Below are 54,317 nucleotides of genomic sequence, written 5' to 3' on the forward strand. Positions count from 1 at the left end.
TTTCATCCATTTTCGGACCACATATTCCCCTTCTCAAATATTAAAGGTGTCATATGCCCAATCTATCCCACAGATAATACTAGGACTTTTAAACAAGAAAAACTTAACATCGAGGCCTCTAAGTTCTAGTGTATACCATATAAATTTTTTAAACAACACCATAGCCTATGGTGAACTCCTACCTTATCACAATAATCATGCACATACAGCTCAATTCAACTTACCACATTTACATATTGATTAACTCTAATTCCTTCTTTAGCATAACGATTCACACATAACTTTGCAAGTATATTTACACATATGACTTTGGCATAAAAAAAATCTTTCAAATAATATATATATATATTTTACATATATTCCACTCCACATAGGATTCCAAATCAAAAATATATTTATATTGTTGTAATACTAAATTAAAACAATAGTTTTATATTTTCATAAATCTCAAAACCATCCAAACATACAAGTACAAGGATTAGATTATTCGATTACCTTAACTTTTTGTTACAAAAAGGGTTACCGTGGCAATAAGCAACTCCTTTAGACTTTGTGTTATCTTAAAAAATTTTGATTAATAATTTAATCTACAAGATTAAACACATTATTAATTTACAACTCTAGTAATAACTCTTTTAACCTAAATTTGGGTACCCATATTACCAAATTTTCTCTTTATCATAAACAACAATCCCAATATATTCTATTAATCCTATTTAACATATATAAACTTAGGTAACACTAAATCTTTACCCACATTGCTCACAAAACTCAAATTTTCACTTAGGGTTCTTCCGAACTCTATCTTAAAATTTCAAATCACTATAAAATCACCAAACTTAGGTTTAAAAGCTTAATTTAAACTCTCCATAGACCTAAAGAACATAATGGGTTTAATTATAACATAAGGGAGGATAAATCTACACCCAACTATATCTAAATCTCCTAAAATTTTGCATAGAGAGGAAGGGATATGGATAGGAATGAAGCTCTAACTGTTAAACTAGTATAGATTGCCTTCGAATGGGTTAAAAAGTGAAACCTTAACAGCCCAAGTGTTGTCCCTTGTCGCCTCTCTCATTTGTTTCTTTTTCCTTTAAATAATTAGACACTATTCATGCTTGATTTAACTCAAAAATTGGCCCATATACTACGGCGTGTGGCATAACCATCACCATGCCATTTAGGCCTTTACTTGGATCTGATTAATGTGAACTCTATCTTGGCCCACATTTAAAGATGTTTAAAGGGTCCAATAACGTTATTAATAGTCCAAAAATACCATTAACTCTATTTTTTAATTTTTTATCAATTTACCCTTCTTAACACTTTAAATTCTTAGTTTTGAAATTTGAGGGTGTTACAATTATCCCCTCTTTTAAGAATTTTGTCCTAAAATTAGAAATCTAATATGATTACATACCTATGAGAACAAGTGTAGATACAATGGTTTCATCTTGTCCTCAATCTCCCAAGTCTCATCACATGGGATCATGCCCTTCCAAAGTCGTTCTTTCACTAGACGGATGCTCTTATTCTTAATTGTTTATTCTTTCATCCACAGTCCTTTTTAGCTCAGTAGGCATCTTCTGGTGTGAGCTCATCATGATCATATCTCCTCCTTCATTTGCTCCTTCATTTGTAAAAGCCGGGCCTCGAATGAAGCTTTAAACTCTTCTTTAGTTGCTATCTCACAGTGGATATCACTGTTTCAAGTTCTTCTCTAGTCACTACACCTCCTAAGATGGGGCGTAAAGGTGCTCTAAAGTAGTCTCTTATGCCCATACCATGTCTAATGCCCCTCACACGACCCGGATGCTCTAGTTTTCCTGTTGCAACCGTCAAGATATCATTTCTACCCTTTGGAATGAAACTTCCTTGGGCTTGTTGCTCCTTAAGAGCATCCTGTAACATAAAAATAACAATCTTAATTAATATTTATATAATTGTATAGAAATTTAAAGGGACAAGAAATAATAATATTACTTACAATCCACTCAGCAATCTCGTGTGCTATCTCGCTTGTATAGCCTTTTTTGCCTCCTTTTTTGTATTGGTGTCCATATCCCATTTCTCCTCTCGGGAGACGGGGGATGTGGAGAAAGGAGTATGGAAGGATCGGACTTAGCTTTTTCTTCTTCTCTCTTCTCTGTTTCTCACTATCAATATATTATCAGCCTTAGTATAACCCCCACGAGACAGCGTGAGGGGGCATTGATTCTGTTGAGTAATTTCATGCCCTTTAGCTCATTTTTCCTGTTAAAAAAAACTAATTTTAAATTTTATAGTTGAAGTAAAAAAAAAAAAACTTAAATTAATTAGAAATTAACAGACAAAAGCTTTTTCAAAAGTTTCAAATCTTGATAAATTCTTGCCAAGTATCTTCATCAGGAACTGGTATGTGTCGAGAGGATTAGGAGGAGCCTGACCTTTTGGCACCTTAATATGGATATATCTCTTAGCAAGATCAGTCTTGAAATTTCTCCAGTACTTTCTACAGTAGGAAATCAACCTGTACCGGCAATCTTGATTAGAAGGAACATCGTACATGAGATGCAATTAAAACACAAGATGATAATTAGTAATTTAAACAATGATATATAACTACATGCATAAATTAATTACGTACCTAAATACTTTCCCATATCTAGTCCTTCACACATTCTGGCATATCAGACAAGTCCTCAATACAATAGGGGGCTTGGTACGAGATAGGAGGCTAAGAAAACTAACAAACTTGGCCTTATGTTCCCCTATCGGATTCCATCTCCGATCAAATTGGATTGGTAACCTGTGCCCAGCACTCCTACTTAATGTTAAATCTCTCAATCGTGTGCCACGTCTACCTCTCCTCACAGATTGGCTCTCACTAGGGGTACCCTGACTTGAGTCATCACCAGGTGGCTGGGCCAATAGTGGGCTGGCTCTGAGTGTCATCACCATGTTCACTCTGATACTCTATGTTCCTATTAATTCATATAGATTAAATTAATTAGAAAATAAAAAAATAAAGATAGTTAGAAAACATAATATAAATTTAATTGAACTTAGGAAACATACTTTAATTCAAAAACTAAATTCATATAGGGATATTCTCCCATATCCCTTCATGGTGATCATTTCTTGTAGCATGTTCGTCATCTACTTCATCTACTACATTTAAAATTGGTAGCCCTGATGAGAAAGTAGGGGTTTCAGAAATATCGAAGCTTGATTCTTGATTATCATCACTATTAATCACCATTTTTTCCTTTCAGTGCTATTGACCAATGTTTATTTTCTGAATCTGTCACATAAAAAACTTATTTAGCTTGGTTTGCCATGATAAATGGCTCATCCCTATAAGTTAGTTTTTTTTAAGATCAACCATTGTAATCCTAACTTATCATCATAAACACTGTTGATGTCAACCCATTTACATTTGAAAACAGGAACTCTAAATTTTGTATAATCAACCTCCCAAATCTGTTTAATAACCCCAAAATAAGTCCTTGCTGCTAGTTTAGGTTTCTTGTCTTTTGCTAGAGAAGTGAACGCTTCAGCTACTATCATAACCCTACTATTTTGCATTGTACTCTTTTCATCCAAGGACTTTGTGTAGAAAGAATACCCATTAATATCATACACTCTAACATATAACATCAAAGTTAGGACCTCCTGCCAACCATGTAATTGTATCAAAAATGCTACTTTTATTCAAAACTTTCTGCTTGAACAAATCTATCAAAAATGCTAATTTAGTCATTCTCATTCGATAATTTTCTGCCTTTAGAAGTTATTTGTGAGAAGAAATGTATTCTTTAACTTCATCAATATTATTCAAGATATATAAATGTACTTCTTGTAATTCATCATGACTCATGCTCTTTATTGATACTCCACGTGTGTGTTGACCTAATTGCCTCTTCTCACGACAAGATTTAGGAAGTCCAATTGATTTTGTACTTGACAAGTAATTAGAATAAAATTTCATGGCTTCTTCGGCAATATATTTTTCAACTATCGATGCTTCAGGTTGATATGGATTCTTGACATACCTTTTTAGTATTTTCATGTATCTATCTCTCAACTGGGTACATCTATCGTAAATAACAGGGCCACACAATTTTACCTCCCTCACTAGATGCACTATTAGGTGAACCATAATGTTAAAAAAAGTAGGAAGAAAGTGCATCTCAAGTTAGCATAAAATCATACAAGCTTCTTGTTCTAACTCTTCTAGTTTACAGGGATTTATAACTTTACTACATAAAGCATTGAAAAAGAAATAGAGTCTAGTTATTGTAATCTTAAATCTTCTTTCAATATACCTCGAATAGCCAAAGGTAATAGTTGTTGCATCAAGACATGGCAATCATGAGACTTTAAGCCTACCAGTTTCAACTCTTTCACAACAGACACAAGCTTCCCAATATTTGAAGAATACCTTGAGGAACTTTAGTTCCATGTAAACACTCACAAAAATTTATTTTCTTCACAAATTGGACAAGCTTTATGACCTTTTACACTATAGCCAGACAAATTCCCATATGTAGGAAATCATTTATAGTATAACAGATCATAGAGCATTAACTTAAATTTTCCTTCTGATTTGCATCGAACACTTCCACACCTACCTCCCACAACATTTTCAAATCTTCAATTTGAGGTCTTAGGTAAATATCAATATCATTTCCAGGTTGTGTTTTGGTCCTGAAATCAACATGGATAGTATCATATACTTCCGTTTCATGCACAGCTGAGGTGATAGGTTGTAAATCACCAAAAGAACAGGCTATGAACTATGTATACTACTGAGACTACTATAAGGATTCATTCCATCAGTAGAAAGTCTAAGCCTCAAGTTTCTTGGCTCATTACCAAATTCAGGAAACAATTGATCAATTTTCTTCCACTGAGGAGAATCGGCTGGATGTCAAAGTTTTCCATCAGATATCCTCTCATTTGCATGCCACATCAAGTTCTTCACATTATTAGTATTTGCAAACAAGCGTTTGAACCTTGGTATATTGGAAGATACCATAAGACCTTTACAGGAGCCCCCTTCTCTTGTACCATGGGTGCCTCACATTTCGGACACTTTTCTTCCCCTTCAAGCTCTTTTCTGTACAACACACAATTATTAGGGCATGCATGTATTTTTTTATACTTCATATCCATTGGACATAAGATCTTCTTGGGATCACAATAACGGTTTGGTAGTACATTGCCTTTCGGCAACATTATTTGAAGTAACTTTAGCAACCAAGTGAAACTTGGTCACTTCACCCAGCTCTTGCCTTTAGGTAACCAGTTTTAACACCCCCGATAACAAACTAAATTAGTGTACCCGAGGTATAGAGGCTTCTCCGTGTCAATGCTATCATACACATGTGCTCATTCAAAAGCTTCTTCCCCCACATTACGGATCATGTCCTCTAACTGATCTTCATTCATATCTATTTCATCATCCAAATTATCAATTTCCATGTATTAAGATGTGTTATTATAATTTTCCAATCATTCACCATGCCAAATCCATACTGCATAATTCTTGTAAATCCCATCACAAATCAAGTGCTCTCTTATTTCGGCAGCACCTAATCTCCTCTCATTCAAACAATTAACACAAGGATAATAAAACCTTACACTATTGTCAACATCATTTTTCTTAGCAAATTCTAAAAATTCCTTCACGCCATTATCATACTCATCACTTGTTCGTCTAGCATTCATCTAACTACGATCCATATGTCAACTCCTAAAGAATATACTAATGTTAAAAGTTGGACCTTCTTAAAAATGACCACATGCAAACAACTTGATGAGGCCTTCTTGAAAACTAAATTTAAGTAATTCAAGGGAAAATAATGAATTTTAAAAAATTTTAACAGATTCTCCCCTAAAAATTGGACCTCCTAAGACTTTTAAAAAATTTTAATAGAGAAAATTGATAATTTTAAACCAAATTAATGGTCACATGCAACAACTTAAGGCTTTATGAATCCACTAACAGCACTCCCAACAATAATCAATATCATTATCATCATATATATATATATATATACACACATATCACAGCCTAATAAATTAACAAAAAATCAAATAAAAATTATCTTTACAAAAATTAAGAGCCATACCTAATCAATCAAGAGTGACGACGGCAGTAACAAGAGGAGGAGCAAGCAAGAAGAAGAGGAGGAGGAGGAAGATGCGGTAGAGGCAGGGGGGGGAATGGCAACAGAAGGGGGGAGGGGCAGCCCCAGGGGAAGGGGTGTGGGGATGGGGGATGGGGGTCGATGGGGAAGGGGAAGGACAGGGGGTGGGGGCTAGGGGACGGGGACGGGGGGCAGGGGGACATGGGGGGGATAGGGGCTAGGGGGAGGGGGGACAGGGGCAGGTGGGTAGAGGCAGGGGGAGGGAATGGTAACAGAAGGGGGAGGGGCAACCCCAGGGGAAGGGGGTGGGGATGGGGGGTGGGGTCGATGGGGAAGGGGAAGGACAGGGGTGGGTGGGGGCTAGGGGGACGTGGGGAGGGGGGGCAGGGGGACATGGGTAGGGAATAGGGGCTAGGGGGAGGGGGAAAGGGGATAGGGTGGGGCAGGGGGTGAGGACTGTGGGGGGTGGGGCAGGGGTGAGGACTGAGGGGGGTGGGGACGAAAGGCTAGGAGGAGGGGGATGGGGGCCACGAGCCAAGGGGGTGGGGACGGGGGGCTTGGGGAAGGGGATGGAGGGAAGACGAAGGATGAATGAGGGATAGGGGACGAGGGAGGGAAGCATGAATGAGTATTCTGAACCACTTTCTACAGCGGGTCACTATGCACTCACTGTAGAAAGTGGTTTTCTACAGTGGGTGCACTTTCTATAGCGGGTGGCTTGCACCCACTATAAAAAGATGATTTTCTACAGCAGGTGGCTTCCACCTGTTGTAGAAAATCAGTTTTACAGCTGGTGCAAGCACCTGCTGTAGAAAACTCTATTTTCTACAGCGAGTGTCCAAGCACTCGCTGTAGAAATTATTTTTAATAGCGGTTACCTTTTCACCCAGTGTAAAAACTATAATACGCGTTGCCAAAATTACAAAAAAGCCACTGCCTTAACTTTCTACATCGTTTGCCTTTTAATTGATGTAGAAAGTGCCCCTTGAATTTCATATTTTGTACTAGTGTATGTTATGAGACTACCTTAGCCTTTCACACATGAGAAGTTACCTAGCCAAGGTTACTAAACTCATTTGTTGGTCACAATTTTTCTCAAATTTCACACTATGGGGTGTCATTCTCTCTAAACTAGCTTCCTTATTGAATAAATAAAAACTAGGTTAAGTTTAAGTCCTTCGATAAACTATGGGACAATACCTTGAAGAACGAGTGGGATAATAGATGAAAATATATCCAAGCAAGCCATTGAGCTCTGAATGGCGATCATATCACATGGATTTTAACTAACCACTTCTCTTCATAAGCAAACTCCTACCTGACATGATCATGCAATGTACAAATGTAATATTTCATAGTGTTCATAAGTATCCACTATATAGGCATACTTAGCAACATCATCATACTTATTTCATTTTACAGTCATCACATTTTCACATCACAAGAAATCATTAAATTCCAAATCATAATTGTGATATATTCATACATTTTCATATCATCATAGAACTCCTCAATTTAATATTTATCTCATTACTCATAACATGTAGACATTGATATATATCTGTGTGTGTGTATCATTTCATAAATTGCCAATTTAACATGGCAATAAGTTATTTTTTGTAACACAATCATTCACCCATTTCACGCCTTTCAAAATAGTTCATAAACTATATAACTAATTAACATATAATAGTACAAAAAAGGATTTTTTTGGATTATCTCAAATTTTTAATAGGTCAAAGGTTTATCCCTTAATAACTCACTTCTAAAGCTTCACAAAGCTTGCATGGTGCTGGTATGAAATTTAATCTACAAATTATTATACTACAATCATCAAAACTATGATTTAACAATTCTTACTCTTCAACTTAACACTTTAGAACTTCTAAAATCATAATCTCTTTACTTTTAAGCATAACCATTAGGTTTATTAACTCACAATAACTTTATTGAACATCCAAATAACTAGTAATGGCATCACACTTCTCTAACTACTATATTTATTGTGGATTTTTGGATATTAATGGCCCTCAACTACTAAAGATGCATTTATTACTCATTCTAGATTTAAATTATTTAAAAAAAACTCACATTAACTCTATTTAAATCAATAAGTTCAAATTTATAGCCTTTAAAGTCCAAAGATTAACTCTCCTCTTCAAATCTTAACTCGTAAATTTTCAAAAGAGGAAGAGAAAAGAAGATTAATGCTTGAGAAACTTATCACTAGTGTTTAAAAGCTTCAAAATACTCCTAATGTTTCAAAACTATAAGCCACAGCAGAGCAATCCTCAAGCTTTTCACCCTTTTCTATCAACTCTCTTTATTTCCTTTCTATTTTTCAAATTGACTCACAGCTAGTAAGTTAAGATTTTTGACTATGTGCGACGGCTCACGTTGGTTATGCTATGGTGTGGGGCATAGAAAATCCTACCTCACGTGAACTTAAGCCATACGCTGCAACACACGCTCCTTGTGCCATGGCATATGGCACAAAGGGCTTCCTTCATTAATTATGGCCTCTATGCCTTGATATATAGCGCGCACACCATGGTGCATGGCATGGAGACCTCCTTCTTTATATTTTCTTACCTTTTTAGGGCCTAAGTGATCCATTATCATTCTAGACCCAATCCTAAGGTTGTAATTACAACCCAATATGCCTATAAACTACACACCACACTAATTTACTTAATCACCTTTGATTACTAACTTAAACTTATTTGACTTAATTAATTTGAGGTTAAGACTTTTGAGATGTTACAATAAGTAAGCTCAGACCAAACATGTGGTTTGGTCCTATGAAGTAATCTACAAGTTTAGTCAGGAGTATTACAAGTTCAAATAGATAGAGTCATGCATGATATTGTAGTTATTTTTTATTTACTTTACTAGCATGTTTCAAATACTTACTTTTATGACTTTTTTATGATTTTTCTTGTTAATTGTAACATCCTAGATTTTTAATCCATGGTTTAGGTGGATTAAGTAAATAAGTAGAATTTAATCTTAATTAGTTTTAAGGATGGTCTGTAATGGCTAATGAACCTATTGGATTTATTTTTAACTTATACATCAAATATAGTGGTATTTTAAGCCACTTGGGCCCAAAATAAGGACTAAAATTTTAGATGGCCATTTTATGCCATTCACCATGGCAAAAGGCATAGTTTGTCGTAGTAAATAGATAAAATTTTAAGTCACACGAGTTGAAGAATAGAGAAAGAATGAGAAAAGAGAGCAACAGGAAAGGGTGAGAGTTCTACTAGGGTGAGCATTTGGAAGGTGTTTTAAGCTCGATTCCACTTAGGTATATCTTCCTCTTTCTTCGTTCTTCCCTCTACACATTTCAGAACTGAGTTTCATGGTTAGGGCATGTTATTTTTGGATCTCTTGGCATAGGTATGAACCCATTAATTCTAATAGGACTAATAGGAGTTATTTTACTTATCTAAACTTAGTTTTGAAGATTTTATAAGGTTATGAATTTGGGGCTACAATTTTGGATGAACTCTAGCCACTTAAAGGAGAAATTAGAATTTTTGGTTTTTGTGATCGTTGATATTTAAGCTAATGGGAGTTAAATAAGGTTAATAGGAGTTAATAAACTTATTGTTCATAATTTTAAGCTTATGGTTAGAATTATGGATTGTTAAGTGTGAGTTTTAGGAGTGTAAGTGGAAAGTCTAGTTGATACTTAGTGATATTGATTGTTATTAATTAGAGCTGGTAATTTGGGCTAAGCCCAATGAGCTGACCTAATCCCGCCCGAAAAATTTAGGGCCAAACCTAAAATATATTAATTTTATTAATGTTTGGGCTTAATCGTGTAGCCCGAATAGGATCAAAAAAATTTGGACCAAGCCAGATTGGGTTTGGGCTTGGCTCGAATACCCAAATTAAAAAATAAATTTTTAAAAAATATATAAAATATGATAAATATTAATTAATTTTTAAATTTTTATATTATTTTATACCAAAATACTATATATATATATGTGACTGTATTATTGTAGTTATTTTTTTAAAAAAAATAAAAATAGTTATATTTTTATTATTTTTAATCAATAAAATATGTCAAAATAATATTTAAAATATATTTTTATATTTTAAGACCCAATTTTTTTAAAAAAAATTTGAGTTCTATACATCATTTGTCTATAAAAAATTGATTATATATTTTTATAAAATAAGATAATTTATTTTAAAGTAAAAATAAAATTAAAAATAATTTTAAAAATAAAATTCAGGCATGTATAAATTTCCAACTCTACTACTAAATAAATATAATAAATAAAATAATATTCTTAAATAATTACTTAGTTATTGTCCATACTAGATTCAGTTAAAAGTTAAATATAAACTAGAGTAAAAATTCCTTATATGTAAGGGTTAAGTAATATAAAAAGTTAAAGAAAAATAATTCTAAAAATAATATTTTACACATAATTAAATAATTTTTATTTATATAATATAATGGTGGCTATTTTTCTTATATTCATAAAAATAAAAAGTATAATTTACCTAAAAGTTATTAAAAATTTTGAACTAATTGAGACAATAATTTTAATTTAATAGTCTAATCATAACTGAATTGAGATCAACCTTATCATAATTAAAATAATATAATTTAATTAAAATATATAAAATTTTATATATGATTATGATAAGAGAAATATTTAAAAAATTAAGACATTAATTTACAAGGAAACATTCATAAATAAATTACATATAACATAACAAAACAATAATAGAGCTACTTAAGTACAAAGTTAATAATTTATTTTATATTTTATTCTTTTAAATTTAAAATAATATTTTATTCTTAATAGAATTTTTTTAAATTAAAATTGGTTTAAAAAATAAATAAAAATATTTTTAAAAAGTTTTAGGTATTTGGGCTAACTCGAATAAGCCTGAAGCCCGAAGATATTAGGGCTGGACTTAGCTATATGGGTTTTTTAAAAGAGGTAGGATAATTTAAGCTCAGTCTAAATTGAGTTTGACCCGAGTAAGCCCAGGCTGCCTGAATTATCGACTCTATTATTAATTGTAGACTAACTTTTTGCAAAACACCAAGGAGCTTGAATTTAGGTTAGAAGCAAGTGAATTCTTGGGAGATAACTTTTGAGCACCAAGGGATTCTATTACATGTTATTACTTAGTAAGTAGTTATTGATGTTTGCGAAATTGAGATTATGTTCTTATATATCTAATTGTATAGATGATATTTTTAGTATTTAAATTATGCAAGTAGGGTTTTTATAAATTATTGTAATTGTGAAACATGGGAATGATATTTTAAACTCTTTGAGTTTTTAAAATTTGATAAATATGAGCATGATGATGATAATATTAGATATGCTATATTGTTTAGCATAAGGTTGTTTGCATGATCATATTGATTAGCGGGAGTTTGACTTAGTTAAGTAGTGTTTTTTATCTATATGGATCACAGCAACACCATGATGTCTCAGTGTTTGGTCTACTACTTTTACCCTTAAACCCCACCTAGCGAAGGTAGTAATAGGGCTCACCCTTAAACCCTAACTAGTAAAGTTAGTAATAACGTCTTACAACACCCCTGTGCTTGAGATAGGAGAATCCATAGTCCAAGAATGAGCGTGGAGCCTTGGCTAGGTTATCTCTCATGATTAGAGAGCTTAGACTATCTAGTCACATAAATTTACCTTTTAATTGTCGTGCAGCCCATGGATTTAGTCAGTAGTGATGGAGATTTAAAGATGTGGATGATCATACATTACATTTTACTATAAGATGATAATGTTAATTGTTTTGGTAACTTCCTACTTTGCATGCCTGTGATTATTTGACTTGCATGAGCTTGTTACAGATGGCTTTGGCTATTGAATAGTTGTAGTCACCCTATTATTCAATAGTTTTAGGTACTAGGTTTGGTTAAGATAGGGGAAAGGCTCTCGAGGCTTAGAGATTTGCTAATTCCCACAATAATGCCTCATATTCATTTTGCTTATGTGTAATTTATATAAATTATTTGAATTAGGATGTTTTTTTAGTACTTGCATTGTTTTAGGAATTAAGTTACTTGTTAGTTTGTATTTTGTACCCTAAGTTAAAATGCATGTGTTGATGAGTCTTGGTCAAGGCTAAAATACTATTACAAGTATGGCTATGGTAGATGTAAGATTGTAAATGATTATTTTGATGATTTGAATGATGTACTCCCCCTGGCTTTTTTTATGAAATTAGGGTTAAGGGATAAAATTAAGATTTGGTCTGTATTGGAGTGTTAAGGTGTGTTGCATAAGACATCTTAGGTATTGTAAGTATGATCTAGGTAATTGTGTGAGCTTATGGCACTTTGTTTAGGGTTTGGACACTCCTTTTTATTATGAAAAGTTAAAAAAGTGATTAAAGTATGATTAGGTGTCCAACTCCTTTGTATAAGAGAATTTGGAAATGTAACTAATGTCATTAGTTAGCTCTTTGTATGTGCTTTTTGTAAATACCTAAATTACCTTAATTGAACATCTGACCAAGATCTGGGTACGTTGATAGCTAGCCCTCAGATTTATTGTTTGCTATCATATCTATACAGCTCACCATGGAAAACTGCATATAAGAGGCTTGCTGCGGTGCATGATTGTTGGTTGTGGCAGATGGCCTCTGCATGGTCCACTATGGTGAATGAATTGTTAGCCTAAAAAATGACCCAAATTTTATAAAAAATTACTTTTTGCCCTCTTCTTTCAAATTGTTTTTTAAAAAATTGGTATCCTATGTTTTCATGCACTCTATAATTCTAATTTATTCTTATTTTAAATAATGATTATTCATTAATGGTAAAAACTTGAGATCCCGTTTGAAAAAAAAGTTTAATTTATTAAAATTTTGATGTAACTAGGAAAATTGAGTTAAAATTTAGAGATATCACATTAATCGATAATATATATTACTAAGATAATTATCTTACCTTGTAGTTACTATTTATATAGGTTCTGAGTTAGATAAAGGATAAGGGAAACAGTCAAGCAAGGAATAGATGCTTAGCCATACGGTTACAGTATAATGCCCAAGTTCAATTTTAAGTTTGTGTACATAATTATAATTATAAAATATTTTAAGTTTCCAAATAGTGCATATAATTTTTTGAGCGCACTTGTATGAAATTGTGTACTTTGTAGTTTAGCTTAAAATTGGTATTACGTAGTGATTTGGTGGTGATAGGCTAAAATATTAGTACAAATACAAATACTTTGTATGTATGTTGTGATGTGTTGTGGTGATTTGGCCAAGGCATGGTTATGTATGATAGCGTGGTGATAGGCCTTATTATGTGAAATTAGGGCATTAGATGGCCAAATCTTGTATTTGATGCTATATATTATGTTTGATTAGTCGATTAGGTGTTTACAGGTCCATTGGTAAATAACAACTTTAAGATAATCCTTCTTATAAGAATTTGTTTGCTAGGATTTTTAGATATCATTAAATTTTGTAGAAATTTTTAATATTGCTTTTGAAAGGATATTGTAGGAAGTTACTTGATTTGATATTTGACTTATATTGCACAATGTACATTCTAACAAGATCATACATAAGAAACATAATATGATATTTACCTACCAAAATTCAATGAAGAGAGTAGGGGATAATATGATAATTAAGAGGGTTAGAGTACAAATTTACTCTATAAATTTCCAAGCAGGCATACATCATATTCTTAAGTTTTTTTGGTATAATTTCATCCTAATGTTTTTCAACTTAATACAATTTTGCCTTGTCATTAAGGTTTGACCGTGTTGACCATTATTTACCTAGCTAACAGCCATATGGCATAATTTAAAAAATGAAAAACAAAAAAAGAGAAAACAAATCCATATCATCAAACACTCATGTGCAAAAATCAAACAAAAATCAAGCATACTTCCTACAAACACTCTCTTCAAGCATACTGAAAAACCCAGAGAGTTAATAACACAGTGATTTAAATCTAGAATGAAACCCAGCAAGACTAAACCTAACAAAGAGATCTAAACCTAGAACAACCGAAGGTTAAGGGAGAAGAGGGGAAGAATCTTGTGGACTTTGGTCTCAAGATCATCAAATTTGAACAACTTCAAACAAAATTTTTTTCAAAAAAATAAAGATTGGGACATCAAAGTTGATCAAATTTGAACAAGAGTAAGAATGATGCTTTATATCTAATTGCTAATATAAAAAACGAGAATCAAGACATCAAAAATGAAAATAGATCATTAAACATTCAAACTTAAACAAGAATCAGAGTGATGTTTGCAAACACACGTCTAGGTTCTCTCAAAATAAACAAAAAAAAAATTTTAAAAACTTAACAGAAATAAGCTTCTTTGAAATTCTTCTTAAGATTATGGGCAGAAAAAAAAATTCTTCTTTGGATCTAAAAGATATGAAAGGGTAGAGATTCAAACCTAGATCTAATGAATAAAAACAATGGGAAGATGTAGGGAAAACTAAATCTAAGAACAAGCCCACTTTTAATTAACAACCTAGATCGTGATCATCTTAAAACCCCACCATGGTGTTGAAATCATATCCCACCCACTCGTCTCAATCTTCTTCCTCTTTAAACCTTACCCATCATCTTTTTTTGTCTCCCTCAATGTCATCCATGGCCTCCCACATTGTGGGTTTGTGGGTAGAGGAAGAAAACCAGGGAGGGGAATAGTTCAGTCAGAAGGGGAGAAGACCAAATGAAGGAGATGAAGATGGGAAAGGGAATTGCTTTCAAACCTGATGTATAAGGGGAGAGGAAAGATTGATTTGGATATGTCTTTTTTTTAAAATTTTCAATTTTCAAAATATGTGAGATGGCTGCCAACCAAACGAGTTAAAGTCAAATTAATAATCAACATAGTCAAAAACTGATGGCAGGGCAAAATTGCCCCAAATTGAAAAAAATTAAGGCAAAATTACATCATAAAAAACTTGAGGATATGAGGTGCAGTTGCATGGAAACTTCAAGGGTAAATTTATACCTTAACCTTAATTAATATTATGCAAAGAAAAGAAGCATTTTTGTTCTCTAACCTTATATAAGATTTTAGATTAGCTTCTTAATTTTATAAATTATTTTTTCAATTCTTTAACCTAACACAGTATTCAGAGTTGATAGCTCTAACTAGTTCAAATTCAAGCTAGATCAGGCCCTAAATATGGGATAGATCTTCCAAATACATCATTTTAATTTCTATCGCCCTAGGAGTTAAACCTAAGAGTTGATGGTTAGTATTTATCCCCCTTCCATCTAAGCCAACAAAATAATTTCTTAAAGGGTTAAGAGTCATTTTTGCCCCTGAACTTTACCCTTAAGGTATATGTAATGTCCGCCTTGACATTATTAAAACACTTCACACAATACTATCATGGTAACCAAGATTAAGCAAATCCTTATATTAAGTTACCACAATAGAAAAGGATTAAATTCAAAGTAGTTAAAAAGTTAGGATCCAAGGAAACACTTTTAAAAATGTGTGAACATAAGTTTAAAACATCATTAAAGAAGTCATGGAAGCATGGCAAAAGGAAAACAAGAAAAAGGTGTCAATTAAGGGCTATTGGGCATTCTCCCTAATTTTCTCCTTCCACCACGGCATAGGTGTCACCTACCATGACAAATGGCATAGGGAGAAAACCCCACATTGTATCATATGCTGTGGCACACGTACATTGCACTTTTGGAGTACGTTGTTTTGTTATTTGACATCCTATTCGACTAATTCAAGTGTTTATGTGTAGATAATCAAGCCACCTAACTATTTGTATTGGTTTCACAACAAAATACATTATCATTTACAAATTGGACATCCATGTGTAAAAAGTCACATTTTCCTTCAAAACATGCACAAAGGTGTCCAAAACCAAAAACCAAATGCCAATAGCCTAATGACCATTTAAAACAACTCATACAAACCATAATGTACATGATATAATAGATAAATCCATATACATACATCTTAAACACAATATGGCCATTAAAACCTTAATAGTTAAGGGGGCTAAATGCATAATCCAACTTAATATTTCTATGGCTAATAACAAATACATAATCATATTAATATACACACTTGCACTAGTATTTCAGCCTCTCACAATAGTTTCCATATCATTTATAACAATCTAGGATGTTATAACTACCCCTTAACTCTAAAGTGTAGGCTCTCAACATATCTTCTAATATCTAAATTGTCCTCTCAGTTTATCTGTCTGTTTGAGGGTGATAGGCAGTGCTAAATTTCAACTTAGTTTTAGGTGATCTTTGCACTGCTCTCTAAAAGTTTGATATGAATCATAGATCATGATTAGAGATAATGTCCTACTTGCATTCTAGGCAGACTAGTGATAAAGTCTATAGAAATGTTATCCTACTTCCATTTTACAATCTCTAATAGTTGTAACATACCTCCAAGCTTTTGATGCCGAATCTTGATCTTTTAGCATGTCAAACATTGAATTACATACTCTATCACATCCTTCTTCATTCTAGGTCACCATTCAATTGACGCAAACTAGATGTCTACAGAAAGCTCTTTCCAAGCTCTAACCAATTGCATCAGTTTTAGACTCAAATTCTTTCTAAATCAAAAATTGAACACACTTTTCAAAACTTACACTTTTTCAACAATTTTCACAAAACAAAGTGTCCAAACCATTTACCAAAATGCCAATAGCCACTACACCAATTAGACCACATGCAAAACATCATGACTAACTCTTGTAATGCACCATATCACATGAAATACTCACAGATTAAATTTTCACTACCTAACCCCTTAATCTTAAAAACATATAAAGGGAGAGTTTACCATAATTTTTATCAAGTACTCCATAATCATTTCATAATATGTTCTACTTTTACTTGCATTAGTATTTTAGTCTTATCACAAATAACATATATCATCAACTCACTCCCTAGGGCCTAAAATACACTAACAATTTACAATTCACATAATAAAAGTAAGGATCAAATGAGAATTTCTAATTGATAATTGAAATTGTAATCATATAAATACTCAAAATAAAGGGGCCTACTATAATAAGATCACGATCCTAAGCCTCTGGGTGTTTTTCTCTGTCTACATCTCTTAAGCTATTCCCTACAATATTGAAGATAATGGGGTAAGTACAAATACTTAGTAACCAAGGTCTAACTAACCCATACTAATGCATGTCAATTAATTTAAAACACAAGTGGCATATAAATAATTCTTCAAACCAGGTAAAACATTTAAGAATATACATCCACATTTTCAAGCATAATAGCAAATTAGGAAAATAATGCTTATAGCAATTTTCATATCAAGTGAGTTGGTCACACAAGTCATTGACAGGTAATTGGAAGTAATTAAGACTCAACTCATGATTATCATTATCAGGGTCACAATATAGATAGCCATGTGCCCTTACTCACTACATGCATGATCACCCCTCCCTTATATCCTCCTTATTCCTCTAACATGAAATCGTGGGTTATAATACAATAGAATAGTTTACATTTTATGACTTCCCTAGCATAAATATTTGTGAGGGGATTACCTGGCCAAGACATATCCAACTCACTTATAAAACATGGTTTCCCCTATTTCTTATACTATGGGGTGTCATACATCCTAGACTAGCTTCCTCATTAAACTAGTGGATAGCTAGTTAGGTTCGAGTCCCTCATTGAACTAGTAGGATAGTCCCTTGTTGAACAAGTAAGATAATATAGATATAATCAATCTGGGCAAACTATCACATAGATGGGGCCTTATTATGTGGATTTTATCATCTACTCCTCTTCCTAAGTGAACTCCTGCCTCTCAAAATCATGCAATGCATATTCATGCAATAATTCACACTTTATACAATTCATAAAACTTCACATAATCAATTTCATTGAACTTTATCATTACACAAATTATTGGACTTCTTAAACATATTTTTATGGAACTTCAAACCAAATAAGTCATTGAATTCCAATTTCACAATCGTTGTACCTCACACTTTTAAAATCATTGAATTTCACTATTTTAAATATCATTAAACTTCTCATAAACAAAGATTCATGTTACTTCTCAAATCACAAAGTCATTAAACTCTTAATAAATATAATACAAAAATCAATCGATTTTATTCTCAAAGAATTTCACATCACAAGGCATAAAACTCACAAAATCAGTCTAGTGAATTTTTTAATAAGTCAAGCCATACTTGCATTTCATTTTAATTTACACATTTCAATGATCAATTATAAATCCATAAACTAATAAACACATAAAAGCATAAGACAGAATTTCTCCGGTTATGAGAGATCAAAAGTTTCACCCCCTCAATTATCCACTCCTCAAGCTTTTAAGAAGCTTGAATGGTGTCAATGGTAGTTACTCTAAAAGCATTTATCATGCAAAATATCAATATCCATATTGAAGCTATTTTTCACTAAAACTTCAACATTTGTTAATATTTAAGATTTATTCTTGACTCATGTAAAAGTACCCATAAGGCTTTTTAGTTTTCTTTAACCCTCATTAATAACATTGAGCTCTTAAATGATCATTAATAAAACTACATTATTCCCAACCACCATATTTAGGAGAATTTCAGACATTTAACGTCCTCCAACTACCAATCATCATAAAATCATAAACACTAAATTTATTTAGCTCAATCTACTCCTATTAACTCTGTTTAAGTTAATGGGTTCAGATCCTTAGTCTCTATTGATCGAAATCACCATTATCAATCAACCCTAACTTCTACCATCAAGAAAATGGAAGAAGAGAAAAAGATTTAAGTAAGGAAGCTTACCTTTGATGTTTATGAGCTTTAAATTACTCTTACAAGTTGGTTTTTTCAAGTCCTAGCTCAGCTCTTTCATCTCTCTCTCTCGGTTTCCTTTATTTCTCTCTTCTCTTTTGCTTCAGTCTCATGACTTAATATAGCAAAAATTTGACCATGCATCGCGATGGATGCACAATACACCACGGTGCATGGCACAAAGAGCTTCTCCCAGGTGTGTTGTCACACATGTAATGCGGCAGCTCATCCACAAGCTGTGACGCATGGTATAGAATCACTTTCTTAAAAAATTCTTCCTCTTCCATTCTTAGGTGACCCGATTCTTCTTTAGACTCTCATTTCGAGCTGAAATTGAGGCCAAACATGATTACTAGGCCTCCCTGGCCATACATCTCACTAATACACTTAATTAGTGTATTTGAGCTTAATTAATCTGATTTAAAATCAAGGATGTTACAAAATTTATCCTCCAACTAAGTTGCTCACAATTCTCTCTAGAATTCATTCATTATCACTATAGAGTGTACATTACATAATGTCATTTGTGGTGCTTTCCTTTAGGTATCAAAAAATGTCTCAAGCAAATGGTGCTGTTGTATTATCATGTAAGTGATATAGATGATATTTTAGCTTAAAGCATTGACTGCTACATTAGCCTTACCTAGATGATACTATATCTCAAAGTTGTAATCCTTGAGAAACTCAATCGATCTGCATTGCCTCATATTTAGCTCCTTCTAATCTACCATATAATTTTAACTCTTGTGATCACTAAATGCTTCAAACACAAAACCATACAAATAATGTTTTCACATCTTTAAGGCAAAACTACCACTATTAATACCAAATCATGCATAGAATAGTTCTCCTCATACGATCGCAACTGTCTTGAGGCATATGATACAACCCACTCATCTTACATTAAAACACTTCCTAAGTCCTTCATTGAGGCATCTATATAGACAACATATGGCATATACATGTCAAGAATGACAAATACCAATGCTAAAATCAACCTTTTCTTCAAATCTTGAAATGCCACTTTACTCTTATCCATCCAGGCATACAGTTGATCTTTTTTAGTTAACTTAGTTAGTACAGATGCAATTTGAGAAAATCCCTATGTGAACTATTGGTAGTATTCTGCTAACCCTAGAAAACCCTGAATTTGTGATCAAGGTAGGTTGTTCCCACTTTAAAATGGCATCCACTTTATGTGGATCTATTACAATCCTATTAGATGACACAATGTGCCTAAGGAATCTCACTTCCCTCAACCAAAACTCACATTTATTGAGTTTGACATACAACCTATTATCCTTTAAATTTTGTAGGACTATACGAAGATACTTAGCATGTTCTTCCTCATCCCTAAAGTATGTCAAGATATTGTTTATGAATACTACCACAAACTTATAAAAGTAGGGATAGAAGATCTAGTTTATGTATTCTATAAATACTACTGGAGCATTCGTCAAATAAATGGCATTACAAGAAATTCATAATGGCCATATTTAGTATGAAAAGTTGTTTTTAGCACATCCTCCACTCTAACCTTTAAGTGATGATTGACCGATCCTAAATTAATCTTGGAGAATATTAAAGCCCCAACTAACAAATCCAGCAAATTATGAATTCTGAGCAATGGATACTTGTTCTTCACAGTCACCTTATATAGTTGCTTATAATTAATGTAGAGTCGCATACTGTCATCCTTCTTTTTGATAAACAATACAGGCGATCCTCATAGAGACACATTGGTTAGATGAAACCCTTATCCATCAATTCTTCAAGTTACTTTTTAAGTTCTACCAATTCAAATGGAAACATCTATTAAAGAGCCTTTAAAATTGGCTCAGTTATAAGCACTAAATCAATCAAGAACTCCACTTCTCGCTCAGGTGGTAAGCTAGACACTTCCTTAGAGAAAACCTTGAGAAATTCATTCATTACCCCTACTTTATCAATACCTCCATCATACACATCATGTATAGAGAAGAATACCATATAGGCCTAACAACCCTGCTGAATGCATTTATATACTTACATTACAAACAAGAATCTTGACTGACTAGAACTCATTGAAGATGTTATATACATAAGTAAAGAAATCATCTTCCTAGCACAATCTAAGGTCACATTATTGGTTGATAACTAGTGGATGCCTACTACTACATCTATCCCACTCATGGGTAAGCAAATTAGATTTATAATAGTAACTTTATTTTCAAATTTGAGCTCAACACTCAATCATGCATGGTCAATCTTAACAAAAGCTCTTATTGGTGTAGACACATTTATCATATAAGGTAATTTATGAGCAACCAATTTCAATCTCATCACGCAGTCATTTGATATGCACTCAAGTCAAACAAGGCATCAATATCATGTCTATAGAGAAAATTTTTTATCTCAAACCAATTTTAAAGAAATGTTGACCTCCTCCTATATCAACGAAAACACCCTCCTAAAAATAATAGATCTCTACTCTGATGTACCCAACTTGTTCTCCTCATAATGTTTAGCAATGTGGCCTATCTTGCAATACTTGAAGCATGTACAATACTTGCCTACATGATATCGACCATACTTGTGTATAACAGGTTCCTGACAATGCTAAAAGTACAATTAAAGCCTAATAAGATAGCTGTGAACTCCCAACACTATTCTTCGATCCATTACTTTTTTAAAAAGAACCTTAGGATTGAGACCCCTTTTGAACCGTCTTCTTCTTCCTAAGGCTCCTAAAGTTACTAGAGCTAAAAACAAACTTCTTACTAATTCTACCCATAAGGCCAAGTGATTGAGAAAATCTCCTTTAGCTTTTCCTTCGCCTTTCAACCTCTAGCTATCTACCTCTTCTTGTAGCAATTCTCAACTTATTGCACATCTCATCAAAAGACATGATCCCCAACAAGGCAAGCTGTTACTTGTACTCTAGTCTCATCTTCTCTAATAGTCTTTCTATCTTCCACCTAGAGTGGTCCTTCTCTTAAAGGTAGGTAGATTATTTTGAAAATTGGTTGAATCTTGTGATGAAGTTATCTTTATCAATGTTCCCTTCCTTCAGCTCATAAAATTCTGCCTCCTTTTTAGCTCTAAAGGCAATAAAAAAGTAAAAAAAATCAATGAATTGCAATTTAAACCGTTCTCAGGACCAATAGGATCCACCTGTCAACCTTATTGATTTTTACTAATGCTTGCCTTCCTTCACAAACTACACAAAAGTCAAGATAACCTTCTGCTCAACTAAATAAGGTACCACCTCAAAAATAGTCTCAAGGTGTTCAATCTAATGTTATACTTCACGTTCTTTTATGCTTCCATCAAAGGTAGGTGGATTGAATTGGGATAAACTCTTCCAAGCTTAGTCAATAGAAGTTTCAGATCTATACTACCCAAAACCCTAGATTGCTTAAGTGTTCTCTCTTTATATCCTTCTTCTTCCTTATACATCTCCTCCTCATTCTAAATGGTCTTACTATCCTCCAGACTCTATCATTTCTCGATGCACCTTGCTCTCTTATAGTGTTGTAAATTTTCCTCATTGGTTCTCTCATCTCAATTAGTAAGGCCTCATTACCTTAAAGCTCATTCTTAGGCTATTACATGTTATCTTGCTTGGTAAGAATGTGGTTCTTTAATGGCACCCTTGTGTTCTCAGGTACAATATTAGTGTTAAATGAATTGCCACCATTAGCAATAATAGCATATTATCTTCTCACCATTATTCTTCCCTCCTAAGGATGGAAGTAACCACAGAGAAAGTAAGTGTACTAATTAAACAAATCATGCAAAGGGAAGACAAGGTGTAATGAATATATATATATATATATTGCCAACTTCTAGATATGGATGCAAGCAATAAAATCTAAACATCATTCAAGGAATACCAATCTTGAAACTCATGAAACTAATACCAAATTATAATGTATGCCTTAATACTATCGAAACACTTTACACAACACAATCATGGTAACCAATATCAAGTAAATTCTTATATTAGGTTATCACAATAGAAATGGGTTAATTCAAAATAGTTAAAAAGTTAGGATCTAAGGAAATCCTTTTGAAAATGTGCTTGAGCTCAAGCATAATTAAAGAAGTCACGAAAGCATGATAAAAGGAAAACAACAAGAATGTATCAATCAAGGGCAAATCAGGCATTCTACACAATTTGCTCCATCTATCGTGGCACAAATTTAACTTTCTACAATAGATGGCATACGGGTAAGAACCCTCACGTTGTATCATTTGCTATGGTGCACACATATTAAGCCATAACACACCCTTGTTGTCATGATAGCTCTTTGAAACCAACTTTTGAAGTATCTCATTTCACCATATGATGTTCGATTTGAGCAATTTAAATATCCATATTTAGCTAATCAAGCCAACTAACTATTGGCACCAGTTTGACAATAAAATATATTATCATTTACAAATTGGACACTTGAGTACAAAAAGTGACATTTTCCTTGCAAAACATGCACAAAAGTGTCCAAAACCACAAACCAAGTGCTAATAGCCTAAGGACCACTTAAAAAAACTCATATGGACCATAATGTACCTAATAGAATAGATAAATCCATACACATATACATACATATATATATATATATCAAACACAATATGGCCATCAAAACCTTGAATTAACATTAACCAAGGAGGTAAATACATAATTTAACTTAACATCTCTATGGCCAACAACCAATACATAATCACATCAATATACACCCTTGTACTAATATTTTGGCCTCTCACAAAAATTTTCATATCATTTATAACAATCTTGGTCGACATATGCCAAAATAACAACATAAAATTTTTACAAATGCAGCCAAAAAACGCATGTGCTAAGTTGGCATTCATCAAGTACAACCAAATAGGAAAAGCTATACTACTAATAGCACTCTTATTTCTTGGTGTCATCCATCTTTCTTTCCTTTGCCTTTAGTAGAGCCTTTACTTGTAAAATTATAACCAAGAAGGGTGAGAATAATGTCTTAGTAACTAAATAATTTAATCTATCTACAAGTATGTAAGAAAGTATATGAGCATGTAAATTGGCAACTAAAACAAATAGTCAAGAATTATAACAATATGTGTGTGTTTTTTCATCTAAAAATAATGTGTGATCAAACACTCCACTTTATATTTTCCTTATTTCCTTTGACTAAAACTATGGGCTAATAATTCAATAGAACTAAGTCCATATTACTAGACTAGCCTCATCTCACCAATTATGGGAGGCATCTTGGCCAAAAGTGCCTTTACCCATTCTCGGATCATAGATTCCCCTATTTTTGAATGTTTGAGGTATTGTATACTCAATCTATCACATTGATAATACAAGGACTTCTAAAAAGAAAGACTAAGAACTGAGATTACCAAGGCGTAAGTACCATATGGATTTCATACAAATCTACTCGCTTAGGGTGAACTCCCACTCTCTCATAATGATTATGCTCAGACATATATCACATCAATGCATAGTCATTAAAATATATCTAGTTCACCATCAAACACTAATATTTCCAACTTGAAACCAAATTTCACAACAATAAATAGTTATCATGGCAATTATCTACTCCCTTAGCCTCCACTTGCTCAAAAGGATTCAAACAATAATTAATCTACAATATTAAACACTAATAGTCAATTTACAACTCTAATAAACATCCTTTAAACATTAAGTTAGGTTACCCATACCAACATTTCATCAACTTTATTTAACATCCATAAACTTATATAGCACTAAATTACAACCCACATTACTCTCAAACCTCTAATTCAAGCTTAAGGTTTGTCCAAATCCTAGCCCAAAGCTTCAAATCATTATAAAATCACTAAACTTAGTAAGAAAAGCTTAAATTAATTCCCAATAATTCCATGTAAGCCAATAGGCTTGACCATAACATCCCTATAACATAAATTAACCTCTTATAACACCACTCAACATTGAAAACATAAGGAGAAGGTAGATGAGATGTAAGAGAGACTTACCTAACTTGAATCAAGCTAAAAAAAATCCCTAAATGGCGTTAACGTCAAGCCCTAACAGACACAAGGAGAGCTCCCTCCAATTTTCCTTTCTTCCTTTCTCTCTTTTACATCTCTCGTGTGCCTGATTTAATGAAAATTAGGTTCGTCTACCATGACATAAAAACTAAGCCTCAAGTTTTTAGGTCCTCTCTTAGGCCTGGTGGCCCAAACACCATCGTAGTCTACTTTTAAGACTATCTAAAGATCTAATAAACTCATTAATAGTCAAAAGATAACATTAGCTTGATAAATCTCTAATTTACCAATTTACCCCTATTAAAACTTTAAATTTCAAGTTCTAAAATTTGAAAATGTTGCAGTTTGTGGGTACCTTAAATTTGATAGTAGGTCATTTTTTGTCTCTGAACAAATGTTATATGGGTCATTTTTTGTCTTCAATGTTGACACGCTTAATTACTGTTGTAGGTCCCATCATTTGCATTTTTTTAAAGATTTTTTTTACAAGGGTTAAGGTCATTTTTCCCTTAAAATTTTCCCTTAAGGTTTGTGAATACCCTAAACTCGATTTTAGGTCATTTTTGTTCCTGAACGTTTTAAACTAATGGTCAGGTAGTTGTAAACATTTCATGTTGAACTTGTTAGTAATGCATGATTAGTTAACTATTAGATATATGAAGTTATAGCTGTAAAATATTAAAGTAATAGTTGTAAATTATTTATGTGATAATTGTATACAAATTAGGATTAATTTGTAATACATGATCAATTTTACTATTGAATATATAAAGTTACAATTGTAAAAAATTAAAATAACATTTATAAATCAATGATAAAGTAGTTATAAATAATTAGTGTTAAATTTTATTAATAACACATGATCTGTTTGACTATTAGATATGTAAAGCTACAATTGTAAAATATTAAAGTGATAGTTATAAATTACTACTGAGACAGTTGTGAACAATTAGTGTTAAACTTCATTAATAACACATGATCAGTTTAACTATTAGATATGTAAAGTTATAATTATCAAATATTAAAGTAATAATTGTATATTACTAATGAGGTAGTTTTACACATTTAATATTAAACTTATAATGCATAATTAGTTTAATTATTAGATATGTAAAGTTATAGTTATAAAAGTTGAAGTGATAGTTATAAATTACTAATGAAATAGTTTTATTTGATTGATGTAATATATTTTTAATAGAGGTATTATTATTTTTGTACCCTAATTTTAAATTATACTCAAGTTTCAAAGGGCTTGATTGAGATTTCTCAATTTAGTGGGACTTATTTATAAATAAATTTGTTCCATAAGACCTATACATAATTTTCTGATATTTGAAATGTTCAATTTTTTTCATTAGATGATAGCTTACACAATAATTTAAAATGAAATACTTTCTTCCTCCATGAAAATGTAAATTCACATTAAAATTACCCTTACCTAACAACTTATCTATGTGCCTTCAATTGATTTAGTTATATGTAGTTTAGTTAGGTTTTGAACACCTTTACATGTAGAGCTATTTATGTAATTTGATCGGGCTAGTCAATCATATGGATAATATGACACTCCCAAAATTAAAAGATAAACACATACATAACAAGTATCACTAATTAGAACTTGAAAATTTTCAATTACATTCATAATTCTTTCTTAAACACTACAAAATACATATTAATTTAAGATGAAACACATTCCCTACCATGAAATTAAAATATAGATTTAAATGACTTATTCTTAAGCATCTAACCACCCTCAACTAGCCACTTGTCTATGAGCCTTCTCTTTGCTCTTATTAATGATCAGGAATAAAATATGATACAGAACAATCATTCCAAACATGATAGCAAGATCAAGCCACTTAGAATGACCCATTTCAACCTGCCAAGTATTTCTTAAGATTTCTCTACCACTCACAATCATGCTTCTACTTCTATCTTGATCATCAACCACAAACGTTAAACCGTCAAATTCATTCTTGAACAATCCTTGGAAGGCATATTTGTGGAATGAAACATAATGTAAAGGGTATCTCCAAACAAGCTTAGGAAGATCATGGGGCAATCTATAGAATCCACCAATCAGGATCATGATTCCTTGAATCCCACCAACAATGATCATCCCCATTATGAAATTAGGGAAGATACTCCCAATAACAAGCATACAGCTCTCAATAGACATTACAATGGCAAATAGCACAGAAACTAAATACACAAAGCGTCCAAGTCCTTTGTGCAGGTTAGAGAGATAGTATATTATAAGAGCAGGTATTAAAGACATCAGTAGCATATAGGGTATAGTAGATAATGTGTTGCCAATAAGGAAAGCAGTAACACCATAATGCCCATTCAACCTCTCTCGTTTAAATACCTAGCTTGATAAAAAGAAGAAACTTTCAGCATGATAATTTGAGTACAATATATAATGAGACAATTATCTCTGTTGATGTAACTTGTATTAATTAGATGTAAGGTGAAGTCCTACTTTAATCAATTAAAGGTCTAATCACAAATATATAAGTGCATGATGAGTCCATCCAATATGTAGCTTAAGTTATTTTAGAGTAAGTAACAAGCCTCAGGTTGGATTAATGTTAAAACTCTAGTAATCTTTGAAGAGTAGGACATGGTGAGAGAAACGTTACCTTCATTTCTTCCAAAAGTGGAGGTAATCCACCAATGAGGGTTATGAAAGAGAGGATTGAAATAAAGAAAGTGAGCAACGACCCTCTAGCCTGTAATATTATTTGCACTAGATAATATTAATGCCATCAATCAAATTTGTTAAGACATACATAATTTGTCATGCTTTATTTCTCCTCATACCTGAATAGCTCCATTACTTAAGCCAATGTTGTAGAATATAGTGCCCAGACTTAAAGAAAGTGCAGTATATACTGCTAGGCGTAACCAATAATTGCTTATATTACGAAGCATATGAAGGGAAGATCTTCTTATAAGAATGAGGCATTGGGTCAAGAATCCAGCATGGATTCTCTTCTTCTCTATTGCATTAGAATCCTAAAATTGATGCAGCAGTTAGTATTTCTTGTATTACTTTCAAAGATATATATGTGACATTGATCTTACACTATCAATTACTTCTTCCATTTCTTTTTGAATTTGTTTCTGAATTGTGGATGACATATAGGACTTGATGAGGATATTAATAGCTTCTTCTGTAGTTACACCTTTACCAAAGCCTTCTTCAGCATCCTGCAAACAATAAACTTTTAAGGTTAGACAATACTGAAGTATTCTAGGTTTTACTATAAATTATAGCAAGATAGAGAACCTATTATCTTATACCTGGTCAAAATCTTTGTTTATGATCCTCAAGAAATGATCAGAAGGATTGTTCAAACTTGGGCAAGGAAAACCATTTGAAGCAAAAAACTACTCACAATAAAAGGAGACTTTTTATGGTTAGCTGCAAATGAGTTATAAACTTGTTTTTCTTTGTTTTATTTGAAAATAATTATTAATGTAAATATGGATATATCTACTTTCTAACCTCATTTGTATCTAAAGCAGGGCCAAAATATACTGTTTCACCAGAAGACAAAAGACAGAGGTTGTGGAAAAATTGAAAAACTTCACTACTAGGCTGATGGATAGCTACTACAATAGTCCTTTGAATGCCATCCCTTAACTTAATGAGTCTTGCAATTCTACTCATAACATAATACGAAGCTGCACTATCAAGACCACTGGTTGGTTCATCAAGGAAGAGAAGCTTGGGATGTGTTATAATCTCAATGCAAATGCTAAGTCTTCTCTTTTGTCCACTGCTAAGTCCTTTCGAAGTCCACCCCCCAATCCTTGTATGGATGGCATCTTGTAGACCCATTTCTCTTAGTGTAGAGTCTGCTCTCTCCTTCTTCTCTTCCATGGACATGGAATCTGGAAGTTGGAGCTGGCATGAGTAATATAAAGCTTCTCCGGCCGTTAAAGTCGACAACATAGCATCATCTTGGGTGACATATGCCTGTGAGTGAAGTCATATAAGACTCTTTTTTATTAAAATTCTTAGTAAATATCTTCATGGCATTTACATGGAGCCTAGCTCCCCTCCTCTCACCCCCTATTTAATCTAAACAGTCTAGATTCAATATTTTAATTTTAATTTTAATTTTAATTTTAATAGAATAAAAAAATTAAATCTACACTATCCAAACTATATGTGAATAGTCAATTTATAAAAATTATTAAAAAATTTAACATTAAATTTGAACCACCTATATTAAATCCAAACTGCCCAAAATTAGTAATGAAACATATTTATTTAAATTTTTTATAACTTTTTAATAAATATAAAAATAAATACTTCCTTCGTTCAAAAATATAAGACATTTGTTTAGAGGTTGGATATTAAAAAATGTAAAGTATTTTTAGTCTTTCAAGGTGTAATCATCACTTTTTTTTTCAAAAGTACCCTTATTGAATAGATCACTTTATTTTGTTAGGGTGAAACACCTTGTTAAAAGGGTAAATATAAAAATATAGAGTTAATTTAAAAATAAATAATTACTTTATTAGGAGGTAAGATTCGATTAAAAATGATTAATATTTTTTAACAGAGGAAGTATATTTAATCTAGATTGTCTAGATTTAATAGGGGGTGGGAGGAGAGGAGAGGGGGATTTTAATTTTAGATTTAAAATTTGACTTTAAAATTTATTTATTTATTTAAAAGATCTTTCCAGATAACATAAAAAATATCAAAGAAAGAAAAGAGATGAGCTAAGATTTAAAACCAAAACAAAACATTAGAATTTTAAATGTGACAAACTTACCTTTATTCTTTTATTAGTGAGAGACAAGAACCAAAGATGAGAGATGTGAGAATAATAGAGACACCATCAATTAAAACAAGAAGAGAACAACAAAGTGTGGGTGGCTGAAATTTCAAGTAAGTAAGGAGAATTTGAAATTATAAAAGAATTGTAACAAAAAATGGAATTTAAATTTGGGTCAAATTTAAATCTATATATTTTCATGTATATAAATGGGAATTTGACTCAACTTGAAATTCAAATCTAAATTCAAATTATAATTTCTCTTTGCATGCATTTGGAAACACTAGAATTTAAATTTAGATTTGATCCAAATTCAAATTCACATTTTCTTATAATTGCTTAGTGAATTCAAATATTTTATACACCTTAGTTATTTGAAATGTCAATAACACTAATACTCTCATTCCTCTCTCATTTTTATTTCAATTTCCTCTTTTCATTCTCTTTGAATTTGAAATTTTTTGAGCTGTCCAAATAAAATATTTTAAATATATGGCTTTCATACATGAGATTTTTAACTTAAATTTCAAATTTAAATATACTAATCCAAACATTACCTTATAGATGTTCCATTATAGGCTAGTTCTTGTTTGTGGTTGTTGATAATAATGTTCCTAGTTCCTTCGTGTTTGAACCCAATGTCCCTACAACCAATGGAGATCTGGATATGGATTCAATTTGAGCCAGATCTCCCTCTTACATATATAAATATATGGATTTAGATTTAAATTCAAATCCATATTTTTATAATTAATTTTTGTATTTTAAAATCTTCATTCTTAGTTATTTAAAATTTCTGTCATTTTAACTCTTGTTCTTTTTTCATTTTGGATGCTTTTGTTACTTTCGTCTATTCTCTCATTTTCACATCTCATCGATTGAAAAAAAAAAAAAGGTATAGTATGCTTGTCACTCCTAATTTTTCATTTTTGCTTCAAATCTCAGCTTAAATATGAGATTTTAAATACTTTATTTGGATTTTAAATCTAAAAGCCAAATCAAAATTTCCATGCAAACGCAACATCATAAAATTATTTGAATATTCTTACAGATGTTCCATAAGCTAGTGCCTCTTTGTGGCCGTTGATAAGAATCTTCCCAGTTTGCTTTGTGTTTGAACCCAATCTTCCTGTAATTAAATAAGCTAGTTACCGTTCTTTCACTTACACTATACTTTAGCTAAAAGTAGTGGCAATCAAAAACAACTTCAAACAACACGTGTATAATAATATGTTCTTTAGTTAATTTTCATATCAGCAACCAAAGTACTGTATATATATATATATATACTGTTAGGTTGTCAAGGTAGGAGTAAACTTGAGTTGGGTTAGATGTCGTGGTGTGCTTTTACTGCTCTAACCCGTTTCTCCTTTCCTCTGTTTCGAAATGGTTGCTTCCCATTCCTAACATATAGTCTTAACAAAAGAACTGAACATGATTCAACTGCTTAGGACAAAATAAAGAAAAAGATCGAAATGCATGAACCTGCAAGGGCATCAAGGAGAGTGGTCTTGCCGGAGCCAGAAGGACCCATGATAGCCAAAAGCTGTCCAGGCTTGGCATAGCCAGTGAGACTCTTCAAAATAGGTTTCTTGTTCTTCCCACTTGGAACAGTCACACACAAGTCTTGCCATGTCACCGACACTGATCTCTGTCCTTTGCTGCTGCTTTCATTATCATGATTTTTTGGCTTGGCTTTAATGGACAGATACGTGTCTAGTGGCACAACTGATACGCAGTCATGGCTTGGAGATGGAGCATGGTTGACGCGTGAATCGAGAAGGGAAGGCCTGGAATGAAATATTAGTTTCTGGCTTCTCCAATGTAATCTTAACTGGATATGTAAGTGATGACCTCCATGGATAAGAGCTGAGTTTATAAAGACCAGAGGCAGAGAGCCAGGATGGTGATTGCTGAGTTAGGAGTTACTTTTTTCTTTGAATAAATTTTTTTAAAAATCAAATTATAAATATCTGTATTATATTATTGGGTTTAAGTTAAAGAAATTTTTTTTTAAAAAATTGAATTTGGGTTAAGAGAAAAATCCAGGTAAATTTAACTCTCTGTTTTTTTTTTTTTAGAAAAAGCAAATTAATATATATACACACACATAAAAGAATAAACTACAGTTATATATTTAAAAAAATGAGAAGAAAAGCTAAAAATAGAGAAAAAGTAGTTTTCATGCAAGACATTAATGTCATAAAACTGATGAAAGAGGAGTGTTGACATTCATGGCAACAATATTGCTTCGATCCTTGATGATAGAATCAACCATCAAAAATCTCCTTCAAAGACAATCGAGGACAGACCCAGGAGAAATTCAAGGGGCCCTGCCCGTTCAACTTTGATATGTATAAAGGGGCTAGATTGTCATAGACAAAGAGGTTCATATATTACACATGCACCAATTAATATGTGTGTGTGTTTTATATTTTTAAATAGAGGGATTATATAATGTCATATTTTGGTAGTACAACTAAATCTCACCTCTGAATTAAGTAATTACCTGCTTTTAAATTAATTTTTTTTATATTTACCTTTATTAAATACCCTACAATAAATATAAAGTCATTATTAATAGGGGCAGTTTTAGAAAAAAGACAATAATTTTATCTCAAAAGACTCAAAATGCCTTACATTTTTTAATATCTAACTTTTTAAAAAATGCCTTACATTTTTAAATGAAGTGATTATATAATATCATATTTTATCAATACATTAAGTATATGCTCCTTCCTGTTTATATTATAGGATAATTTTAGAAGCCCTATGTAGTTAAAAATATAAGGAATTGAGTAGTTTTAAAATTCTTTTTCAACCATATCCTTATTTTATTTATTTTTTTTCTTTTGAAAAAATGATATACTTGAATGTCAATGTCATCATTAAGATATTTATATAGAACATTTAATGGGGTAGGATTGAAAAGATGTACATATTTTTTAAATATTATAAGTCTTCAACTAATTTTTTTTAACCATAAAGTTGTTATCAATACCTTATAACTTAATTATATTGCAGGTAGGATGGAGTATAAAATAAGTTTATTCAAAAATATTGAATAAGTTTATTTTTTTTATTATTTCAATTGTTTATAGTATTGGTTAATGTTTGTTTAATATATTAAAATTTAAATTTATTTTTAAAAAATTTAATGATTTATTTTATTTAAATGATTAATTTATAAATAAATATAAAAGTACTTTATAAATATAATTTATATATTTTCTTTGTAGTTTTAAAAATAATATGTAAAATATATTATTTTACTTGAAATAATTTTATCTTTAGTTTCTTTATAATTATAGATACTATGTTATGATTTGTTTTCAGATGATAAAATTGTTTTTAAAAAACTTAAAAACTTTAAACCAACGTACATATTTTTCTAAAAAATTTGGCCCCCCTCCAAATCCACGCTAGTTCCGCCCCTAAATACAATTGATTCTCAAAGATAAGATGAGGCAATTAGGTTAAACTTCCTTAAAGCAATGCGAATCCATCATAGGGCCGATTTGAAACAAAGGATCGAGGTAAAAAAGAAATTTAGTGTCTTGAGTGTGCTTCAAATGAATTTAATATTTCAAATATTAAAAAAAGGAAGGGATAGAAAATATAAAGAGGAGAATGTAAGGGAATGATTTATGTTCGCGTTTATTATTTTAAAAAATTATTTTGTAACATAGTTTTTAAAATTATTTTTAAAACAAAATAAAATGAAAATAATTTTGGTTATGTCAATTAAAAATAGTTTTAAAATTAAAAATAAAATGATAGTGGTAGTTATAATCAGTTAATAATAATAGTAATTAATAATAAAATTGATGAAATTAACTATAATTTGTAATAATCAAATGTAATATATTTTAAAAATAAAAAAATAAAAACAAATTAAAATTTTTTTATTTTTTAAATGAAAACAGGTTTAGAACAATTAAATGAAAAAAATTTACCCAAACAAATTTTAAAATTTTTTTTATTTCTAAAAATAAAAAATTTAAAAATAAAAAATAAACTTGTCCTAAATTAAAAATAAAAAAATTTAAAAATAGAAAATAAACTTGTCCTAAATTCAAAAATCTCATAATCATGAACCTTTTCCACTCTTATAAAATACTTAAGTGTTTTCTTCTATTTGTATAGTTTCCGAACTTTGCTCTCTGTACAGTTGATTGAGGTAATAAATTCTCCTTCACTCCCCCAAAAAAAAAAAAAAATTCTCATAGTCATAATTTGCGTTGGGAGATTGTCCCATCACCTGTACTGCGTGGCTCCCTCATCTTCGGGGCCCAGGATGGTGTGAAAGAGTTTTGAAGCTTTACGCAAAATTATTTAATAAGTCTAATATATTATCATTCGTTTATTTTTATATGATTTTTTTTAATTTCTTAAAGCCAGATTCAAAATTTTTATTTAAGATTTTTATCACTTCAAATTTTATAAAAAATTAAAACAAGTATAATTTCAAATAAAAAGTAAAAGAAGAACAAACACATATGATATGATCAATACTTAAGATCATAATTGGTGTTTGTTTTTTCTTTTTAAACAAGACTCCATTTTCAAATAAAAATACAAAATTAACATTAATATTTAACAGAAAAAATAATGATGGATCATATAAAATATAGGTAAGCATTTTTGAAGGCCTAAGGCAATCATCTCATTGGCCTAATAGCACACATGACTTTTTCGGTGCCATGATGATCATTATTGTGATGATATCCAAATCATTTAAATTTTGATAATCCAGATTGAATTGTGTAGAATATATTTCAGTAGTCAATATTTAATAATTATAAAAATTTAAATATTAAATTAGGCCTTCCAAATTAAATTTAAACCAGATAGGAAATAAAAAATTATTAAAATGATTTAATAATTTTTATTTAACAAATATAAAAAAATAATATTTTAAATATGTACCATCTAAATTAAAATTTAAATAATTCAAATCTCATCACATAAATACCCAAGTTAGGTCCCTCGAACGGACAATGAAGAGAGACAAGACGAGCCGCGTGGTGGTAGGGAACTAGTAGACAGTGGCAGATAGATGGGGCATGCTGATAGAGGTAATTTGCATCACATATTTGATTCAATAATATCGCCTAATAAATACTTTCCCTGATTTAGAATACTTAGTCCGGTGCTATGTACTGATATGTCCGTTGTCAATCACCTTGCAATAATTTATATAGTATTAAATTTTTCCCCCCTAAATCTCCCCTGTTTCTTCTCGATTTCCACTTAGGAGACAGAGAGTGTGTTTTTTTTTTTTTTGTTTAATTTATTATATTTACTCAGTTAAAACTTAAAATGGTAAATTAATGCAATTTTTAAACTGATATGTAATAGGAAAGGGAGGACTACAAGACATTCTTAACTACATACTGCAGCTGTTTTAAATTATAAAGTATTTTTAAAAAAAATTTATTTAAAATATAAAATATTTTAAGTAAATTAAAGTTTCATTAAATATTTCAATTCTAATATTATTTTTTTCTCTATAATTAATTTATATCCTTTTTGTTTTTAATATATTAAAGAATGAGTATTTTTGAACGTTTATATTTTTAAAATAAAAATATAAGATTGTTAAGTGTATTTAATAAAATTTTTAATATGTGAGATTTTATTTAAAAATATTTTATAATTTATAACAGAGGAAGTACAATCTAATTAATAAAAGCGTGTAATGAAAAAAATATAATACTATTGATTTTTTGCAAAATGTTTCTTTTTTATATTTTGGACCACCACTATCTGGTAGAAAATGTACTATATTTTGAATGGAGAGTATCATTAATATTTATATAACTAGGTGAAACTTGTCATTCCTCCAAATTAATAGCTTTTAATAAGATTACCCAACATATTTCTGGCCACATTTTTTTCATGGACCATGTAATTTAACTCTTTGGCAGTTTGGAGTTCAACAACTTGTCCTCCTCCTTGGCTTCTTCAATTATATTGCACCCTTCACAATTCACATTATTAAAAATGTGGATACATTAATTCAATATTTTTTTAGCCATTAAAAACAACTGAACAAGTATTGGTATATACTTCTTTAATCTTATTTATAAGTTATTTTTAATATATTTCATCAAAATAAAAAAATATTAAAATTCATTTATTTTATTTAAAGATTTAACAAATTTTTAACTTAATCTCTATTAAATATACATAATTTAATTAATAAAGGTGTAAAAGGAAAAATTTTGTATTTAAATATACATTATTAAAAATATACATAATTTAATTTAATTTATATTTTCTCATAGTTTTATGGCAAGAGAATTTAAGTGAACTCCCATTAATTATGAAGCATGTCAATTCTATGGATCCGCATATGACAGCTGTTTCGGACGGTGAGTGTATTATTATATTAAATTGTATGGTTCCCAATCCCATTTTAGAATGATGCTTAACTTTAACAACTCAGCTTTTTATGGTTATTTGGTTCAGATCTGATAGCACTGAAGATCGTCGTCGTCGTCGTCGTCATCTTCTTCTTTTAATGGCAGGACCACTCCAAATTAAATAATAAAAACGACCAAACCATATCGTTACACCTATATCATTTGCAGAGGCTGCAAAAGTTGTGGTATCTTATTAAATCCAGTTATAAAGTTAATATAGTTAATTTATACTGACAAAGTCCTATAATAATACTAGAACTTAAAAAAGTAATGAAAATGTTCTTGCAAGAAAATGGAAGTGACACTCCACTTGTTGCTGTAAGTTTTTCAATGTTTGCAGACACTGATTGTCTCAAAAGTGGATGACTAATTCAATTCAAAAAATAATTATCTGTAAAGAGCTTTTAGATCCTAACTTCTTAAAATGTTTGAACTTCAAGAATCAATTTCATTGAAATCTCTCCAAAAAAGAAAGTTTATCCATTGTTTGAACAGAAAGTTGTAGGTAAACTAGTGACATTGATCTACTTGATATAAAATTATTGATCCTTAAAAATTCAACTACTCTTGATGTTGCCTAATTGATGACATCCTGAGGATTAAAAGATTTACCTGTACTATACATCTTCTTGGCTTTCTGTCTTCAGCTTGATTCCTTTGTCCAGTTTAGAGTCCATTTTCTCCTTTAGAACAAAGTACAGTTTACCAAAATATAAAGTAAATGCTCTAGCTGTTTTCGCAGGTGACTTTGTTGTAGTGCTGTTTTAGTTATAACAATCACAAACTATCTTTTTTTTTTTTTTTTTGCTTTTGTTTTCAATATTAAGTTTTGAACATTTGAATTTGTATTTTCGTTTTACTTTATTAATATAATTTATCTATTATAAAAAAGACTAGCTAGTGAAATAAAATGAACTTAGATGAGATATTCAAATTAATAAGTAATACTTCTGGTTTTTGTTTATAAGGTAGAGGGAGAAGAAATTTTTTAATCATATTATAAGTCATGTCATTAATCTTACATCACAAGTTTTTCCTTTTATACTTTATTAAAATATACACATTTAAGGGAGACAAAGTTGAAAGTTTGTTAAATTTTTAGACAAATTTAATGAGTTTAATTAAGGTTTTTATTGATTTTGGTGAAATATGTTCTAAATAATTTATAAATAAGATTAGAGATACTTCATCTAATTTTTTTTATAAGTCACTTCAGACATTTTCAATGGAATTAAGGAACAACTTAAACCCCATCAACTTTGTCTGAAAAATTCAATCAATTTACAACTTTACCCCTATTAAATATGCATCATTTAAAAATGAAATAATCTAATGCTATATTTGGATACATATGGATTTGAATTTAAATTTAGATTTACGCCAAATCTATTGTTTGGGTAATTAAAAAATTTATAGATTTGGATTTGACTCAATTCAAATTCAAGTTCTACATCAATCTCTTTATAATTTAAAATCCCTTCTAGACCTCTATTATTTTAAATCTTAACTCAATCTCTTTTGTAATTTGATCGAAATCCACGAAGGCTTGATTGACTCGCCAATATAAGTGGACCGAACCACCAATGTTGACAGAAACAAGCCGCCACCATTGATTAAGACTAGACGATGGACTTCTAACAAGACAAGATCGACGGCGATGACAAAGACTTAATGGTTGACTTCCACCGGAAGAGGATCAACGGTGAGAACGATGACCGGACTGTCGACTTCTACCAAGAGAGGATCAATGGTGACGATGGGGACCGGACTGTCGCCTTCCACCGGGAGAGGATCGATAGCGACAATAAGGACTGGACAGCCAACTTTCACCAAGACAGGATCAACGGTGACAACAAGGATCAGGCGATTGATTTCCATAGGAACCGAACCAACGACAGCCATTGAGACTAGATGGCCAACTTTGACTGAGACCAGATCAAAAGCAATGACAAGGATAGGCCAGCAAACTTCCACAGGGATAGGCGGGCCAACTTTTAATGTGACTAAACCAACTATGATGATAGGGAATGGACAGTCAATTTCTATAGGGACTGGATTGACGGTGACCACCGAGACCCAACAGCCAACTTCTACCAAGACTAGATCAACGATGATGATGGGGACAGGCCGATAGACTTCCATAAGGATCAAACTGATAGTGATAATGGGGACCAACAAGCCAACTTCCAACAAAACTAGACCAATGGTGATTATCAGAACTAGACTACTAACTTCCATAAGGACCATATTGACAGCAATCATCGAGACCAAATGGCCACCTTTCACCAGGACCAAATTTACAACAACAACGAGTGTCGGTCGATCAACTTCTATAAAGATTAGACCGACAATGACAATGGGGACTGGATAGCTAACTTCTAATAGGATAGGACCGACAATGACCATCGAGACCGAACGATTGGCTTCTACCAATGGTGACCATTAGGATCGAACGGCTAACTTCTATTGGGACCGAATTGATGAGACGACAAGGACCCGACGAATGACTTCCACCGAGTCTAGTCTCTATGGAAGTCAGTCATCTAGTCTTTATGGAAGTTGGCTATCCATTCCCTATCATTGCTATTAGTCTGGTCTCGATGGTCCCTGTTGGTCTTATCCCAATGGTTACTGTCGATACGGTCTCGATGGAAGGCCTCCGTCTAGTCCTATCCATTTGGTCCCTAGGAAAGTCGGTCATTCAGTCCTCATTGTTGCTGTTGGTCTGGCCTCGGCCGAAGTCAGCCATCTAGTCCCTTCATCACCATCGATCTGGTGTCGATAGAAGTCGGTCATAGAATCCCCATTGTTACCGTTGGTTGGGTCCCAATGGAAGTCAGCCGTCCCATCCCTGTCATCACCGGTGCTACAGTTCTAGATGGCTTTTAATATCTGATTTTGGTGCAAGTTGGCCATTCAGACCGTCAACTTTGACTACTCTTCCAAGTTTCTTTTAAATTTAAACATAGAATTTAAAATTTAAAATTTTACTTTAGATCCAAACAAAGAATTTTAATATTATAATTTGAAATATTTTGTATCATCCAAACAAAGAATTTAATATCTATGCATTTCAAATGAGAGATTTCAAATATGAGATTTTAAATTTAAATTTCAATTTAAATCTACTCATCCAAACATAACCTAAGATATAATAATGTTTCTAACATTTAATAATGGCAAAAGGATAAATATGAACACAGTGATCATCAAGATGTCCTATAAATATAATTAAAATAAATAATCTCTCTCAATTCACGGGAAAAAAACTGAAAACATTTACCTCCTTGACATTCCAACCATAAACATTGAGGTCAAAGATATTCTTCTGAGTTTGAAGCCATGTGATATATTCAACATCTCCTCAGAGAAGATTGTATGTGATCGTGAATTCTTTTATTTTTGTAATACCAAAGAGCATGTATACAACACCATCATTATTTCATAACCAACATCCAATTGAATATGTTTTAAAATACTCCCCCCATCTACTGATAGAATAGAGAGAGTATTTATTTTGATCCTATTTATAAAACACATCAAATAATTATTATGTTTAACTTTATCCTTTTGATCCTATTAAATGTTGGGAAGATTATTAAATATTAAAGTACTTTATTTTAAAGTGCATATATATATATATATATTTAATAGAAATAAAGTTAAAAATTTATTAAATTTTTAGACAAAGTTAATGAGATTTAGGTCCCGTTTGCATACTAGAAAAGAGTAAAATGAAATGGATTAAAAAAAACAAAAGTAAAAATAAGATTATCAAATGAGATATGTAAGCACATTCATAAGGGAATGGGTAATTTAGTTCATGGAGTTGTAAATTATAATTCATGAGGTTTTTGGTGGGTATAATAGTTCCTACATTTTTAGTATATATTAAATTTTATCATGCTTATCATAAGAGAAAGGTAATTTAATTTATTTTTATCTTGATATTTTCAATCTTTTCATTTCATTCATTTTTATTCACCAAATAGGATTTTAGAGTTTTCTTTAATACTAGTAAAAATGTTGAAAGTAATTTATAAATAAGATTAAAGAGAGTATATATCAACTATTCTTAGGAGGGGAAAAAATCAGCTGTGCTCAGCACAGAACCGAATCACACTGCTCTTGCCCAAGAACAATTAAATAAAGACATCATCTCGAGCTTTTCTTCCATTCCAAAAAACTCATAAGTAGTGGCTAGTTTGAAAATTATAAACCTAGAAAGAAGCTTGATCCATAAATTTGATATTAATATATAATATTTTTACTGCTTCATATTATAAAGCAGAATCTGCATGATGTCAAAACTAATAAATATTAAAGTAAAATACACTGACATTCTGTTCATTTTGGTAAAATTACATAACCTAAATTTGTTTTCAAAATTTACATTTTAGTTTAATTTTTAACGCCATTAATAATAATTCTTATTGGGTTATCCACCTTTAATAGATCAAACCCATACATATATAAGCCCAATAAGAAAATGAGGTTTTATAAGAATATAAAGGAAGTCTAAGTTCTTAAAAGTAATTTAGGTGGACACTTAAGTGTAATATTTTTTTTCTTTTTAAATTGTGGATTTACATACATGTAAGTAAATTGCCTATAGAGTGGGAGCCGTATGTGGGACGTGTGAAACTATATTTGAGAACTCTCTGTATTATCTCTAGAATGATAACTCCTCTCCCTCAATTCTCTTCTCTCTTTTCTTCCTACTGGTGAATTTGTTGTGAACTTGAACCAAGTTCATACGATAACTAGGTTCCCGCATAGAGATCCTGACCAATACAACAAATAAGGCAAACAGGTATGTTTCCTTTATGATCTTATAATTCCATTAAAGTTTATGAAGTACTTAATTTTTTGTTTTAAATTATGTAGAAAATTTAAAAATTACTAATTTCCCCAAACGATCTAATTATCTAGTCTTTTTCTCTCCTCAATTTAAAAAACTTAAAAAAATTTAACTATGACACTATTTAAATATATAATTTAAAAATTATATGTTATAATTATAAAATTTAATGAAAAATAAAGATAAATTATATTGACTAATTTATCTCCTATTTTACTAAACCTCAATTTCATCAAATTGTTTTCTAATATGTATTAGAAATATTATTTTAGCTAATTTATATATTTAATTTTTTTAAATTCTAAATAAATAAATCTGCATATTAAAAAATTAAAATATGAATAAAAATGTAAGAATATTTTACCCAAAAAGGTAAGAATGTATCCATTACTTTTTTTTAGGAAACTTGAATGACTTTTAGATAACATGTAGAGTATATGTTTATTTTGATCCAATACATGACACTTAACAATCAACCGCTGACAGGATAGATGTAAATATTGTTTTTTGTTTTTTTTTGAAAAAAAAAGAAGAAGAAGAAGATATGTAGTTTATAGTTATTCATATTGGCGGAGTCTTTTTTTTTTTTTTTCTGAGACCAACGGGGAAGCTTTGTTCATAGAGATGGACACAAGGCGGCCCAAAGTCCATGACTTTCCATATATGACACCGCAATCCATCCACGTGAGATGCATACAAATTCCTATGAAATTGAGTGGGTATATGAACCTTCAGAAAATTTTTATAATTCTTTTACAAGAGTAACACTCAATTCATTCATAATTATGAAACATTTTTAATTTATTTATTTTTTAAAATTTTAGCTAATGTCCTGCCTTTGCATCACAAAAATGTAAATTAGTTAAAGTGTCTTATAGTATGCTAAACGGAAGGAGTATATTATATTTTTTTAACACAAATTTATTTTCTTTCCAATCCTACTTATAAATCATTTTAATATTATTTTAATGAAATTAAAATTTTTAAAAAATTATTAATTTTCTGTAAAAAAATTAATAAGTTTTTAATTTTATCGATATTAAATATATATAATTTAATAACATATTTCTTTTTACTAACATTTGATGGAGGGTTGAAGGGATACAGATATACATTAGATATACAGTTTCTATTTGCATAGTTTTTCTTTCAAATATTATATAGATAAAAAAAATTATTATCCAACAATTTTTAAGTAATAGATTTATTTTAAAAATATTAATTATGATAAATATTTAAAAAAATAAAATCAACGATGTATTATTTTTTTGAAAATTTGGCCCCCACACTTCATAATTTAGTTCTACCTCTGTTTGTATAGGTTTTAGAATAGAAAAAAGATATCTTAAAATAGATGGGAGGTCAATATATTTTACTTTTAATGTTATTGTGAGGAATTTGAATATCCAAATACATGTATTAAGTTCAAAAATAAAATCCATAAAACCCATAAGATCCAAATATCAATTATTAGATATAAGAGATGGAACATGAAAGTGTACTTGAATCTTTTGTTTTGATTCAACCTTTGATTCATAAATGAGTGTTTTTTGAATGTTTCTAAAAGGGAGAATATGAATCTTTTCCAGGTTACCCTCAAGCCAATAACTACAACCCATATTTATAAATTTAAATTTGTTATATTTACATTCTGACCCCACAACAAATTATAAATATTATTCTAATTTCTATACATTAATTTCATTGATAATTACGCTCCTAAATCTAAAAATTTCAATTCAAATAGAAAAAATCATTTATGCTTAATTAAATAAAAAAATTATTTACAAGTTTTTCTAGTTTTCATGGATTTTGAATTGGATCCTTGTAATGTATTTTAAATGAATCAAGTGCTTATAATTTAATTAATTAAATATATTACTCCTTGAAAGTTAAAATTATTAACAAATAATTTTTTTTCAAAGCAAAAATACTTTTTATAACTTATACTTGTAGAAAAATTAATTTAATACCTTCGGCAAAAAAAAAAGAGTTGATTTAATATTCGATGTTTACATTTTTATTGTTTTTTATGAAAAATTTTTATATAAAAAAGTTATTTAGAAAATGAAACTTAATTATATAAAATTTTTAGTTGTAAAAATTATGTAATTAATTCTAAAATTAGATAATCTTTAATAAAAATATAAAAGTGTTTAATTTTATTTTTTTAAAAAGAAAAAAATTCAAGAATTTTAAAGGGGAAAACCTCACCGACTTAACAACAGTATCTCTCCGTGAATCTCGTAAAACAGAATAAAAGGTGATAGAAGCAGAACCCACGGCAAAGAGACGACAACGGTAGCGACAACGGCAATCAATGAGCACAGGCGAGATGAAGACGATCCAAGGCAGCACGGAAAGGATTGATTTGCCGTTTCAGAGAAAGAGAGAGCCCTCTCTCCTTGTCATCCGTCCTTTTCCAAAATTAAATCAGTGCGGGGCCAAACATGCAAACCTTGCCAAAAAAAAAAAAAAAAAACTTTAGATTCCAAACATTTTTCTTGATTTTTGTTATAAGTACTTACATCATCTTTTTTTTTCACGTTCCTAGTTTTTACCTTTTTTTTTCTGGTGTTTTGAATCATTTTTTATAATTTTTTTATTGATGAACAATCTTTTTTCAAAATATCACACCATCAAATTTAATATTTTAATATTTTTGATATTTTTTAATTTTGTATTAAAAATGAAAGAAATGAGTCTTCAAATTTTTGAAAGGATTTTTTTCTCCACGCCTCTCCATTATTTTCTTGTTAAATAATTTTTTTTAGCACATTAATAAGAAATGTGATATTTTTTAAATAAATATTTTTGTTAGTATATTATTGGTCTTAATCTATCATGCATGTTTTCGATTTTACTCCTAACACTATAGTGGATTGAGAGTATTATATTTGGAAGGCATCATATTTTAAAAGAAGATCATTAATTAACCAAAAAAATTGCAGAGAATGACCTAAAAATTTAAGGAACTTAATCAATATTAAAAAATAGGTAAATTTCCACCCATACAAAAGGTACAACGATATGGGCATTGTCAAAAAAAATATTTATAAATTATTTTAAAGGAATAATTTATAAATTTTAGATGAATATTTATAAATAATAATATTTAAATTATTAAATATGAAAATATTTAACATTTTAGCAATATTTATTAAATTTTATTTTAACAAGATTTTAAAATACTTAGCACTTATAAAACAAGGCTTTAAGATGCCTAACACTCTTGAAAAAAGAATTCAAGAGCAAATTAGCACAAAAAAATATGATCAAAATCTTACATGTTACTGTGCGTGAGTCCTATGCACATATCATGTCAACAAAAAAGGGCGAAGTTAACAACTGATTAATAGAAGAAGCTTTTTGCTCCTCAAAAATATAGTTAAAGGAAAAAATTGTTCCACTTATCAATATAGGTTTCCTAATATTCCTCAAAAAAAGTTCAGGAATAAAAATATACTTTAATACATTCTATTGAAAGGGCTTTTTTATCATAATTCACCAACACAATTGATGATACATGGAAAATTACACATAATGTGATTAATACATGTTCATGTTCCATCTGGTCCTCCTTGTTTTAGTGAGACGATTACATTGACATAACATTAGCTTGGTAGAATGTAACACAATAACTTGATGCTGAAGAGTATGTATTGCGTCTCAATAGAAAAACAAACACATACTCAATGTCACTAATTGGAACTTGAAGTGTTTGTTTTTCTTTGAGATGATAGTGTACATAATAATTTAAGAAACATTTTTGCCATTAACTAGCCGCTTGTCTATGGGCCTTCTCTTTGCTCTTAGTAATGACCAAGAAAAGAAATCTATAAAGCAAAATCATTCCAAATAAGATAACAAGATCAACCCACTTAGAATGACCCATTTCAACTTGCCAAGCATTTTTAAGAATTTCCCTACCACTCATACTCATAAGTCTACTTCTATCTTGATCATCAACTTCAATTGTTAAACCTTCAAATTCATTGTTGAACAATCCTTGGAAGGCATACTTGTGGAATGAAACATAACACAAAGGGTATCTCTAAATAGGCTTGGGAAGGTCATGGGGCAATATGTAGAATCCACCAATCAATATCATGATTCCTTGAATCCCATGAGCAATGATCATCCCCATTATGAAATTAGGGAAGATACCCCCAACAACAAGATGAAGCTCTCAATAGAAATAACTGTGGCAAATAGCACACAAACTAAATACAGAAAGTATCCAAGTCCTTTGTGCAGCCTATAGAGATAGTAAACCATAAAGGCAGGTATCAAAGACATCAGTAGTAGGGTATAATAGATAATGTGTTGCCAATGAGAAAAGCAGTAACATCATAATGCCCATTCAACCCCTCTCGTTTGAATACCTGGCTTGATGAAAAAGGAGAGGCTTTCAGCATGGCAAATTGAGTTGAAAAACATACAACAGGACAATTATCTCTGTTGATATAACTAGCATCAGATGTACAATGAAGTCCTACTTCAAGCAACTAGATGATCAATCACAACTATCCAAGTGTCTTTTAAGCATTTTGGAGTAACCGGCAAGCCTCAGGTGTGATTAATGTCAAAAGTCTAATAAGCTTTGAATAGTAAGACACAATGAGAGGAACTTTTTTCCTTCATTTCTTCCAAAAGTGGAGGCAGTCAACCAATGAGAGTCATGAAAGTAAGGACTAAAATAAAGAAAGCAAGCAGTGACCCTCTAGCCTGTAATATTATTTGCACTAGATGATATTAATACCATTGATCAAATTTGTGAAGACACACATAATTTTTCTTGCTTTATTTTCCTCATACCTGAATTGATCCATTACTTAAGCCAATATTGTAGAAAATAGTACCCAGACAAAAAGCTATTGCAGCATGAACAATTTGGCACAACCAGTAATTGCTTAAATTACGAAACACATGAAGGGAAGATCTTCTTATAAGAATGAGACGTTGGGTAAAGAATCCAACATGGATTCTCTTCTTTTCTATTACATGAGAATCCTGAAATTGATTCAAAAGTTAGTATGTCTTGTATTAGTCTCAAAGGTACATATGTGACATTGAACTTATATTGTCAATTATTTCTTCCACTTCTTTCTGATTTTTTTTTTCATTTTGGACGACATATAGGACTTCATAAGGATATTGATTGCTTCTTCTGTAGTTACTTCTTTACCAAAGCCTTCTCCAACTTTCCTAAAAACAATAAACTTTTACAGGGTAGACAACACTAAAGTGTCCTAGGTTTAACTGTAAATTTTAGGAAGACTGAGATTCTACTAACTTCTACCTCGTCAAAATCTTTGTTTATGATCCTTAAAAAATGATCAGAGGGATTGTACAGACTTGGGCAAAGAAAACCATTTGAAGCAAAAAAAAACTACAGTCATAATCAAATAAGGCTTTTTTTTGGTCAGCTGCAATTGAGTTTTTGACCCTTTTTTTCATTTTATTTGGAAACTTTTAATGTTACAAATGAGGATACTCCCATCCATTCTTATTACAAAGCACCTCTAACAATTTAATTAGAACCAAAGAGATGTAGTTAAATTATTACCTATGTCTAAAAATAGAAAAACTCTCACTTTCACCCTTATTTAAATGAAAAATCTTCAAACTCGCATTATATTTTTTCTCATAGTTAATGAATTTAAATAGGGATAATATTAAAAAAAAGTAATTAATATCCTATCAAGTACCTTATATTAAGAACTAAAGAATTCTTTTAAAAGGCATCTTATAATAAAGACAAGGAGTATATATATCTCTACTTTATAACCTCATTTGTAGCCAAAGCAGGGCCAAAATATACAGTTTCACTAGAAGAAAAAAGACACAGATTGTGGAATAGTTGAAAAATTTCACTACTAGGATGATGGATAGCTGCTACAATAGTCCTTTAACTGCCATCCTTTAGATTCAAGCTTGCAATTCTGCTCATAACATAATAAGAAGATGCACTATCAAGCCCACGAGTTGGCTCATCAAGGAATAGAAGTCTGGGATGAGATAGAATCTCCATGCATATGCTAAGTCTCCTCTTTAATTTGTCCACCACTAAGGCCTTTAGAAGTCCAACCTCCAATCCTCCTGTGAATATCATCTCGGAGACCCATTTGTCTAAGTGTGGAGTCTGCTCTCTCTTTCTTCTCTTTTATGGACATGGAATCATGAAGTTGGAGCAGACATGAGTAGCATAAAGCTTCTCTGGCTATTAAAGTTGACAAGAGAGCATCATCTTGAGTGACATATGCCTGTGATTTTCAATGATGAGGGTGTGAGAGATTAGTGAAAGCTCTATTGGAAATAGCCTTTGGAATTTTCTCCTACGGATGTTCCATAAGCTAGTGATTATTCGTGGCCATTGATAAGAATCTTCCATGTCTGCTTTGAGTTTGAACCTAGCTAATCTTCCTATAAATAATTAGAAGCATGTGTTAGCCAAGTAAACTGGTTATTTAGCTATCAAACTACTCTAAAATTAGAGATAATTAGAAGTAGATTGGGAATGCATAAAATTTGGGATGCTTCTAACAAATAACTTAAGCTATTTTAGTACAATGGACTATCCTCAAACATATTTAATATAAAAAATTTAACATGGTATCAAGAATCATTCGATCTAGGGATGCAAAAACAAGAAGTCCTTCATCTAGTATTTAGAAAATAGATTAGGAATATATAAATGTTGGAATGTATGTCTAATTAAATGACCTAAGTTATTTTGGTAAAATAGACTATTTTCAAGTGTACTTAATATAAAGAATTTAACGAAGAGAATTGAGCTTCATGGTAATAGTCATTCCGATAATCAAAAGAAAACGAAATATGATCTAACTTCATATATAACAATGGATATAATACAGACAAATAACAGTAACTCCTAATATTCTCCTATGTGAGGTTCATATATATATATATATATATATAAAAATAGATGCTTGCATCAGAAAAGTATAAAACCTGCTAAAGCATCAAGGAGTGTAGTTTTGCCACTGCCTGAGGAACCCATTATAGCCAAAAGCTGTCCTGGCTTGGCAAACGCTGTGACACTCTTCAGTATTGCTTTCCTTTGCTTCAAACTTCCAACACTCACCCACAAGTCCTCCCATGTCATCAAAATTTCCTCATCGCTGTCTCTTCTTTGTTGTCTTCCGATGTTGGTTTCATGGCTACCTAGTTCTCAAATCATGAGGTAACAACCTCTGCATTTGTTTGCAACATGTAATATAGAGTTCCTACTTTCTGGGTAAGTTAGTTTGATTTGTGAGAGTGCCAAATGTTGATATATACAGCCTACTTATAACATATTTTATGTATTTGAACAATAAGTTTAGCACTGATTAAACTACATATTTACACAAGAAGACGGCACAACAATGTGAGAAGACAAACTATATATTAGTCCCTTGGTTGTGCTATTGCTGGTTGATATTGTTTAGGCCTATAAAACAATTCCTAATATGTCTCTTGCTCTTTTGGATATTTCCACGACCTTATTCCAAGCAAACCGCGAAATAAAGAAGTGGAATCGATTAGGATAGATGGCCGGGCTTACTCCATTTAAATCTGATTCTTATAAGCTTGGCTCATATGAGTAAAGTCTAAAAGTCTGGTTATTTTAAAATCAATCAATTCTTCAAATTCAATCATTATTCATTATTGATCAGGTCTAGGGCGAGTCCTCAAGCTCCTTTTTATTTATTTTTATTTTAAACATTTTTAGATTTGTAAAATTTAATTTTTCATATTATAACATTATATATTCAAGATCTAAAATATAAATTCTAATATTAAAAAATTTAAAATAAGTAATTTAAATCCTAACTTTGAAATACAAACACATTCTAAAAGTTAGATTTAATCTAAAAATTTAAAATATTTTATTTTTCAAGAATAAAAATAGATACAGGTTTAAAAAGATAGTTTGAGCTCAAGCTTGTTTTTCAAGCTTAAACAAGCTAAGTTTAGAAGCCATTTTATATAACATACCTTAATTTTCAAAGCCGAAGCTCTAAAAGAGAAAAAGCTCGATCGGATAGCCCAATGAGCCTCGCTTGTATTATGAGCTCTGAAATTAATGATCAATGGGTTTGGATTTTGATGGAGAGCTCTCCTGACTAGTTTGATTAATCAATTGCTCCTTTTGTTGGTTATTAAAACCACGTGTTAATAACTTTATTTATAATTAAAAATTAAGAAACTTAGTTAAAGTTAATTAATATTTTTAAATTTCTAGAATAACTCTTTTTTTTATGGATGAAAGTTTAAGTGAGTTACATTATTTTAAGGAAGAATATCAATGAAAGATCTTAGAAGCAATTTAAATAAGTAAATATTAACAATTAATAAGTGAAGTTTTTATTTTAACAAGTATCTCGTCCGTTCAGGTTCTCATCAGATATTAAATTCTTTCAAAAGTCTTTCATTGATATTTTGTCTTATTCTAAGTTACTAGAATTTGGGCATGTTTTCATGTTCAAAGTGGTATTGAGTTAGAACCATTATTTAATTAGTTGTGAGATATTAAAGCAAAATTTAATAGCTTTTTTTAAAAAAATTAAAATATTAGATATTCTTAACTTTAATAGCAATATTTTTTTGAAAAAATCAGGATTTAATTTGTTTGTATTACAAAACTATTTTAAATTTATACAAATGATGATTTTGAAAAAAATTAATAAAATGTGATAAATCATATAAGTCTTTACACAGAATTAGATTTTACAAGATATTAGCTCTCAGTTATAATATAAAAAAATAAAGAGGAGAGAAGATTTTAATGAGTGCAAAACCTCATTTAAAAAAAAGCTAAAAAAGAGTAGAAGATTAAAATTTTTAAGTAAAAACTTTTTTCAATGATATATTACTCTATTACATACTGAAAAAACAAACGATTTATTTTTTATATTTACCAAACTATCCCGTCATTGGTAGCCATGACATTAATCACTTGAGAATCTGAGCATTGTCATTTCTCAAGTAATGCTTTTCCATGTATATCTTCAAGAATTGAATGATTTATTTTATTGTATAATTTATTATCTTTTATTTTTTTATTAAAAAATATAAAATATTTTTAATCAAATTTTATCTTAATAAAATAGTTAATTATCTTTAAACTAATATTATTTTTTAATATTTATCTTTATTTAATAGAATGTTTTACTTTAAAATAAGTATAAAGTAATTTATTTATTATGATCCTTTTTGAAAAAATATATTACTTACATTTTAAAATACTGAAAATACTTTATATTTTTAGCGGAAGGAGTACATGTTAAAAATACAAACATCAAATTATTTTTCAGAATTTATTATTATGTATAAATTAAAATTCTAGAAATAGAAATTTTTTCGTTCCAGTGCATCCCTGCCATTTTACAACGTGTGTAATTTTCCTTTGAATTTTATTGTGCGTTTTGCATATATTCTTTTAACTATAGGTTGCACATTCACCTTTCATTTTTTGAAAAAAAAAATTCTTTGAAATTGATATCCATTAATTTTTTTGAAGTTTTCATTTTTTGAATAAAAAGGAAAAAATCATTTCATATATATACTTCCTCTACCTCAGATCTTTTGACTAACTCTCTGTCCTTGATTTGGATCCTCTCTATTTGCTTTCTCATTACATTTCACCATATTGAATTTCATTTATTTATTTAATTATTTATTTGATTTAATGGTATAAAATTGCTAATTGTGATATTAAAATAAATATATTATTCTTTAATAATTATCACAAAGAAGCATTATGATTTTTTTCTTGGGCTGATGGGTATTTTGAACCCTGAACTCTGAACTCTAAAATAAGCAAATTGAATTTTAAACTTTTAAATTTAGAACAAATTACGCACCATTAACTTAGATATTGCCATTATTGTTCACTTTGTAAGGCCCTGTCAAATGTTGGTGTGGCAATCTCTTGTTGATGTGTCATTTGTTAATAAGCACTATAAACATAAATTATTGAGTGAGTAGCATCTTAGACCCTAAATTTTGAAATTCAGATCAAATTAACCCTACTATTTATGTGAAGAATCGTTGATCGTGACAAATGATTCAGAATTTTGTGAAATGATGTTTTTTTTTACCCTCTTTTTTTTTTGCAATGTTTTCAAAACGATTGACATCTCATGCTTCCATATACTATATAACTCTAATTTAGTCTTATTTGAATAATGTTTATTTATTTAATGATGAAAATTTGGGATCTCATTTGAAAAAAAATTTAAGTATTAGAAAATTTTATAAATGATGGATGCGAAAGCTGATGATTTTATCAACAAATTTTAAATCCAAATTAAACAATTGATTAAAATTATCTAATATTTAAATTTTTTTTAAATGGTATCCCAAGTTTTTACCATTAAATAAATAAAAATTATTTAAAATAAAAAAATTACAGTTATAAACTATACGGAAGCATGAAATATTAACCTTTTGAAAAACATTGTAAAAGATGGACAAAACATGTCGGTTCACAAAACGTTACCACAAAAATTTGTATATAAAATGCCAAAAAAAATTATGGTTAAAAGAAAATATTTCATATATGAGAGAGGTGGGTGATAATCAAGAAATAAATAATTAATGACAGTTCTTTTAAAAACCCATTATTTAAAGTTTAAAAGCCAATTTTTCAAAAAAAAATAATATATGATGGGTGTTTAAACACCTGTCATTTAAAGCTTGCTAATGTTTTAGATTTCTAATAACAAAAAATAAAAAAAATTTAAACTTTAAATGATTGGTGTTTAAAACACCCGTTACTTAAAACCTTCACAATATATGATAGGTGTTTCAAACACCCACCCCTCATTAATTTCCTTTTAATAACCTATTTTGGTTAATTTTTCAGTTCGTGCCTGATCATCTTTCAATAAAACTCCCACAATCGTTCTCCATTTCTATCGTCAACAACTGTGGACTACTCCAACGTGACACCACTGCCTCCTACTCTGTCGTTCACCGTGATTCATCATCTGGGTTTCTTCCTTTTTGGGTTTCAATCCTGTTTAATCTAAGGTGTGATTTCTTTTTTTTTATTCATTTTCTTCCAATATCCTTAGATTTTTAGGTTATGGGAATGATTTATTTAATGTTGTAGAGTGTTTTATTAGTTGATTTTTCTTGTGTAAGTTTTTGCTCATTCGTTACCCATTTTGATATTGTGAGGTGTTGAAAATTGTTAATGTTTTATGTGTTACTAACTTGAGAATGCTAATAGATGATATAGGTAGCCTTAAGATAATTGTTAGGATAAAAATGAGTAATCAAGATGGGATATTTATTGTAATTTTATTTTTCTACAAATTTTGAATGATTTATTTGAATAATATTTAATTTAAATTATGTCTCTTGTTTGATCAGAGTAGTTTTATCATTCAAAATTACATATTAAAATGTACTAGTGTATCAAATTTCATTACAATTGGGGTTGATTTAGGTAACCAAAACTTATGCACAGTTCCTTTAAAAATTATTGTTATTTTGTTGAGATTTTGATATTTACTAAAGAATGATGTTTTCTTAGCTTGAGATTGCTAATGTAGGACTTAGAATGATCAATAAGATAAAAAAAAAACAATGATTGAAAATGATATTTATGGTGTTTTTCTTTTTTTTTCCGTGATTTTTGAACAAACTTTAGATATAACTTTATAATGATTATAGTTGATTTGAAAATGTTATTTTGTAAGAATTTTGTAGCTATTGGGATTGTTTATGGTTGAAATTAATTTGTTGAGTGAGATATCAAGTTTAAAAAGAGGGTTTGAACTTGAGAAATACTTTTTCTATGCCGTTATGCTGCTGAATTTTTTTCTGCAGTTGAATGAATATGTGAATACTCATGCATTGTGACTCATGATTTATTAATTACTCTATATTATATGTAGAGGAGTCAATTTCTTTTTTGATCTTTGTATTATTCCTTTTGTAATTTTCTCCTTCTTCTAATCCCATAATTAAAACCAAACCCCAAGTAAGTAGGGGATGGGATTATAGTAATTATCAAAATACAAAATTTTCAATGGTTAGCAAAATGGGAACCCCAAGTTTACAAAAAACTAAAATTATTTTCAAAGTCTCATAGCTAGACAAATCAGAGTTCACAAATATGTGAAAGCATAGGATCATTACATAAGTAAGTGCATTTGTTTAAAAATTTGAAATAAGAGAATTTCTGAAAAATTTTAAGGCGTGCACTGTGGCTCATTGAACATGTCCCGCAGCATGTTTGCCTCTAAAACACGCGCTGCAACTCGTGGCACCATACACTATAGTGTAATTGTACGAATTTTGACAGTAAATTCTGCTATCCAATTGACAGTATTAGGGCCAATTTCCAACGCGTCCCAAATTTCTGTCCGACGTTCGAATGACTTGAACTTGGTGTCTACAGAAAGCTCTTTCTGAACTCTAACTAATGGTATTGGTCTCAAACTCAAATTATTTTTAAAACAAAAATTGAAAACCCTTTCCAAAACTTACACTTTTACAATAATTTTTACAGAATCAAATATCCAAATCAAATACCAAAGACCAATAGCCACCGACACTAATTTGACCACGTACAAATCATTAAGACTAACTAGTGCAATGTACCATATCACATGAAATATTCCTAAATTAAATTTTCGTTGAACTTTATCATTACAAAAATCATTAGATTTCTTAAACACACTTTCATGGACTTTAAACCAAATAAGTCATTGAACTCTAACTTCACAATTATTGTACTCTACACTTTTAAAATCATTGAACTCCATTATTTTAAACATCATAGAACTTCTCATAAACAAAGATTCATGTTACTTCTCAATTCGCAAAATCATTGAACTCCCAATAAATATAATATGAAAATCCATTGATAATGTTCTCAAGAAATTTTACATCACAAGGCATAAAACTTACAAATTTGATCTAGTGAATTTTCTAACAAATCAAGCCACACTTGCATTTCTTTTTAATTTACACATTTCAATGATCAATCATAAATCAATAAACTACTAAACATAAGTATAAGATAGAATTCTCCTAGTTACCTCAAACCTTTGAAAGGTCAAAGGTTTCACCCTCAATTACTCACTCCCAAAGCTTCCAAGAAGTTTGAATGATGCTAATAGTAGTTACTCTACAAGCATTTACCATACAAAACATCAATATCCATTTTTAAGCTATTTTCCACTAACACTTCATCATTTCTTAATATTCAAGATTTATTCTTGACTCATGTAAAAGTACCCATAAGGCT

At 30.5% G+C, this 54,317-nt stretch overlaps 1 protein-coding gene, 1 long non-coding RNA gene and 1 pseudogene across 2 annotated transcripts; all 3 read right to left on the reverse strand.

Moving 5' to 3' along the window:
- Nucleotides 1-2,428: 2,428 nt before the first annotated feature.
- LOC129305263 (uncharacterized) lies at nucleotides 2,429-2,858 on the reverse strand. Its single transcript, XR_008591945.1, has 2 exons — nucleotides 2,630-2,858; nucleotides 2,429-2,512 (listed from the first exon to the last, which is right to left on the reverse strand). It is a non-coding gene; the product is annotated as an uncharacterized LOC129305263 (long non-coding RNA).
- A 23,696-nt stretch (nucleotides 2,859-26,554) lies between these two features.
- LOC129305361 (ABC transporter G family member 1-like) lies at nucleotides 26,555-32,148 on the reverse strand. Its single transcript, XM_054945409.1, has 9 exons — nucleotides 32,031-32,148; nucleotides 31,241-31,624; nucleotides 30,805-30,884; nucleotides 28,471-28,944; nucleotides 28,266-28,352; nucleotides 28,047-28,172; nucleotides 27,783-27,977; nucleotides 27,602-27,691; nucleotides 26,555-27,327 (listed from the first exon to the last, which is right to left on the reverse strand). Exons 1-9 carry the CDS (start codon nucleotides 32,146-32,148, stop codon nucleotides 26,713-26,715), a joined length of 2,169 nt encoding a protein of 722 aa, XP_054801384.1. The 3' UTR covers nucleotides 26,555-26,712.
- A 12,671-nt stretch (nucleotides 32,149-44,819) lies between these two features.
- LOC129305362 (ABC transporter G family member 1-like) lies at nucleotides 44,820-48,173 on the reverse strand (annotated as a pseudogene).
- Nucleotides 48,174-54,317: the final 6,144 nt, after the last annotated feature.

The sequence above is a fragment of the Prosopis cineraria genome, unplaced genomic scaffold, assembly GCF_029017545.1.
Source record: "Prosopis cineraria cultivar Desert tree isolate PC_DT_omini unplaced genomic scaffold, ASM2901754v1 PC3, whole genome shotgun sequence".
NCBI lineage: Eukaryota > Viridiplantae > Streptophyta > Magnoliopsida > Fabales > Fabaceae > Prosopis > Prosopis cineraria.

Coding starts and splice junctions, on each gene's coding strand:
- LOC129305361 (XM_054945409.1), bottom strand. CDS start 32,148: ATGAACCTCTTTGTCTATGACAATCTAGCCCCTTTATACATATCAAAG. Junction 31,625..32,030: donor TTTGAAGGAGATTTTTGATG/GTTGATTCTATC, acceptor TTATAAACTCAG/CTCTTATCCATGGAGGTCAT. Junction 27,978..28,046: donor TGGAAGAAGTAATTGATAGT/GTAAGATCAATG, acceptor CATCAATTTTAG/GATTCTAATGCAATAGAGAA.